We start from the raw sequence: 72089 nt of genomic DNA, 5'->3' as shown, positions 1-72089 counted from the left end.
TGTCTCTCCCCCTCACACCAGAAAATGCAGGGACTAGGCTGGAGTATAAGGGGTCAGCCTGGGAATGTCCCTGCATGATCCTGAGACCATATTCCCAGGTAAATTCCTGCATTTTCTGGTGTGAAAGGGGTATTATTTCAAATAGCCGGGACCTGCAGTGCTCTAAATACAGCCGGGCAGCCCCCTGCTCTCTGCCAGGCTGTCAATGGCTGTCATTTCTGCTCGGCGGTGGCTGTCCCCCAGTTACATGAGCATGTGTCCCCCTTGGCAATGAGCATGTAATCCCACATGGCAACGAGCATTGAACCCCTGGCAATGAGCATGTAGGTAAGTAGCACTTGTGTAGCATAATTTTAATAGGCATTATGTTGTTTGGCATAAAATGTAATAGACATTATGGTGTGTGGCTTAACATGTAATGGGCATTATGGTGTAAATTTTTTATGCCCACAATGCTCCTGTTTATGAAGCATATTGTGCATTATTGCTCAATCTGTTTGGTATAGTGTGTATTTTGGCTCAATCCATGTGGCATAATGTGAATATTGCCTTAATCTGTGTGGCATAACGTGAATTTTGTAGAGAAATGGAGAAGAAAGACTCTCTTTTTTTGGGGCACTCTTTATCTCAGATTACGCAAGGTAATCTGTGTGTTCAATAAGTAATATTAGGATTATAATTACATAGAGGTATCAGTTGAAGTGACCACACATTTCACTTGTTTCTGTGATGCCAGGTTGGCTGATTGGTACTCCTCGTGGATGAGAAGGACACTAAGATTGAGCTACTGGTTGATTGCTAGTATACAATGCAAGGGGAAAAGGGGAACCCAAGGCCGAGTTTCCACAATCCCCAGTTGAGGTATTATTATAATAGTAAAATATAACTTTTAATCAATACATGTTTAAAAAATTGACTAGACAGACATTTTAACAAAACATATACACACATACATATAGACAAATGTATATACACGGTAATATAAACGTTGTAAGGCAGATTATCAACAATCCTCTATTGATTCCGAGGAAATTGTCTATATGGGCCTGTGTTGATCTCTACCGGTTATAGGTCCCAATAAGCTCAGGCAATCTGTCTGGTGCTTATACTCCTTCTGATTTAACAGAAAGGAGAGAGGGGGAGATGCCCACATAAAAGGTGCTGACATATTGTCTACCAAGTTTCGGCTTTCAGTATTTTTTTTATGACTGGAATGCTGCCTCGCCCTGCAAGTATCTTAGAACATCGGTATCCTGCGGGTGCACCTTTGGAGTGCACCCGCCAATATATCTCCCTGCATTTTTCTTATGCCAGCCCCCTGCCTTTTCCAGGCATATATAATTAGTTGAAAGTATTTACACAAATACAGACACACCCATGAGCAGACCACCCAACCAGAACACTGGTCACACCCCACATTATTAGGTGCTGGCCACAACCCCTGTTATTGTGCATAATAGGCCATTGATAATTTTCAGCTCCAGGCCCATTTAGACCTTAATCTGGCTCTGGCCACGTGGACTTGTGGCCTATTATGAGAAGCGGAGAACGTAACGTATGACCAGTGCTGTATGGGTGTGGCTATTGCCATGTGGGCGTGTTCACTCCCTACGGTATTAGCTCCGATGTAAAAGAATAGCTGACGGTGAAGATCAATGGTGAAGCATTACTGAAGCTTTACGTCTATGAAACCCTCTGCTAAACTCTGCTAGTGCCACACGTGTATTTGTATCCAAATATATTAGGATTGTTTTATATGTAACAATTTTTAAGATTGAAATCTCCTATATATTTGGCTACATCTGTCACTCAAAGTGGGTGTCTGTGTCTATAACGCTCTGTTCCTGGACTTTCCTCTTAATGTGTGATTGCCTTCATCTGTGCTGAACACCTTTCTGAGAAATTAACCTGTTTAAAACAGGTGATGGCAATCATACATTAAGGGGAAGTCTAGAAACAGAGCATTGTGTCCCTCCTAGAGAGGGTCATGTTGGGAGGTATGTGACAGAGAACCAGCCCAGTGAGCCCACAGACAGTGCCAGACACCCACTGCCTTCCCATGTTGCCCAGCACTGATACTCCACAGCCACCAGGTGAGCGCCCCCCTCCCGCGATTTGCGGCAAAACCTCCCCCCCCCCGCGCCCCCCCCCCCCTCCCGCGATTCGCGGCAAAAACACCGGCTCCCCCGCGACCCCCCCTACCACGATTCGCAGCAAAAACACCCCCGCGACCCCCCCCTCCCGCGATTCGCTGCAAAAAGAACCCCCCACGACCCCTCCTGCAATTCGCGGCATAACCACCACCCCGCGACCCCCCCTCCCGCGAATCGCGGCAAACCCTCCCCCGTGACCCCCCCCCCCCCGATTCGCGGAAAAAACACCCCCCCGCGACCTCCCTCCTGCGATTCGCGGCAAAAAGAACCCCCCCGCGACCCCCCCTTGCACGATTGGCGGCACCCCCCCTGCGACCCCCCTCCCGCGATTCACGGCACCCCCCCCCCCGCAATTCGCAGCAGCCCCAGGATTAAATGGCACATGCAAAACACTGACATGGCTATGGTCGACAATGAAAAAGGTTGACATGAGTTTTTGAAGATTTATTTTTAATTTTTTCATATTCATTGTCATGTGTCGACATGGACACCAATGAAGTGGCACACTTATGTCAACATTTACATGTGTTGACCTTTCTGTGTTGATTTTTTCTTGTGGCGATTCGCGTCACACCCCCGCAACCCCCCCTCCCGCGATTCGCGGCACCCCCCGTGACCCCCCACCTCCCGCAATTCGCGGCAACCCCCCACCGGAACCCCTGTGAACCCCGCCCTCCCGCGATTCGCGGCACCCACCCCCGCGACCCCCCCTCCCGCAATTCGCGGCACCCCCCCCCGTGATTCGCGGCAGCTCCAGAATTAAATTGCACATGGAAAACACTGACATGGCTATGGTCGACAATGAAAAAGGTTGACATGAGTTTTTGAAGATTTATTTAATTTTTTGAATGTTTTCATATTCATTGTCATGTGTCAACATGGACACCAATGAAGTGGCACACTTATGTCAACATTTACATGTGTTGACCTTTCTGTGTTGATTTTTTCTTGTGGCGATTCGCGTCACACCCCCCCGCAACCCCCCCTTCCGCGATTCGCGGCACCCCCCGTGACCCCCCACCTCCCGCAATTCACGGCAACCCCCCACCGGAACCCCTGTGAACCCCGCCTTCCCGCGATTCGCGGCACCCAACCCCGCGACCCCCCCCCTCCCGCAATTCGCGGCACCCCCCGTGATTCGCGGCAGCTCCAGAATTAAATTGCACATGGAAAACACTGACATGGCTATGGTCGACAATGAAAAAGGTTGACATGAGTTTTTGAAGTTTTTTTTTTCATTTTTTGAATGGTACTTGTTTCCTAGCACGGCCACAACGATTTAGATCGTTGTGGTCGGAAGATAAAAAATCGGATCGGTCGCATCGCATGCGATTTGGTCGCATGCGATGCGACCGATCCGATCGGCCGATTTTTCACCCGATTTTTTTATTTTTTCACCAGATTTTTTTTAATTGCCCCCCCAAATGTTACTAAGTGTGCTAGACCCCACGATAGACGTGAACCCGAAGCGTGGCGAGCGCAGCGAGCCCGCGAGGGGCGGCGGTACGCGTCCTCCGACCTTTTCATTCCCCTACTATCCACTAGGGCGTGGAGTGAGAATATAATAGTGTGGCGAGCGCAGCGAGCCACCGAGCCCGAAGCGTGGCGAGCGCAGCGAGCCCCGCGAGGGGACGCGTATAACTTCACAGGTATACGCGTCCCCTCGCGGGGCTCGCTGCGCTCGCCACGCTTCGGGCTCGGTGGCTCGCTGCGCTCGCCACACTATTATATTCTCACTCCACGCCCTAGTGGATAGTAGGGGAATGAAAAGGTCGGAGGACGCGTACCGCCGCCCCTCGCGGGCTCGCTGCGCTCGCCACGCTTCGGGTTCACGTCTATCGTGGGGTCATGGCGGGCACATAAAAAATGTGAAATGGGTCATATTGACCCATTTCACCTTTTTTATCAATTTTCCCTATGTGAGATGGACTTAATCAAGTCCATCTCATCTTGTGCCATTATAATGGCACAAGACCGACACGATCCTCCCGATTTCAATGTTAAAAGATTTTTTAACATTGAAGTCTATGGAAAAATCGGGTCAATCGGTCGGTCGCATCGCGGCCGATTTTAATTGGTCGCGACCGACCGATTGACCCGATTTCTGTCAATCAAAGGCAAAAAAATGTAAAAAATCGGCCACATCGTGAGGATCGTGTCCCTTAATTAAGAGCCACGATCACTCACGATTGTGGCCGTTCTAGGAAACAAGTACCTTTTGAATATTTTCATATTCATTCTCATGTGTCGACATGGACACCAATGAAGTGCCACACTTATGTCAACATTTACATGTGTTGACCTTTCTGTGTTGATTTTTTCTTGTGGCGATTTGCGTCACACCCCCCCCACCCCCCCCCCCCACAACCCCCACTCCCGCGATTCAAGGCACACACACACACACCTCCCCCGCGATTCTCGGCACCCCAACCCGTGACCCCCCCTCCCGTGATTCACGGCACACCCCCGCGACCCCCCCTCCCATGATTCGCCGCAACCCCCGCCCCGTAACCCCCCCTCCCGCGATTCGCGGCACCCACCCCCACGACCCCCCCTCCCGCAATTCGCGGCACCCCCCCCCCGCGATTCGCGGCAGCTCCAGAATTAAATTGCACATGGAAAACACTGACATGGCTATGGTCGACAATGAAAAAGGTTGACATGAGTTTTTGAAGTTTTTTTTTTCATTTTTTGAATGTTTTCATATTCATTCTCATGTGTCGACATGGACACCAATGAAGTGCCACACTTATGTCAACATTTACATGTGTTGACCTTTCTGTGTTGATTTTTTCTTGTGGCGATTCGCGTCACACCCCCCCCCACCCCCCCCGCAACCCCCACTCCCGCGATTCACGGCACACACACAACCCCCCGCGATTCTCGGCACCCCACCCCGTGACCCCCCCTCCCGTGATTCACGGCACACCCCCCGCGACCCCCCCTACCATGATTCGCTGCAACCCCCGCCCCCTTAACCCCCCTCCCGCGATTTGCGCCAACAAACCCCGCGACCCCCCTCCCGCGATTCTCTGCAATCTCTCCCCTCCCGCGATTCGCAGCATCCACCCCCCCACAACCCCCCCCTCCTGCAATTCGCGGCACCCCCCGCGACCCCCCCTCCTGCAATTCGCGGCACCCTCCGCGACCCCCCCTCCCGCGATTCGCGGACACCTAAGTTGCAATACAGGGCATCTTTCATACAATTCTAACCATATTTCTCATATACAAACGTTCACAAATTAAGGGGGCGCAGCCCCTTACGACGGTGTGAAGAGCGCCCGTAGGGCGCGATGAATCACCTAGTCTCCTATATATTTGGCTACATCTGTCACTCAAAGTGGGTGTCTGTGTCTATAACGCTCTGTTCCTGGACTTTCCTCTTAATGTGTGATTGCCTTCATCTGTGCTGAACACCTTTCTGAGAAATTAACCTGTTTTAAACAGGTGATGTCAATCATACATTAAGGGGAAGTCTAGAAACAGAGCATTGGGTCATGTTGGGAGGTATGTGACAGAGAACCAGCCCAGTGAGCCCACAGACAGTGCCAGACACCCACTGCCTTTCCATGTTGCCCAGCACTGCTACTCCACAGCCACCAGGTGAGCGCCCCCCTCCCGCGATTTGCGGCAAAACCTCCCCCCCGCGCGCCCCCCCCCTCCCGGGATTCGCGGCAAAAACACCCGCTCCCCCGCGACCCCCCCTCCCGCGATTCGCTGCAAAAAGAACCCCCCCATGACCCCTCCCGCAATTCGCGGCATAACCACCACCCCGCGACCCCCCCTCCCGCGAATCGCGGCAAACCCTCCCCCGTGACCCCCCCCCGATTCGCGGAAAAAACACCCCCCGCGACCTCACTCCCGCGATTCGCGGCAAAAAGAACCCCCCCGCGACCCCCCCTTGCACGATTGGCGGCACCCCCCCTGCGACCCCCCTCCCGCGATTCGCGGCACCCCCCCCGCAATTCGCAGCAGCCCCAGGATTAAATGGCACATGCAAAACACTGACATGGCTATGGTCGACAATGAAAAAGGTTGACATGAGTTTTTGAAGATTTATTTTTAATTTTTTAAATTTTTTCATATTCATTGTCATGTGTCGACATGGACAACAAATGAAGTGGCACACTTATGTCAACATTTACATGTGTTGACCTTTCTGTGTTGATTTTTTCTTGTGGCGATTCGCGTCACACCGCCCCCCCACAACCCCCACTCCCGCGATTCACGGCACACACACACACCTCCCCCGCGATTCTCGGCACCCCACCCCGTGACCCCCCCTCCCGTGATTCACGGCACCCCCCGTGACCCCCCACCTCCCGCAATTCGAGGCAACCCCCCACCGGAACCCCTGTGAACCCCGCCCTCCCGCGATTCGCGGCACCCACCCCCGCGACCCCCCCTCCCGCAATTCGCGGCACCCCCCCCGTGATTCGCGGCAGCTCCAGAATTAAATTGCACATGGAAAACACTGACATGGCTATGGTCGACAATGAAAAAGGTTGACATGAGTTTTTGAAGTTTTTTTGTCATTTTTTGAATATTTTCATATTCATTCTCATGTGTCGACATGGACACCAATGAAGTGCCACACTTATGTCAACATTTACATGTGTTGACCTTTCTGTGTTGATTTTTTTCTTGTGGCGATTTGCGTCACACCCCCCCCACTCCCACGATTCACGGCAAACACACACACACCTCCCCCGCGATTCTCGGCACCCCACCCCGTGACCCCCCCTCCCGTGATTCGCCGCAACCCCCGCCCCGTAACCCCCCCTCCCGCGATTTGCGGCACCCACCCCCGCGACCCCCCCTCCCGCAATTCGCGGCACCCCCCCGCGATTCGCGGAAGCTCCAGAATTAAATTGCACATGGAAAACACTGACATGGCTATGGTCGACAATGAAAAAGGTTGACATGAGTTTTTGAAGTTTTTTTTTCATTTTTTAAATGTTTTCATATTCATTCTCATGTGTCGACATGGACACCAATGAAGTGCCCCACTTATGTCAACATTTACATGTGTTGACCTTTCTGTGTTGATTTTTTCTTGTGGCGATTCGCGTCACACCCCCCCACCCCCCCGCAACCCCCACTCCCGCGATTCACGGCACACACACACCCCCCCGCGATTCTCGGCACCCCACCCTGTGACCCCCCCTCCCGTGATTCACGGCACACCCCCCGCGACCCCCCCTACCATGATTCGCCGCAACCCCCGCCCCCGTAACCCCCCTCCCGCGATTTGCGGCAACCCACCCCGGGACCCCCCTCCCACGATTCTCTGCAATCCCTCCCCTCCCGCGATTCGCAGCATCCACCCCCCCACAACCCCCCCTCCTGCAATTCGCGGCACCCCCCGCGACCCCCCCTCCTGCAATTCGCGGCACCCTCCGCGACCCCCCCTCCCGCGATTCGCGGACACCTAAGTTGCAATACAGGGCATCTTTCATACAATTCTAACCATATTTCTCATATACAAACGTTCACAAATTAAGGGGGCGCAGCCCCTTACGACGGTGTGAAGAGCGCCCGTAGGGCGCGATGAATCACCTAGTGCTGTAATAAGCAGCTAACTGACCGCATTCTAGGACCCCATTATCCTTTAATCCACTTGAAACTGGAGGGTTTACAACATCTCGAAGGTCCAAGCGGAGAGCTGTAATTGTGGGGAAGGTGTGGTGAAAGTGGCAGATTAAGGAAATTAGCACTACTGAGAGACGGAGACAAAAAGCATCTAAGATGCGAGGACACCAACGTACTCCATGGACGTTCCTTGCATATCCAGAAACAAATGATATGTCTTCAAAAAGGTTCCATTGAAACTGATGAGAACCTCATACACTAGCCGATTTTGGTCAGATTTCTGCCAGATCAGTCGGATCTGGCAGAAATCGGACCAAAATCGGCTAGTTTGGATGTCCCCTCAGATCCGATGCGCGGTCCCGTGCGCATCGGATCTGCGTCGGGTGGTCGGACCTGCTGCACGTCCGACCACCCGACTTGGGACCTAGTGCGGCGGTAGAGGGAGCAGGGGGGGCTGGGGACGCTGCGGGGGACACAGGCGGCATAGAGCCGCGCAGGGGGAGACGGCGGGAGCTGTCAGTATTGAATAAAAAAAAAAAAGCCCATACAATGCATGGGCGGCCTGTGATTGGCTGAGCGCTCTCTCAGCCAGTCAGCAATTGGCTGAGAGAGCGCTCAGCCAATCACAGGCAGCCCATTCATTGTATAGGCTTTTTTTTCTACCATTGACAGCTCCCGCCGGCTCCCCCTGCCCGGCTCTATGCCGCCTGTGTCCCCCGCAGCGTCCCCAGCCACCCCCGCTCCCTCTACCGCCTCGCCGCACAGACGCTGGGGGGACACAGACGTGTCACCCGCAGCGTCCCCAGCCCCCCCTGCTCCCTCTACCGCCTCGCTGCACAGACGCTGGGGGGACACAGACGTGTCACCCGCAGCGTCCCCAGCCCCCCTGCTCCCTCTACCGCCTCGCCGCACAGACGCTGGGGGACACAGACGCTGTCCCCCGCAGCGTCCCCAGCAGCGGGGGACACAGAGTCCCCAGCCCCCCCCCCCCCCCCCCTGCTCCCCGGGTTTTTTTACATGTGATAAATCGAGACGATTTATCACATGTAAAAAATGGCACATCAAGTGCCAGTCTAATCAAGCTCCCCCGGGGAGCAGCCGGGGAAGCTCAGGGGGAAGTCGGGGGCGACTTGTCCTAAGGACAAGTCGCCCTAGTGTATGGGGGCCTTAAGATCATCCTGTTATCAGCCACACAAGATAAACGTGGTGAGAATAATGCGGTACACAAACACAGTAATTAGCGGTGCCTGAGAATCAGCAGCGGCTGCCTACCCTGGGCTACAGCACCTTTCAAAGGGGGCGATTCAGGTCCGAATTTGCTCCCTCGGCCGATGGTGTGGGTTTATGCATGCGCAAATATGTGCAACAGGAATCTTGGGGCCCCAGTAAACTGACATCTATGGGGCCCCCCTTGCGCAGCGCATTTTTATTACATTGCATATCGAATGTCTGTTTTTATTATTACAAAAAAACCACGGATGATTAATATTCACTATGCAATGTAATAAAAATATGCTGAGCACGGTGGGACACAATATAATGTGCGCTTGGTTTATACCTTTACTTTATATAGTGAAGGATTATTTTTATGATTAATAACTGCCTGTTCATAAATAAGACAGAGCGAGTGACAGCGCCTCCACACTTTCACTTTTACATTAGCGTCAGGCTGCAGTGGGGGAGGGATAGGCTGCTGCAAGGGAGGATTAGGGCAAGGGGGGTAGGGGGAGAAGGTTAGCACACTTACAGAGACCCTGTTGGGATTCTCCGTATCGAGGTGCTGGGGTTCAGTGCCTCAGCACAGTCCAAAATTCAAATAGGGTAGCCACACCAACTGCCAGTAAGTCAGTTTGGAATGGCAGTTAGTGGCAGTTGCTGTGCCTCCCCTACTTGAATTTTGAACTGCGCTGCAGCTCCACCTCTGGAGCCTTCCCTGCTGGGGTCACTTTTTTGAACGCTTCCATCATCACCACTGGGATATTACATATATCCCTTATTTACAATAGCTTCTTAAATTAAAAAGTAGTGGTGTTGTCTATAGCAACCTGATTCTAGATATTTTTTTTCTATTGCATCCATCAGTAAATATGACAAAACAAGCTACTGTACCTGTAGTACATTTTTATTTATTGATTTGTTTAGAAGCGATGATGTATGTCTACAAGACACATGGTGGGAAATTTACTAAGAATACGAATGCAAAAAGTTGCATTCGTATTTTTAATACGAATTAATACGACTGCATACCTCGTATGCTTTGTTGTGTTCCGGAGGGGGATTTACAAAGCAGTCAAATACGACTGCTTTGTAACCCTCTGATGTTGTATTAATTCATATTAGCGGCCGTATATACGGCCACTAATACGAATTAGTGTAGGCATTCTGCATGGATCAGTCAGATCTGTGCAGGCTGCAAGGTGTAATAAAAAAAAAGAAAAATAAATAAATAAAACGGAGTGGGGTCCCCCCCACAGCCGTAACCAGCACCAGGCTGACAGAGCTGGGGCCGGTAATTAAAAATCAGGGAACCCGACAAATAGGGGTTCCCTGATTTTTAACAACCAGCCCCAGGCTCCAGGTCCAGGGCTGGTTCCCAAAATATGGGGGACAAAATGACTAGGGGTCCCCTGTATTTTAAGAACCAGCCCCAGGCTCAACCAGCCAGCAGGGTAATGCCACAGCCGGGGGGAGACTTTTTATACAAGTCCCCCCAGCCAAAGCATTACACTCTGACCAGTCAGCCTGGCCAGGGGCCCTGGGGGAGTGGGGACCCCCCTAATAAAGGGGTCCCCCCCCTCCAGGACTTACCTGACCAGGCTGAAGCCTGGTGCTGTCCTCGATGCCCCTGGGCGGTGGGCATCGAGCTCTGCCTCTCCCGGGTTCCAGGAGAGATGAGAAAAAAATAGAATAAACTATTGTTTTTAACTGTGGAACTATGAGTCCCAGCAAGCCTTCCCTGCAAGCGGGGACTTGGAGAACCACAAGTCCCAGCCTGCAGGGCATTAAAGGGCCCGCTGGGTCTTGTAGTTCCACAGTTAAAAAAATAGTTAAATATACACACACTGACCACACCAGAAAAATAAAACTTTAATACATACATAAAACACATACTGATACTTATCTATCTTGATCCCGTAGGTAGGTCCCTGGGTCCCGGGTCCCTGGCTCTTGTGTCCGGTGTCCGGGGTCGGTGTCCGGTCCGAAGAAATCCATGGTGGACCTGTGGAAGGAAAGCCTACTCACCCAGGTCCTCCATGGAAGTTCTTCAGTGTTGATCCGCCGTAGTCCAGGACTTCTTCCAGGTTCTTCCCGCAGCGGACTGAGAGGTGCAGAGATGTTTCATCTTCCGCGCCTCTCATCAGAATGATTCTATTGGCTGCTCAGCGGCGCTTCTGATTGGCTGCTGAGCAGCCAATAGAATCATTCTGATGAGAGGCGCGGAAGATGAAACATCTCTGCGCCTCTCAGTCCGCTGCGGGGAGCTGCCGGAGTCGCCGGCAGCTTGAAGAACCTGGAAGAAGTCCTGGATTACGGCGGATCAACACTGAAGAACTTCCATGTAGGACCTGGGTGAGTAGGATTTCCTTCCACAGGTCCACCATGGATTTCTTCAGACCGGACACCGACCCCCGGACCCGGACACCGGAGCCAGGGACCCGGGACCCAGGGACCTACCGACGGGATCAAGATAGGTAAGTATCAGTATGTGTGTTATGTATGTATTAACGTTTTGTTTTTCTGGTGTGGTCAGTGTGTGTTTATTTAACTATTTTTTTAACTGTGGAACTACAAGACCCAGCGGGCCCTTTAATGCCCAGCAGGCTGGGACTTGTGGTTCTCCAAGTCCCAGCTTGCAGGGTAGGCTTGCTGGGACTCATAGTTCCACAGTTAAAAACAATAGTTTATTCTATTTTTTTACACACAATCAGCTCGATACCCACCACCCAGGGGCATAGACGACAGCACCAGGCTTCAGCCTGGTCAGGTAAGTCCTGGAGGGGGGGACCCCTTTATTGGGGGGTCCCCACTCCCACAGGGCCCCTGGCCAGGCTGACTGGTCAAAGGGTTAATGCTTTGGCCAGGGGGACTTGTATAAAAAGTCTCCCCCCGGCTGTGGCATTACCCTGCTGGCTGGTTGAGCCTGGGGCTGGTTTTTAAAATACGGGGGACGGCTAGTCATTTTGTCCCCCCTATTTTGGGAACCAGCCCTGGACCTGGAGCCTGGGGCTGGTTGTTAAAAATCAGGGAACCCCTATTTGCTTGGTTCCCTGATTTTTAATTACCGGCCCGGCTCTGTCGGCCTGGTGCTGGTTACGGCTGTGGGGGGGGGACCCCACGCCGTTTTTTTTATTTATTCGATTTTATTTTTTTACACTGAAGCCAAATACGACAGGAAAATAAGGTGTATTTTTCTGCCATATTTTCGTGGCCATTAGCGGCCGTATTTTCTATACGGCCGCTTAGTAAATCGATGGTGTAGACATTCGTATTTGTAAATACAAATACGAATGTCCCATCCATAGGAGTATGAATTGACATATTTTCGGGATAGTAAATCCCGAAAATACGAATGTTTAAAAAAAGGTGTATTTATGCCTACGAATACACCTTTTTTTTTTACGAATTTAGCTTAGTAAATTTCCCCCATGGTGTAAAACTCGGGGTATACAGTATACGCCGGTATTTATCTTATTTAAAACAGTGATACAGCACTAATTCTAACAAGTTACATCTGGTCTTTGCAAAGATCTCTCCTTGGAATTTACCTGGAGCATCTATCTTGATGAAGGTATCCTGCGTCCTACTGCATATCATTCCTAAACTTAATGGGACAAGTCCCGCCCCTAACTGAGAAGTTTGTAAAATCTGCGAACACTGAGTCTCCTGTACTGCTCGGTGGACAGCTCTGTACATTAATGTAAGGGGGTAATTGGAGATCAGCATTTGTACAGTATATGAATTAATCCATGAACAAAACATGCAGTAAAATACTGTAGGAATTCACAAGCATTCTGTCCCTGTGATATCACTCTGCAGCCTTAACGGCGCATATGCACCACCACCGCCAATTGGCTCATAACTGTCATTTCTCAAACACAGCCTGTAACTTGGCAGTTAGGGGCTGATTTGTTCCTTATTTATTTTTTTATACTCTTTCCCAAACATTTTTTCTTTATTTATGTCCAAGGATTTATTTCTTATTCCTATTGGCAGCAGATATTGTTTCTCACTTGTGCTGGTATATTATCAGGGGTAGAAGTGCATTAAGCACATTCTGGTTACCACCATAATCCAAGGTGATAATAATCTGACCTTGGCTTTCACCTGGGACCCTCCAAGGAAGTGAGCATGCAGGTCACGGCCCCAGGACTAGTCTTATGCTGCTTTCAGACCGCAAAACTGGCTTTGACCAGGTATTTTCAAAAGTTTCTAATAACGGGTCTGCCAGCTAAAACCCCTTTCACATCGCATGTCTTTAAACAGTATTTCAATGCAGTTTTTGTTCCTTATTTATTTATTTATTAACAGTTTCTTATATAGCGCAGCATATTCCGTTGCGCTTTACAATGGCAGACAGTGATACAACAAAACAGGGTATTTACAGACAGTCAAAATGTAGGAGGGCCCTGCTCGCAAGCTTACAATCTATAGGGAAATAGGCATTGATACATAAAGATAGATACTGTATTCTTTATTGCATCGATTCCACCAGAACGCAAGGTTCTATGACTGGTTCTGGAATTTGATAAGCTTGCCTGAAGAGATGAGTCTTCAGGGAACGCTTCTAGGTTTGGAGACTGGAGGAGAGTCTTATTGTGCTTGGGAGGGCATTCCACAGAGTGGGTGGCAGCCCGAAGAAAGTCCTGCAGTCGGGAATGGGAGCGAGTAATGAGTGTGGATGAGAGACGCAGATCTTGGGAGGAGCGTAGAGGTCGTGTTGGATGATATTTTGAGATAAGAGAAGATATGTATGTTGGTGTAGTTTGGTTTATGGCTTTGTGTGTAAGTAAAAGAATTTTGTATTGAATACGGTAGAATACAGGTAACCAGTGAAGTGACTGACAGAGTAGCTTTGCAGACGATGAACGTCTGGCTAGGAAGATTAGCCTTGCAGCTGCATTCATAATGGACTGTAGTGGTGAGAGTCTGTATTGGGGAAGGCCAATAAGGAGACTATTGCAATAATCAATGCGTGAGATGATGAGAGCATGGATTAGAGTTTTTGCAGTGTCTTGTGTAAGGTAAGGGCGAATTTTAAAATATGTTTTTTAGGTGCATGTGGCATGATTTTGAGACAGATTGAATGTGGGGTACAAAGGAAAGTTCTGAGTCAAGGATAACACCTAGGCAGCGAGCTTGAGAGGTGGGAGTGATTGTCATCTTCTCAACAGCGATAGAGATATCAGGTTGGTAACTACTATTTATTGGGGGAAATATAATTAATTCTGTTTTTGAGATATTAAGTTTGAGGTGGCGAGAGGACATCCAGGATGAAACAGCAGAAAGGCATTCAGAGACACGGCTCAATACAGATGGGGACAGGTCCGGGGAGGATAGGTAGAGCTGAGTATCATCCGCATACAGATGATACTGAAATCCAAAGGTGCTGATTAGTTTGCCAAGAGATGAGGTATAGATTGAGAAAACATCTGACGGTCACATCACTTGCTCTTGGCTGGCTTGTGGCTCTCGGTCTTCTTGGGCAGCAACACGGCCTGGATATTGGGCAGTACGCCTCCCTGGGCGATGGTCACTCCACCCAGCAACTTATTGAGCTCTTCATCGTTGCGCACAGCCAGCTGCAGGTGGCGGGGGATGATGCGGGTCTTCTTGTTGTCGCGGGCAGCGTTACCGGCGAGCTCCAGAATCTCAGCCGTCAGATATTCCACCGCGGCCAGATAGACGGGAGCACCGGCTCCCACACGCTCCGCATAATTTTCCTTTCTCAGCAGACGGTGAACGCGACCAACCGGGAACTGTAGACCGGCACGAGATGAGCGAGTCTTGGCCTTTGCCCGGGTCTTGCCGCCTTGTTTGCCTCTTCCTGACATGCTAAAATGTTCAATGGGCGCGTTCACAATGGATAAAAAAAAACAGGTCTGAAACGGGTAGGACCCTGCTTTATTACCGTTTAGAAATACCAGTTCAATAGAACCGGTAAATTCACTCTGCACCTTTCATACTGCACAAATTACCGTTTTAAAACAGTAAAAAAACTGAAAAATAACAGGTAAAAAGTGCAGTTTAAAGGGGGTAACATTACAGCAGCTGTCTATGGAAGAACAGGACGTAACTCAAAGCCAGTATGTAGGACAAGGTTGGGGCAGGGTGACTGCCAAGTAAGCAGGGCCATTGGATGACACACACCCAAATGTGCACATCTTCTACATACAGGCGGCTTTCTATTGAGTATCTTCTGTATTTAGGCTAAAAGTGGTGCTGTCAGGAGTTGGGAGGAACACAGACAGGTTTGTCTCACTTCTTATATCATTTTTATCATATACTATTTAGTTACCAGCCCGTCAAAATCATTTGCACACAAAATATTTCCAAAACACCTTCCACCCTACGCAATGTAGAGGCAGCATAGGGGCTGACAACACTGACAGCCAAGAAGTCGACGTGAGTCTTTTCACGTTTTTTTTTTTTTGAGCCAACATGTGCCGACAGGCGGTATTTCATACCCTACCATCCACTACGGTGTGGAGGGAGAATATAATAGTGTGCCAGGCTCAGCGAGGCGCCGTGCTCAAAGCATGGCGAGCGCAGCGGTACACTTAGTCGGTGTCCATGGTGACTATGTCAACATATGGGATAAAAAAAAACGGAAAAGGTCATGTCGACCTTTTGACTATCGACCTTCCCTATGTCGGCCTAATGCTTACGTCAACCTAATGCTTTGACCTAATGTGTGTTGACCTAGTGGTGTCAACCTAAATGCTTGTCAACCTAGTTACTGTCTATCCAATGATCCCTTTCCTGTGAAAACACCTGCATTTAATGCATACTTGCCTACTTTTGAAAACTAGTTTCAGGGAGATTATAGTTGGCAGTAGAATTTTGCACAGAATTTTGAGCGGTGTGTCATGCTCCACCCAAAGGGCGTGTCTAGTTCCATATACAGTATGGAGACATTGTGAAAAGAGATTGTGAACGTGGCACCTAGAAGCGTGGGTGTGTACTGATACATCTGAGAGGAATCTTTTATAATGGCTTATATCCAAATGTAGATGAGCCCCAAAGCAGTAAGTAAGAGCTACTATACTTGGTAAAGTGCTGGGAAATGGCGCTGATGATTCAATGTGAATATATCTGTCTCTCATTCCTTTTTCCCAAAATATAACAGTGTAATGTGGGCTAGGTGAAATGAGGGAGATTGCTAGACTAATGAGGGAGAGAGGGAGATTGCTGCTATGTCAGGGAGTCTCTTGCAGAATGCAGGAAGGTAGGTAACTATGATGTAACAGTGTAATGTGGGCTAGGTGAAATGAGGGAGATTGCTAGACTAATGAGGGAGAGAGGGAGATTGCTGCTATTTCAAGGAGTCTCCTGCAGAATGCAGGATGGTAGGCAACTATGATTTAGCGATTACCCTGACTCCAGCCAGTAAAAGACAACTTCTGTACCTAACAGACTGTATCTGTAACCGCACCTCATTATTTGCATGAGCGACACAGCCTCAAAGCTGTTTATCGTGAAAGTTCCCCATTCATTCACTTGACCACGGTTGCACATTTGCATACCGTTTAAATCTGATATCTCTGCCTCACAAGGCAAAAAGCACTTACTGAGACCTGCTCTAGTTTGTAATGACAATTGCTGGCCCTTGCTATAAATTGCACTATACTAGAATTCCGCCTTTTGTCCTCAAACCTCCTAATCTCCTCTCTTAAAGATAAGAATAGCTTGTGTCAGTCACTGGCATTCCGACACCCAGGAAGCCTTCTCCCGCTGCAGTTCCGCATTGAAAAGCAGAATAAAGAGATTACTTCCCTTATAGGAGACTGGGGAGACAGGAATTTATGGGGATGTTCGGAGATGTGTACGTGTGAACTAGAGATATACTGTACATTGCCATAGACCTATAGAATGGGAGCTCTTGGGAGCGAGGCCCTTTCTCCTCTTGTTGACTCCAAAAATTTCTGTAATCTGCAGTTTGCAATTATTCACATACTGTGTGCGATCCATACCGTACCTACCCTCCTGGGACGGCTGGGGGCTCCTGAAAATCCAGTAGCCCTTCTGGCCCCTGGGAAAATTAACCTGGCTCCCACTGCACACAGCCTTATCCCCCCCCCCCCCCCTTCCATACCGCCTACAACCAACAATAAAAGTGGGCGGCCCGGGAGCCCTAATGCGTTTCGTGGTGAAATGCGTCATCGTAGCCCCGCCCCCACACTGCTGGTACTCTAGACATTGTAGAGTAGGGCGTGGCTGCCATGATGCCACGGAGAATAGCGCTCTCTCCTCCTTCGCCGACTTCAGGCAGTTCTCTCCCGGAGGGGGCAGCTGGAATTTTGGTAAATATGATGTATATTTGTAAATATATATATGTAAAGCTGAGTCTATAAAAGTGTCTTGCTTGATCATCCATGTTCCATCCAGTGTGTACAGATGGGTCCACCTTTGTTGATCCCATGTCTTTCCGTCTCACCGCACCATTCACCAAGAATGTCCCAAGAGTGTGTGTGTGAGACACTTGCGCGTCCCATTTGCGGCAATGGGACGTGCGTGTGTGTGAGACGCTCGAGTATCCCTGTCTCGGCAAAAGGTGCGCCGAGACAAAAAGACATAACATGCCCAAAGGATGAACAAAGGGTGATCCCTCTGTACAGTGCTATAAATCCATTTGGTAAAGTTATATAATAAAGTTAATAATAATATAAAAATACTAGCAGTTGACTCCCTGTCATTGCCAAGAGATTATTTTTTTTGGTACTTAGTTTCACGATGGGCGATATATCGGATGCGATATCGGCCTATATATTGGCCGATCCGATGCGATCCGTTTTTTACCTGTTCATAACCCCACTATCCCCTATGCATGGAGTTGATTTTATATAGTGTGGAGAGCGCAGCGAGCCACCGAGCCCGAAGCGTGGCGAGCGGACGCGGATTACTGCACTCGCCACACTATATAAAGTCAACTCCATGCGTAGTGGATAGTGGGGTTATGAACAGGTCAAAAATTGCATCAGATCCGCCGATATCGCATCCAATAGAAACTAAACAAGTACCATTTTATTCATTGAAACATTTTTTTTCTTTCCCATTTTTATAGCTGAACTGTCTGTCTTAATAACTTCTGTTGCAAAAATTCCATGGACTTACCTATAGTGGATGCAAGGGTTACCATTTCTATAGGGAACAGAGGCTTAGGGGTCCTGGACCCGGGTTATAACATTGCATACCAATTTTATAGATTTGCCTGCTAAGCAATCTTATCCATGGCCCAGCCTGAATTGTGTGACATTATATTTTCACTGAGAACATTAGTGTAGTAGATGGTATAATGGTGACGGGCACCTGTAATGTGGTATAATTTGAATGGGGAAGCAATGTAATGTGGCACAATGTGAACGAGTGGGGACTGTAAAGTATCATAATCTGATCTGCACATTGTAATGTGGATTTCACTGTAATGTTACTTAAGATCTTTAATGTGGCTCATTATGACATGGTGGCACTACAGTGGGAATAATATGAATTGGGGCACTGTAACATGGCATAATTTGAACGAGAGGGCATTTTAATGTGGCACAGTATGAACAAGGGGCACTGTGATCTGGCATAGTGCAGAATGCACTTAACACTGACGGTACATCCCGCCACACATCACCGTTATTCGCATTGTTAATAATCACATTTGCGATTATTAAGAGCATGGATTAGAGATTTTTCACTGTCTTGTGTAATGTATGGGTGTAGTTTGAATATGTTTTTGAGATGCATGGAACAAGATTTTGAGACAGATTGAGGGCCAGATGTATCAAGCTTCAAAAATTGAGAAAATGAAGAGTGATAAACCGCCAGCCAATGAGCTCCTACCTGCCATGTCACAGGCTGGGTTTAAAAAATTACAGCTAGGAGCTGATTGGCTGGTTGTGATCACTCTTCACTTTATCACTTTTTGTAGGTTGATACATCTGGCCCTTTGTGTGGGAAACAAAGAATAGTTCAGAGTCAAAGAGGAGACCTAGGCAGCGAGCTTCTAGGCTAGGATTGATTGTTGAACAATTATAGAAATATGAGGTTATAAACTACTATCAGTGGAAATAGAATAATTCTGTAAATATTAGGTTTGGGGCGGTGAGATGATACCCAAGTTGAAACCTCAGAAAGGCATCCAGTAACATGGAGAGTCACAGACATGGTGGTGCAGTTGCTAAACCCTTTGACTACAAACTGAATTTGTCAACATTGGTGTGAAAATTGAAAAGCAAACATTTTTTTCATCATAATGACCTTTAATATTTACCTTATATAGGAAATATAATTTTTTTTTGTAAATTTTTTTATTTGAATTTGTATAACAAATGTGAGCGATGCTGGCATTTTTAGCCGATATTTTGCATATCTCTCAAAGGGATGTTGTCATTTTTAGTGGATAGTTTGTTCATCTCTCACAGATGTTGGCACTCCTAAGGGTTAAACAAAGGCCCCAAAGATGGGTTTGGTGAAATTGTACAGTGAAGGTTGCCACCATAATTCAATGACTCTATCATCAATCACCTAGACCCCCCACTTCCTGACTGAGCTGGGCCCACTATCCCAGGAGTCTCTAAGAAACTCCCAGAAAGTTGGTAACTATAGTTAGTTACCAAGCGTAGAGGAGCGTAGGTACATAATGGAGGATAATGGGATATATTATTACAATCATCACCACCTATATGCCTGAAGATAGCTGTGGTATATAAAGTAACTTAATATTACATATTGTGTGACTTTGCTCCAAGAATGGAGCTCTGTACATCTTGGTAAATAAGCATTCTGAGTCCAGGCACCAATCACACCTGAATTTGTTACATCATGGGCTGCGTGCACCATAGAATGTACTGTGTGCTTGTGCCATGAAAGGGTTAATAATTGCAGCGTTGGTCACATTTTCTGGGTAATCCTGAACCAACGACAAGTCAGGCAAAGCTATGCAAATTATGCAAATGAGAAGGACCTGGTATATTTGCATTAAAAAAATCTCTCCTTCAAATAGATTTTAAACTGCCAGTCTGCAACCTGATCTCCTCCAACCAGCAGCAGACGCTAGTCTGTGACTGACTGCACTCTGTAAGCATACAGCTACCTGTACCATAGACAGATTAAGGTAGGGGGAGGGAGGCACAGAGCATAATGTAACCTGGGCTCCCCCTGGAGTGCACAGACTACTAGCTGTCCCTCTTAAGCAGCAGCAGAACCAGGTTGTCAGAATCTAAGCAGAAGTGTAGGTTTCATGAGCTGGAATGCGTCATGTTGGGAGAAATGCATAATCGAATATAACCCACCCCACCACCACAGCCTTCCTCTTGGGCCCTCCTGTCATAAGTTTCCTGGGCACCCCCAAGGCAGTGAGGTAGGTAGGCAAATATTCCTCTTTTCCTCTTCTAACTGTAGGCATGAACTAGGGCTAGTGTTTATATAGAGGGAGACCTGCAATGTTGTGGTCCCTCTGAAATTGTTCAACTAGCCACAGGTCAGCCCGGCATCAGTTCTGTTCTCCACCGAGGACATAAAACCATGATCCACTGAGTACAAACAGCCCTGGTGCCAGTGGAGGCTCCTACGTGAGTGTAGAAAGGTGGCTGCCGCTGGCCACACTGCCATATAGCTGCTGCCACCCAGAGTCCCGGCACTGCACAATGCGTTGACAGGCATTGGTCCTGGAGCATGCACAAAAGCCTGGCTTCTATGGTCTGCATCGACTGCAGCCCATAGAAGCTGGCTAGGGCTGCACGGTAAGGTAGGGAGTGGCTTCTGACATGAAACCAACTATCTGTCTATTGCAGCCTGGCCTGGCAGTCCTTGTGGGAGAGAACACATCCCAATGGAACTGCCTTTACTGCAGGTGACTGGCAGGTAGGATGTCCAATAAGAAGTCATTGCCAGTCACAGTGAGCCAGTGCAGACTTAGACGTCATCTGGCTCACTGATGCTGAGCATGGTGGCAGATTTTTCTATGGGGGCTGCCGTCCTGCAGCCCATAGGCAAAATCCACCACTACCACTAGGGCACAGAGATAATGGGTAGTAGTATAAATCATATTGTTTTTGACAGGTCCAGTACTGGCCCCAGCAAGGGTGCTATGAGGTTTTCTTAATTTGCCCAGTGCCCGGGATGCCAATATGGAATGAAGAGGACATTTCCCAATGGACTAAATGAGTAATGTATGTCTAAACGAGGGACGTGTTTTTTATTTATTTTTATAAATGACTTTTTTCTTTGGTGTTAAGTCCTGTCATCATTTTAAAATAATTTTATAGGTGCTGCAACGTGCCACTAGGTCTTTGATTCCTGGGTATGATGACACTCTTGGCTTTCAAAGTGCTATTATGCCCTGGCAACCTTGCTGGGGCCAGTAGGCCACCTGTATTATTTAGAATATTCTCTATTACCTTTGTACCCAAGTCCACTTCCCTTGTGCAAACAGCCCTGATGCCAGCTGTCCTCGGGTTGGAGGAATCATGGATAGGAGACTCCACACTGGGGTCACATTTGAGTTCTTTCACCAAGCAAAAATGTTGGGACCTCCTAGTTTCCATTTGCTCAATGGAACTTTACCTTTATCTACACATTTTATAACAAAAAGTTTACTTTGGTTTTTCGAGCTTATTATACCCAAATCTCAAATGCCCTGAATATATACTAGATAGATACGTGTTGCTGGCTGTTAAATAACAAGACCGATGCAAAAATATTATGTTTAATTATATTAAGTACATTTTAACTCCGTTTCCCTTCTATGTATTCCTCCTACGCAGCCACACACCACTGCATTCTTGATTTCCATTGGTCAAAGCCATGTAGCTCATTATCTGTCAGCTGTCTCAACAGCTCTGTCATTTTCTTCTACACGTCAGTAACTGATGCAAAACAATTTTCTTGAGTACAGATTTGACTTTAGGGAAAAGAAAGGCGTTTCTAGGACTGGTGAGGATGGAGGGTATTCTAGCGCTGCAATCTGTTTGTTGGCCAAAAACAGCTTCACAGAGAGAGCTGTGTGGTCTAGTGCATTGTCCTGATGGCGGATTAAACCATTTTTCTCAAAATTCTGCCTCATTTTTTGAGATTTATTTTTTTCCGGAAAGTTTCTAGAACAATTGTCTTGTATTCTATTGTATAGTAATGATGATTCACTGTTTTTCCCAGTCTGCTAAAATGACACTCGATATAAAAACCCAATTAGCATGGCTTTGAATTTGGATTTGCTTTGACGTGCTTCCCTCATTCTTGGTGATGATAGTCTTTTCCCATGCATGGACTAGTGTTTTGTCTCAGCAATGACCGTCACTAAATCTTTTGTGCCACTCAAACTCACGTGCATGTGACATATAATCTTCCCCATAATCCTCGGTTATCGTTCGGAAAGATTTTGTGGACATTTTTTACAATTTAACTAAACTAAATAGACATTTTCATTTAATTAAAGTTAACCCGTTGCTCTATTTTGACCAATGTAAAAATGCCCAAATCTGACTCTCTGCACATGTTACATCTGCCCCACCTGCAGCGCACATGGTTTTGTCCATTTGCAAAAAAAATGTGCCCTGCGATAAGATCTGAATTAGGCCCAATGTAACTCACGCAATTTCATGTACAGGCTCTTATTTAATAGCAACACCTCATAGATAAGACAGACAAACGACTACTTAGAAAGTTCATATCTTTATTTGCATTTTACACAGGAATATAAAGCTTTTGTTTTGTTACTAGGATATTTGCATACGCACAGACATGAGGCTGCTGGAAAGGATACGTATAGTCATTTATTTGTAAAACGTAACCTCTTTGAGGAGGATGACAGGGTCTGACAGTATATTATATAATATCGTTGGTTGCTGCCATAACAGTAGTAGTAGTAGTATGTTTATTTATAAGGCGCCACAAAGTGTCAGCAGCGCCGTACATAGCAAAAAAAAAAAATGACAAGGTAACGTACAGGGTGTGTTGAAAAATACAGTATAAATAGGGGTATAGCTGGTAGAACTAAAATCAGCATCAGTTCAGAGGTAGGTGTCAAGATTGTCGAGGAGACTGAGGATGAAGTAGAGGAAGGGAAGAACAGGACAGGAGGACAGGTGAGGTAAAGAGGTAGGGTGAGTATGTGAGGCAGGAGGACCCTACTCATAAGAGTTAACATACTAAAAGGAGGTGGGAAAAACAATAGGTAAGTAGGAACGGATGGGAACGGAGGCAGGATAGGAGGATCAAAAGAGGTTAGGAGGAGGGACAGTATGCACCTTATACAAGGGGATTAGACTATACAGGGAGTAGGTAGGACATGGCAAGCATGTGCCAAAGCAGGAAGACTGCCAATGTCTGGCTACATGCAGCCCAGTCCATACTTGCCTACTTTTGAAAACTAGTTTTATGGAGATTATAGTTGGTAGTAGAATTCTGCACAGTGCCTCATTGAGGGGGGGTGTCTAGTTCTATATATGGAGAGATTGTGAAAAGAGATTGTGAATGTGGCACCTAGAAGCGCGGCTGTGTACTGCTACATCTGAGAGGAATCTTTTTAAATGACCAAATGTAGATGAGCCCTAAAGCAGTTAGTAAGAGCTACTATACTTGGTAAAGTGCTGGGAAATGGTACTGATGAATCAATGTAAATGTATCTATCTCTCATTCCGGTACTTGTGGAGTATCACGGCTCCCACGACCTGCATCGTATGCAGATCGTATGCTAAAAGTCGCATCGCATCGCATGTGGCATACGATGGCATACGATGCGATGCGATGTTTTACCGATTTTTGACTATTTTAGCTCAAAAATCGTATGCCATCGCATAACATCGTATGCCATATGTAGTGGCATACGATGTCATACGATGCGATACGATGTTTTACCGTTTTTTGAGCAAAAATGGTCAAAAATCGGTAAAACATCGGATAACATCGTATGCCATATGTAGTGGCATACGATGTCATACGATGCGATACGATGTTTTACCGATTTTTGAGCAAAAATGGTGAAAAATCGGTAAAACATCGGATAACATCGTATGCCATATGTAGTGGCATAGGATGTCATATGATGCGATACGATGTTTTACCGATTTATGAGCAAAAATGGTGAAAAATCGGTAAAACATCGCATGGCATCGTATGCCATCGATGCGATACGATGTTTTACCGATTTTTGAGCCATTTTAGCTCAAAAATCGTATGCGATCGCATCGGATGCCATACGATGGCATCCGATGCGATGCGATGGCACCCGATTTTGCACTGAAATGTGTATTAAAGTAGTGAAATGCCCCCAAATGCCATTTTTCATAGTGCACCACCCCCACTATCAACGTCAACCCGAAGCGTGGCGAGCGCAGCGAGCCCGCGAGGGGCGGCGGTACGCGTCCTACGACCTTTTCATACCCCCACTATCCACGTCGGCGTGGAGTTGAGAATAGAATAGTGTGGCGAGCGCAGCGAGCCACTGAGCCCGAAGCGTGGCGAGCGCAGCGAGCCACCGAGCCCGAAGCGTGGCGAGCGCAGCGAGCCCCGCGAGGGGACGCGGATACCTTCACAGCTATACGCGTCTCCTCGCGGGCTTTACAGGTATCCGCGTCCCCTCGCCACGCTTCGGGCTCGGTGGCTCGCTGCGCTCGCCACACTATTCTATTCTCAACTCCACGCCGACGTGGATAGTGGGGGTATGAAAAGGTCGTAGGACGCGTACCGCCGCCCCTCGCGGGCTCGCTGCGCTCGCCACGCTTCGGGTTGACGTTGATAGTGGGGGTGGTGCACTATGAAAAATGGCATTTGGGGGCATTTCACTACTTTAATACACATTTCAATGCATTCTGATGCATTTCAGTGCAAAATCGGGTGCCATCGCATCGCATCGGATGCCATCGTATGGCATCCGATGCGATCGCATACGATTTTTGAGCTAAAATGGCTCAAAAATCGGTAAAACATCGTATCGCATCGATGGCATACAATGCCATGCGATGTTTTACCGATTTTTCACCATTTTTGCTCATAAATCGGTAAAACATCGTATCGCATCGTATGACATCGTATGCCACTACATATGGCATACGATGCCATGCGATGGCATACGATTTTTGAGCAAAAATGCTCAAAAATCGGTAAAACATCGCATCGCATCGTATGCCATCGTATGCCACTACATATGGCATACGATGCCATACGATGGGAGCCGTGATACTCCACAAGTACCCTCATTCCTTTTTCCCCAAAAAATGTAACAGTGTAATGTGGGCTAGGTGACATGAGGGAGATTGGTAGACTAATGAGGGAGAGAGGGAGATTGCTGCTATGTCAGGGAGTCTCCTGCAGAATGCAGGAGGTGAGGTAACTATGGCCCAGTCTGCCACACAAAAGTCACTCAAATCATGTCTGGCCATTGTCACAATGGGCAGATTGGGAAATAAAGGTGACCCTGGAAATATTTCCAGAAGCGGCCTCAAATGGGTGGCACAGAATTAAATGTAGGTGGGAGCAGCACAAAGTTACTGTAGGTAGGATTAATACATCACTACACCTGTGTGGAAGCCTTTAGCTTCAATATGCTTGGCTGTCTAGTGCCCCCCCCCCCCCCCCCAGACTTTTAAGCTGCTATTCTCCCCCAAAATGGTATTTTACTCCATCTTTCAGCCTTTTCAGGTCTCTGAAGATTTCTCACTCAGTATTGGGTCTCATACTGAGCCAGGTGTCACACTTGGGAGCCTCTGTTCTAACTGGATGTAGTCGGCCTGCCGGCGGTCACAATCCTGACTGTCAAAATAGAGGCGGTAAAATCCCAATGGGTTAAAATGCCTACAGCTTGAAAAGGTAAGTATAGAGGTAAGGTTAGGCTGTGGGGTGTGAGTTAGGATGCGGGAGGTGAGGGTTAAGCTGTGGAAGGGAAAGTTTAGGTTGTGGGAGCAGGGAAAGGTTCGGATTAGGCTGCAGAGGGGGAAGATTAGGGTTGCGCTGCGGGTTAGGGTTAGGTTGTGGGAAGTGAGGGTTAGGCTGTGGAAGGTGAGGTTTAGGCTGTAGGAGCAGGGGAAGGTTAGGGTTAAAGAGCATGTTTATTAATATATTTCTTACTAAAATATTATTTTGCTATGACTTAAATGCATGAAAGAGCTTTTGAAGAAGATGTTTTCATTACAAAAAGCTCCCCCAAGCCATTCTTTTAGTATGCACATAATGGAAAATGGGATATGGTTTCAGATTTCCCAAAAGTAAATTCTACAAAAATTCCAGCGGGAGCCTTGCGATAGCAATGCCATCTTCAAAAGTAAAAATAAAATTCAGATAGTTTGTAAAAAAAAAGTTAAAAAAACCATAGCTTTGTATCCATAATGTAAAAGTACTGTGACAACACAAGTACTTGTACACGTTCAATGATACAGTTTTATAAGATCTTCAGGTTAATCCTTTAGTGACAAGAAAACAATGAAAAAAGACTCTCTCTTTTTTTGGGGCACTCTTTTACTCAGATTACGCGTGGTAATCTATGCGTTCGATAAATTGTATTTAGATATCGTATTGGTGTTAAATGAGGTATCGACAATCACACTTGTCACTCTGATGGCGGGATTGCAAGTCGAGACCTCTCATGTGAGAGTAGGCGTCTGCATTGGATAATGGCGGTAGCCTTAATTAAACAAGGACTACTGGTGGTTTACTAGTACACAATGTAGTGGTGAAAAAGGGGAACCCTCAACAATGTTCCCAGATTTCCCTGGAACATTGTTGAGGGTTCCCCTTTAATCCGAAACACATATTAATTACACAGATTCTGTGGATGGCTTTCACCTGGTTTTAAACTGCCACACCTCAAGACTCCATTTCACCTGGCTTTAAAGCCACAGAACCTGTGTAATTAATGTGTCCCAGATTAAAGGGATGAGTTGGTCACCCTAGTGCACCTCCACTTCCGAAATAGGGATGCAGTGTAAATCCCGGCGTTCAGAATCCCGACCGCCGAAATCCCGACACTTTCTCCCTCCGGGGGTGTCCACGACACCCCCGGAGGGAGAATAAATTAGTGTGCCGAACGTAAGGAGGCACCGGGCCCGCTGCGTGGCGAGCGCAGCGAGGTGGGGGCGATCCACGTCCCCCCCTTGTCGGGATTTCGGCGGTAGGGATTCCAGCGTCGGGATTCTGAACGCCGGGATTTAATACTGAATCCCCGAAATATACAGAGGGAGCATGTCTTCTCCCTAAAAACAAACTGTGGAATCTAACATTTCTGTATCTAATTCTTTTTCTGTGATACTTACCTGTGCACCGGTCGCTACCCCCCTCCCCCTTTCCCTTTAAGAGTGAACTAATCCTTTAGTGAGTCTACTTTCCATAGGAAAATCCATTATCATCACAGAATGAACAATCTTTTTCATCTTAGTTTGGAAAAAATACAAAGCCAGAAAACAAAATCTCGGTTAAAACCCAAAATGAAATCCAAAACCAAAATCAGATGAAGATTTAGAAACAAAAGCAGCACAAACAGTCGGGCACACATCTCTGCATTCATTAAATACAGATGGAGCGTCTCTCATCCTATCTACCTTTGGCGATTGTACCGCCAGCCGGCCATTGCGGGCCACGGCGCGGCATCGCAATACATTTTAAAAGCTTGGCGATTCGCATTGGCGTCTCCGGATGAGTGCAATACCAGTGATCATCCACCAGATGTCACTTTTTGAAAACCTTATTGCGCATGCGTGAAATTTGTGCTGCAGCGCATGCATGAAGCGCAGGAACTACAGTGAAGTACTTTATTGTCCCTGGCAAGCCTAGTCAGCGCCTCTCTCACACCGCCGGCAAGAGCATGATCCCATCCCTTTGGCGGAGAGGGGATCCATTTGTTTGACACGCAGGAGCGTCTCTGCCCCTCCAAGAATGAGACGCTCCTGTGTCTGAGTTGCTATTACGGCAGGGTACTACAGTAAAGTACTTTGCTACTATTGTACTGTCCAGCAAGCTGTACTGTACTGTTCTGTAGATAGTATACACACTAATAAATAAAATTACATTGAATTACGTACAGAATTGTTACACTACTTTATACTGTACTGTACGTCTCACTAAACTGGAGCGGCACGGACGCTAATGCATCTCAGTATATTGTTCTAAAGGTGGCTACATTTTGGGGTCATGACATTCACAGTAAGTTACGGATTCATAAAGGGATCATTTTACTTTTACACACAGTACTGTTACAGTCATGTACTGTATACAGTGGTACTGTAGATTTAGTAAGCTCGTTGAAGTGATAAAATGTCTGGTTTTTATCAGTGGTCAATCAGCTGCTACTGTATAGTACAGTACATTACAGTACAGTACCTGTCATTTTTTTAAGCCAAGCATGTACAGTACAGTAACTTCACAGTTACTGTAGGAGCTGATTGGCCGGTGATAAACTACTCACTACTCAGTGGCGGGCTCGCAGAATGCGACGCTTGTTCCGCACAGGACACACGTGCGCCATTTTTATTGTCTTCTGAGATAGCAGAGATGGCTGCATGCACATCCAGAAGAGCAAGGCCCTTTGGAAGAGGAGAGCTCCTGATTCTGGTGGCGTGGCGGGACAGGCCCCTGGTCTCCAACCGAGAAGTTGTTGAGGCCTACCAGGAGGCAAGCCACGCCATCAGGGAGCGTTTCCAGAGGGACAGGACGGTGAGGGCCCTGCAGCGCCATTGGAGTGACTCCCTAAGGGGAAGTAAGTACTGTACAGTATTGGGTGCTGTATTTTCTGCTTGTTGCCATGGGGGATTTCCTATTTGTTTTTAATTTGGTGATTACTGTACAGTACATGCTTGTTGCCATGGGTGATTTCCTACAGCATTTGTTTTCAATGTGGTCCAGAGCCGGCCCTAGCCTAAATGACGCCCTACTGTAGGCAAGATTTTGGCTGGTGCCCCCTAGCACCGCCACTAGTTCTACCTCTGACCCTACTCCCCTTTCCCAGCACCCCTCTTCATAGCAGTCATCATTTTGGTGCTCCTACCCGCAATATTTTAAGTAGAAACAGTGCACACATTCGGTGCGCAGCCCAAACTGGGGTGTGTTCTTGCTGGGAAGGGGCATGGCCACACAATAGTACCCCCAATTCAAATTATGCCACACAGTAGTGCAACTTTATTCACATTACAGTACATCATGCGATGGTGTCCCTTATTTACGTTACATCACACAGTAGTACCACTTTACCTTATAATGTATACATTACTCCTCACATTATTCCCTTAGAAAAAAATCCTGAGAAAATATTGTATAGTATTTTAAGCACCTCCATGGCCACACTGCAACCCAGCACAAAGCAGTGTAAGCAGTGTGTGCTGGGCAGAGGAGAAGAGCTGCAGCTGCTGCAGTCACTTAAGGGGAAGGGGCCTGGGGCCCCCACTGGGCCCTTCCATCAGACTTTGGCCTGGGTAATTTGTACCCCTACCCCTTTCTCTCGGCACCCCTGATAATACCACACAGTAATGCCCCTTACACATGGCACACATTATTAATGTCCTTATAAACATAATGCACCTTACACATTATGCTAACCTTTATTAATGCCCTTCATACACACAATGACACACATAATGCCCCTCACACGTGTTGCACATTATTAATGCCCTTATGCACATGACACACATAATGCTTGTTACACATTATTAATGCATTTATCCATGACACACATAATGCCCCTTACACATACTGTATGCTGAACACTAATGTACCTAATACAATTAAAAAAAATATATATACATATTTTTTTAATATCGATATGCGCTATCACCAACGAAAACTCCTGAACAGATATGATAGTCCTATCATTACATGATAATAGGACCCACTTTGGATTATACAAGCATTTGGGTACTACTAAATGATAATAGCAAATTAATTTATATATACGAGGGTAGATCAGTAAGTACCTGTGTTTGAAGACAGGTGGCGTTGCTGAGGACAGTTGGTATTACTATCATGTACTACCATCTTTCAAACAACGCCATACCAAATTTCAGAATGATTTATAGGTTAGTTTATTTTTTTCACCACGACAAAGTACCAGCTCCCTCATCCGGAATTGTTGCGGCCAAATTGCATGAATTGAGCTATGAATTGTTGCCGCATCCACCATACTCGTCTGACTTTGCTCCCTGCAGCTTCTTTCTGTTCACTAACCTGAAAACGTGGCTCGCGCGGAATTTTTTTTAGCTCAAACGAGGAGGTCATCGTGGAGACAGAAGCCTACGTGAGTTTGACAAATCATATTTTTTAGAGGGTTTAAAGAAATGGCACGGACATTGGGAAAAGTGTATTACCGTGAAAGGAGATTATGTTGAAAAATAAATAAAAATGTTTGTGAAAAAAATGTTGTCTTCATTCTTAACACAGGTACTTATTGATCCACCCGCATATATAAATCAGGGTTGCCAACCCTCCCGGAATGGCCGGGAGGATCCCGAAAAATGGTTCCCCCTCCCGGCCCCCCGGAAAGGTGGGCAACCCTTCCGGATTCCGGCGGTCCCCTTCCCCCCCTCGTGTACCTCGGGGCAGAAGCGTTGAAATTGTTGCGATTCGCGCCTTTTCTGTGGAAGGGGTGGGGCTAAATATGCAAATTGGGCATGTTTAGCTCCGCCCCCTCATCGGAGACCCACATTCACTGGAGGCAGGGACTGATGATGTCTCCATCAGGCCCCGCCCCCAGAAGTGGTGCTGACAGTCTCCTCTCCAAGTTTCTCCCGGAGAGGAGACTGTAAAAGTCGGCAACCCTGATATAAATTGAGAGCTAACTCATCCGGAGGCACCCCAAGTGACTCCAAATGTCTCTAAAAGGATCAGCATGCCCCCAACTACTGATCCCATGCCAGGGCCCCAGAGCTGAAACTAAAGGCCCCCATACACTAGGGCGACTTGTCCTTAGGACAAGTCGCCCCCGACTTCCCCCTGAGCTTCCCCGGCTGCTCCCCGGGGAGCTTGATTAGATTGGCACTTGATGTGCCATTTTTTTTATATGTGATAAATCGTCTCGATTTATCACATGTAAAAAACCCAGGGAGCAGGGGGGCTGGGGACGCTGCGGGGGACACGTCTGTGTCCTCCGCTGCTGGGGACGCTGCGGGGGACAGCGTCTGTGCGGCGAGGCGGTAGAGGGAGCAGGGGGGCTGGGGACGCTGCGGGGGACACAGGCGGCATAGAGCCGGGCAGGGGGAGCCGGCGGGAGCTGTCAGTGCTAGAAAAAAAAAGCCTATACAATGAATGGGCAGCCTGTGATTGGCTGAGCGCTCTCTCAGCCAATTGCTGACTGGCTGAGAGAGCGCTCAGCCAATCACAGGCCGCCCATGCATTGTATGGGCTTTTTTTTTTTTATTTATTCAATACTGACAGCTCCCGCCGGCTCCCCCTGCCCGGCTCTATGCCGCCTGTGTCCCCCGCAGCGTCCCCAGCCCCCCCTGCTCCCTCTACCGCCTCGCCGCCCCACTAGGTCCCAAGTCGGGTGGTCGGACATGCAGCAGGTCCGACCACCCGACGCAGATCCGATGCGCACGGGACCGCGCATCGGATCTGAGGGGACATCAAAACTAGCCGATTTTGGTCCGATTTCGGCCAGATCCGACTGATCTGGCTGAAATCTGACCAAAATCGGCTAGTGTATGGGGGCCTTAAGATTTTCATCACCCGGGGCAAGGCACTAATTTAAATCTGCTCTGTCTCCCCCTCTTTGCATGCACATGTGGGTAGTACATCCAGCCCCAAGGGCATGCGCCACTGGAGGGCCACCCCCTTGTTGCAGCCCTGCTATACCTGCCTATCTGCACAGTAATACATAAAAATGGCAAGTTGTTCAAATAAATATAATAGTCCATTACAGGTGCTTCCAAGGGAATGGGATAATCTAGTCCTGAACACAAATACCTCCCAACTGTCCCTACATTCAAAGAGAAAGAGGGGCTGGGTACATGGGGCGGGATGTACTAACGCTTACCGCAGCGCTGACATCCCCTTTACGCATCCGCAGTGTCTTCTCATGATGTATCAATAAAGTTTCGCATTGCTGTTAGTAAAAAAACTCCGCCGGCTTGTACTATCGCAGCGTTTCCGGCGCGGTAGTAACTGTCATTCATTTGTATGTAAGCTGACGCGCTGTGTAATGTATTAACATTCGCAGCGCTCAGCTATGCCTTGGAAATATTCGCCTAGTTTTGCAGGCGATAAACATATAAAAAACGCATCAGCGGCAGGGACTTTTGGCCAGCGGGCATTAGAGGAACTTCACAAACACATCACCCATATACACAGCCAGCTATATATCGCTATGTATAGCATTCAGGTAATCATGTTATCATCATGCTAAATAGTGCTATGCTGGCTGTGTGTTTGGAAAGTTCCTATAATGTCTTCTGCCCCTAGTCCAGTGCATAGAAAAAAAAAATTCAACAGATCTGCGCATGAGAGGAAAAATACACTTCATTGCGCATGCGCAAAAAAAAAAAAACAACGAAAAGATTCCGACGGAGGTCTGCATTACCGCAGACCTAGGAACAGAGGGAAAAAATCATACATAACGCGGAAAACTCCGCAAAAAGCCTGCGAAAAGACCACGAAAAAAAGGACTCCACTTCACTGCAGAAATGCGAGTATTGATACATCCCGCCCATGGTCAGTAGATCACAGAGCACTGGGCATACCCCCACAGTGACGAAAATGAGAGGTGTGGTTCGTCATTGCGGCATTCCTGCAAAGACACGTCACCTCCCATGATTCCACCCACGTCTCTGGCATGGATAGGAGCCTGGACTGCACCCCTTCAAATGTTGGGAGGTTAGGAAATTCCAGCCAAGTTCAGTGTGACTGTGAAATGCACATGCACAGGCTGCGGGAAAAACATTTTTCCTATTCCCTACATTAGTGACACCAGAGAGCAACACCTTGTTTTGAAAGCCATGCTCGTTTAGTGGTTTGCATTTCCAGGTACACAGCACCACCTACAGGAAATGAGCAGAAACTGTTACAGTTAAATATCCCAAGAAAACGGAATAATAAAGTACTTTGGTATAAGTCAAAGGCCTGAAGGTTTACATTAGTGTAATCTTTGCTACCCATCTCACTGAGGGTGGTGAGATGTACGAAACATCGCAACCGCAATGCAGTACATCTGACCTCTAATTGGGTACATACGCCATACCAGTGGCGCCGCAGATGGCTGCCTAGGCGCTGTGCTGCTCGGCGGTATGTGTTCCCTACATGTAACGTCTCAATGTAATGTATGTAATTCCCCCCCCCCCCTTCATCCCTGCTGATGCTGTACTGTATATCCACAAAAAATTCCTAGTGTGCGCAAGCACACATGGCCAATAAAGTTGATTCTATTCTATTCTATTCTATTCTATAACGCCGCTTTGTACCTAGATATGTTATTAAACTCACAAAGGACAGCTTATTCAATATGAGTGTCCTTTGCTATAGATCAACTTCCTGGGTTTAGGTTTGTGCACTGTGACGCAGACCCCCACAGTGGCCACTGGGAGGGATCCAATTGGATCCCTCTCAGGGGAAAATGTGAAAAGAAGCCCACATAAAGATGGTGTTACCCACTGGGTGCAAGATCCAGAATCTATCACATTCTGGAGCTTAGTATATGGAAAAGAGTCGCCCCATAAAATTTATCCCCCCCCCCCCCATTAATTTTACCATGTGTTTGTTAGTAAAAGTCTATTGGTGAATAGGTAAAATCTGCCACTGTGCCCTGAATAAATGAAGCCAGATACAATCTGTGAGACAGCACTGGCTTCACTGTGACTGGCAGTAACTTCCTATTGGAAGTCCGACCTGCCAGTCAACCAAGGCACGCCCATTGGGAGGTGTTCCCTCCCTCCTGGATGCCTCCTTGGGCTGCTTTGGCTGCAGCCCATAGAATCCTTGGTATGCGCATGCATCTGTCCCGGTCATAGGCGAATCTAGGGGGTGGTCCGGGGGTGCACAGGACCACCCATTAGCCCATTTTGTAGCTGAGGGATGGGGCTTTCCAACGAGCCCAGCCCCTTGTCTCTAGCCCTCTGGGAACCGGAGATACGGCCAGGCAAAGCTGGAACGTTTTCCCTAAAGTATAACATGGGACCCGCACCCAGTTCAACGGCTGCCAGTTCCCCCTTCGGCATCACTGAAGCTCAAGGTTGATCTCAGTCGAACCCAAATCGCTGGGCCTTCAATCTGATACCAGGCTGGATCTATATGGGTTAATTGGTTCCAGGGATATTGAGGTTAAACCGTTTTTTTTTTCATTTCTTAAATGTCATTTCATGACTGTTTATGTTCTTTAAGGGCAGATTTCTCTGGAACCAAACAGCCCAGTTTCACGGGACCAAAATCATTTGAAGCCAACTCAAAAGTCCTTCAATATGATACTGGTCTCATGTAAATGGGTCAGCTGGTTCCAAAGATTTAGCTGGTTTGTTAAAGGGGGGTAGGGAGAGGAGAGTGGTTGTCTCTCCCCCTCACACCAGAAAATGCAGGGACTAGGCTGGTGTATAAAGGGTCAACCTGGGAATGTCCCTGCATGATCCTGGGACCATATTCCTGGGTAAATCCCTGCATTTTCTGTTGTGAAAGGGGTATTATTTCAAAGGGGCATTACGGTGTGCAGCATCATGTGTAAGCGGCATTATGTGTGCAGCATGATGTGTAAGGGGCATTATGTGTGCAGCATCATGTGTAAGGGACATTATGTGTGCAGCATCATGTGTAATGGGTACTATGGTGCACGGCATAATGTGTAATGGGTACTATGGTGTGCGGCATCATGTGTAATGGGTACTATGGTGTGCGGCATCATGTGTAATGGGTACTATGGTGTGCGGCATCATGTGTAATGGGTACTATGGTGCCATCAAGCAAGAACCCCCTAGCAATGAGCACGTAGGTAAGCAGCACTTATGTGGCAAATATGTAATGGGCATTACAGTATAGTATGTAATGGGCATCATGATATGTGGCACAATGTGTAATGGGCATTATGGTGTGTGGCCTTATGTGTAATTGGCATTACGGCGTGTGGCTTTATGTGTAATGGGTATTACGGAGTTTGCTAAAATGTGTAATGGGCATTACTGTGTATGGTCTAAAGTGTAATACCACACCCCTTTTTGTGATGCCACGCCTCCTTCTCATGAGGCCACGCCCCCTTTTTGCCGCGCGGCTACGCCGCGCAAAGGTCCCCCTGCTATTATGTCTAGTTCTGGGACCACCCATTACCATAATTCTAGATTCGCCTATGGTCCCGGTACCTTTCATCTGCAGTGTTCAGGACCATGATTTAGCTTCTATTAGCTGCTGCCAAAGCAGCCCATAGAATCTGAGGGCCAGTGCATGCGGTGCCCCGAGGACGCTACTGCGCATGTGTTGGTCCTGCAATCATAGCAGGGTCAGCAACGGGGACCGGTGGTGGCGAGGACCAGTGGCGGCAGCAACTGTGATTTATATCTCTCTTTCACGGGTGCTGTTCCTAGGAAATGCTTCATATACAGTTATTACTGGTTGTCCTTAGTGCTGTTACACAGCCAATGTCATCAGCTGCTGGAAACCTTCCAGAGAAGCCAAGGCCTGGCCACAGAGAGTGTGAGCGAGGGGAGAGTGCCGATCTGGGGCAGAGTGAGTGCATGCTCCGGCCTCTGACTTCCCATTAGTGAAACGTGCTTAAAAAAACAGTTCTCTGTCAACGAAACCCTCAACTAAGCCAGGTAATAAAACTCATTGGCTCTTTGGACCTAATTCAGTTTGATTTGCAAAAGCAAACTCCTTCTTTCATGGACAAAACTATGTGCACTGCAGGTGGGGCAGATGTAACATGTGCAGAGAGAGTTACATTTTGGGTGATCTATGTTCAAACCGATATCTAATTTGCAGTGTAAAAAAAGCAGCCAGTATTTACCCTGCACAGAAACAAAATAACTCACCCAAATCGAATTATCTCTGCACATGTTACATCTGCCCCACCTGCAGTGCAGCATGGTTTTGTCCATTAAAAAAGAAGTTTGCATTAGGTTGAGCCTTTTAAGGTCAATCATACATTACCAGGGAAGTCCAGGAACAGAGTATTTTCTCCCTGAAGGAGAGGGTCAGGTAGGCAAGTATGAGGGTGAGTTTAGATAAATTAGCCAGCATGGGTGAGCAGCATGTTTTAATAATTAAGGGGGATGTCCTAAAGTAGAAGAAGGTGGGACTGCTATGTAATGATTGTAGTATTTCCACCATGTGCTTTTTCCCCGAGTGCCTGCAAATCTGAAAGTGTTGGCACATCTTAGAACCAGGAAGTGGGCGTGTCCTGTGTAATGTGGCTGGTGGACAATTAGCTGCACTTGTGCAAATAAGCCAGCACAGGTGCATAATGAATGAACCTTTACAGTCCATAAATTAACCTTTCTGTGTCCCCAAAGTGGGTGTACGTGGTCACTATGCCTGAAAGAGCAAGTGGTAGACTGAAGTGTTAATGATGGATGTAATATTTTAGTTTATGCTGGCCAAATCGTTGCCCTGGGGACAATGACAGTCCAACGAACAATATTTGCATTTGCTATTTTTATCTAAAACAAAATGTGCTGCGTGTTGGAATTTTGTCCTGGTTCACTCTCCTGGCACCGGGATCCTTGTACTGTGCTGTCTGAGCAAACATCAACCTGATGTGTGCGGATTGCGCTCAGCACTGAAAGTATAGAGTGACCTGATAGATCTTGTACTCGATGGCGGTGTTACTTATACCCCAATTCACACCACCCGCAAATTACCAGGTTAAAGCTTTTTAACCCGGAATTTTGCTGAAAATCACAGGTTTTTCTTTGGTGTAAAAGGGTCAATATGGGTCTTAAATCCCGGCACTCCGATCCTGCTCTTTACCAGGGTCGGAGTTCCGGGATTTAAGACGCGTGTTGACCCTTTCAAACAACAGAAAAACCTGGGTTTTGCAAATGTAAATCCAGAGAAAAAGCAGTAATCTCAAGGAATATGTGTCTGGCATACCCCTTCAGGGCCGGTGTAAGGCTTTACAGCACCCTAGGCAATTACTGCACCCTCGGGAGGAAGTGGGCAGGCAGCTTACAACCAGTGATGTCTGCTGCCCGCCCCCGGCACGGACGTCACCAGGCAATTTCCATGGGAATGCCCAGCGTTTTCCTGGGAAATCCCATGAAACGCTGGGAGCCTTGGTGAACAGTCTGTGAAGAGTCTGTTCGCCGTGTCCACACGCACCAGGCGTATGCACATGCCATATCTGCAGACTTTTGCAACCTCCTCTCCGGGAGAAGCCCGGAGAAGAGTGAAAGGGGGACGGAAAGAGGCTTTGTTTTGGGGGCGAGGCAAGGCTGATGTCACAAGCCCTGCCCCCATGACAGTCGCATTGATTTTTGGGTCCTTGGATGGGGGGAGGGGCTAAAATGACGCGAATCGCGTCATTTTAGCCCCTCCCCCGGACCCGCAAAATTCATAGTTTTATACCACAGGGAAGGGGGGGAACAGGGACTGTGGGGAAAATGCTGGAGACTTGCCCCCTCTTCCCAGGGAAGCGGGAGGGTGACCCGAATTGCGAGACTCTCCCGGCCATGCCGGGAGGGTAGGCAAGTATGGCACATGCACAGAAATGACCCTGCGCATGTGCATACACCCACCATCGGTCCCCGTGCCAATGTTCTGGTCCGTGTGAACGTGTGTATAGGAATGGAGATAGGTTTTACATTGGACTCAAGAGAATGTGGTCATTTATTACAGCAGACATCTCATTTAAAAGAAAAAAAACAAAAAAAAGTAAAAAACAAAACAAAGAAGTTTGATTTAAGTATAATTGAGTCCATTAAAATGTCTCCTACTCATTGGAAATTTGCTATTCTTGGTACAAAACAGTGGACATTGCAGAACCCTATCCTTGTTAGTGTACCCCAGTGGGCACGGGTACATATCAAAATTGTAGATATAAGAGCAAGTCTGAGTTTTTCATCCCTGAGGGACATAACATAAGCTGGTGTGTGCTGTGACAGTGAATGCAGTTGTAGGTTCTTGTCCTTTCTAGATTTAGCAGAAACTTTTTCCCTTGGAGCATTGGGCAAGGAAGCAGATGTATGGTCTCATTCACTGTTCACTGCAGGATTGTCTTCACCTGGATATAAAACAGGACTCAAGTAGATACAAATTTCTGTTACATTTCAGTCAGCTGGATTCTGCACAGGCTGGAGCGGTTGTTTGTGAGCAGCAGTTGTGATAACCACAGGTAAATGTATTGGTAGTGATCTCTTACCGGTGTTGCCGCTTGGACTGTGCTTCTTCCATGTCGTAGAGAATTGGAGGCAGGAAACTCAGTGTGGTTAAAGAAGGGTTAACACTTTATTTGCACCGTATTGAACAACCTGTACCCTCAATAACAATAAATACAGCACAATGACAGTTAAGTAATTTTACTACATAACCAGCTTACTATGACTGCAGAGTCGCTATTCTCCAATGTTCTGTCAACTTCGAACAACTGATCAGTATACTGCGCTTCTTATCACTTACACTACCAATCTGAAACCTTCACAGTCAATGGAACATAACCTGAGTACCACATTTGCATGAATCAAAACAACACATATAATGGTTATTGCATAGATAACAAACAACAAGTAATTACTTCTTCCGCCTAGACCACAGTAAACAGACAAATATATACATTGCATCGGCCACAGTGAACATATAATTATTATTGCATCGGCCACAGTGAACAGATAATTATTATTGCATCGGCCACAGTGAACAGATAATTATTATTGCATCGGCCACTGTGAACAGATAATTATTATTGCCTAAATAACCCACTAATTATTATTGCTCAATAATGAATGTTTTTATAGTGCACTTTTAGTACCTGACTGACCCTGGAATGAGCAATATAGCTCATTCCATACCGTGGTTTTTGTCCTTATAGAATCCTTGGAGAGGAAAGTTCAATCACCCCTAAAAAGTCTAGACCAGGCATTCCCAACCACGGTCCTCAAGGCACACCAACAGTACAGGTTTTAGTGATATACAGGCTTGAGCACAGGTGACTTAATTAGTACCTATGTGATTCTGATTAAACCATCTGTGCTGAAGCCTGGATATCACTAAAACGTGCACTGTTGGTGTGCCTTGAGGACCGTGGTTGGGAAAGCCTGGTCTAGAGTCTATCACAGACATCCCAAAGGGTCAGTTCCTGGTTTGGACTATAAACTTGTACTGAATATTTGTATTCCACAGGGTTTTGACCATAATTAGTGAGATATTAAATATCTTTCCTGCAGCAGTCTTTTGTTCAAGAGGATCCAACCTTAAGAGGTTAAACACAAACCAATGCAGTAGGACAGTGGTAGCCAACCCTAGCCCTCGAGAGCTACCAACAGTTCACATTTTCCAGACAACCTAGCTGCTGCACAGCTGCACTCATTAATCACTGACACATTTTAAAAGATCCACAGATGGAGCTAATTAGCTCACTTGTGATTCTGTGAGGAGACCTGCAAAACATGCACTGTTGGTAGCTCTCAAGGACTAGGGTTGGCTACCCCAGGTCTATAGTAGAGGCTGTTTCAAACATTTAAATAAGATAAATGATCAGGAAAAGGTTAAAACATATAATAAAGAAATACACAAACATAATAGAACCAGTACTGCACTTTCTAAGCTCAAAATCTCACACTTCATAGTAAGGCTCCTGTCTCTTCCTCCTGGCAGCTGCTCTCTGATCCATTGCGATGTTTGAGGGCTCAGATCCACACATACAGTAAATGTGGTAGAAGAAGCTGATACACTGGGCATGTGCAGCAGCTCCGCTCTGTCCCTTATGCTGGCCACACATCAGAAAGATATCGTTCCAACCAGCCAACTTTTGGCTGGTTGGAATGATAATCTTTCTAGTGTGTGGGAGCAAACGATTATCAGCCGTTTGCTCCCATACGGCCAAAAACGCTGATAAACGGCCCTAAACGGTCGTTCCAACTTGCTGGGAAAATTCAACCCTGTTTGATTTTTCCCAGCTGATCGTGTTGATGTGTGGGGAAAGTTCCCCCAACTGCCCGATAAGTAGGCGGACACTGAACAGCAGTGTCCGCCTACTACATGTTCTTCCCTGCCAGCGGCTCGGGTGAGCGGGGGAGTTGATGACAGCAGCACGTCCCCTGCACCTTCCTAACCACTAAAAGCAGCACAAAGCCACATTCCCCTGGCAATCACAGATATCCCCTCCCCATTACCGGCAAAACCGCAGTCTCCGGCACCCATCCACATAGACCAGCACCCCTGCAATTGCCGGCAGCAAGGTCCAGGCGCCGCCGCTGTGCTGTAGCTGCCAGCTGAGTCCTGGAGAGCCTGCACAGTCTCTGCTCCTGCCAGGTACTGAGGGGTAGATTTATCAATTGTTCCCTAACGTTCCTTATGGGCGCAGGTTCGCTTCACCACTTTATCGTGGTGAAGCTCCCCTGCAATTCGCCCAAATTTATCATTAGAGTGTGCTTCGTTATGGGAGTGCGTTATCCCCTGCTGCCGGGGATACGCTGCCTCCCATAACGTTTCCTGCGCTGCCGTCCGCCTGTTATCTGCGCATGCGCAGGATACTTTTTTCTTGCAATACGTACCCTGCGCATGCGTAGTTTTTCATGTTAGGTGCCGCTTGTTGGTCTCCGGCGTCTTCAGTTTAATACTGCGCATGCGCCAGGTAATGTTCGCCGGGGATGTTGTGTACCCGGCGCATGCGCAGTTTGAATTTGCAAACGCCGAACACCAGCAAGCGGCAGGAGAGACCTGCAGCGCCAGATATTTCTGGCGATAAGGACAGCGCCTCAGAGGCGCATAAAGAACTTTGATAAATCAGGTATGCAATAAGCGCCCTGTACTGAAAAAAGTACATGCGCTATCTCTCCGCCCCCGCACCGCCGCCGATATTTTACCTGTCAAGCAGGTTTGATAAATGAGGGGAAGCGCTATCCCCTGCTTTAGCGCAGGGGGATAGCGCAAAAACCCCTCTGCGCACAATCGTAAATCTACCCCTGAGTCAGCTCACTGCTGCAGACCCCCCTAACCCCCACGATCAGTACACTCACCCCCCAACTATGCTCCCTGTCAGCACACCTGCCTATGCACTTCTCTGCTATCTCTATCCTGTCCGAGACTATAGAGAGATAAGCCGGCGTGTGTGGGAGAACAAAAGACGCCAACGTTAAAATAGATAAGAAATATCATCCCATATGAATTGTGACGTGAACCCCAATGATTAAAACATAAGGGATGCATAAATAAAAATATAGCACCACTTATCTGTAATTAAAAAAAACAGCTGTAATTTTCTATGCTGAAATAAAGGAGAGACAAGCGGGGGTCTCTGAGCTACATGCGGTGACAGGTAGCTACTGGAGTCTAAATAAACAGAGATATTATTCCTGTAGAAACTGTGATAAAACCACTATAGCCCAAGAAATAAAACATAAGGAATACAAAAAATATAAGATCATATCTTTGATAATAGACTGTTTGTTAAACACATGAGCGGCACACAGGAGCAGACATTAACATACTAGCAAGGACAAGTGGTCAGCTAAACATATAAATACTAATGCAGCATTGGAACGTATAGGCTAGAACGCGGACATAATAGATGCATGTGTTGAATTTTTAATAAATTATTTAAAAAGGATAAAAACAAAAAGGTAAATAAGGCATACTTAACTAAAGCCGATCAGAAGAGAACTATCAAACTGAATATAACAACTGGCACACAGCCCAGACTGAACTGACACAGTATCGAAGTAACCCTGCCCGTATAACAGAAGTGACTGTAACAGCAACATAGTAACACTTTTTCATTATCAAAGAATTGAAAGGAAACATTACAGAAATGACAAACGCAGCAACGTCTATTACCAGCCTACTCTGGAGAAACATCTTTTGGAATAAGGGGTACAAAATAAGCATAATAAATAATAAAAATATAACAAATTAATAACAGAAGTAGTAAGTTAAAGTGATATCTAGCAAATAAGTGTCAGAGCATCCTATACCTCTTACATTTTTAAAAAAAAAATTCTACTTTTTATCACACTATATAAAACTCTACTATTATTAAAGTAGTGTATTGTTACATTCAATGCCCGCCCACTTCCGTGACATCAGAAGTTGGACAGAAGTTGGCTGGACTAAAAAAAAAAAAAAAAAAAGGTTTCTGGTTGGAAGAAAAGTTGGTTAGATGTGTGGGGAACTGTTTTAGTTGGACTGTCAAGTTGGATGGTTGGAGGTTTGAAGGGTTTTAAAAAAGTTGGTCAGAAGTTGGTCTGATGTGTGGCCAGCATTACACTGCGTGATGTGGCGGCATATCTACTGATCATATTATATAACCAGTACTATTGTTTTCATAATCTAAGGCACTTGCCAAGAGGAGGGGGGTTTCCGGGCAACCAGACCCCCCCCCCCCCCTTGCGTTTTGCATATGAGTGGAATTACATTTGCAGAAATACTCCCTGATTGCCACATCTTTGCATTTGCACTGAAATTTACTACATAAAATAATCCAAGTGAATAGATTTCTGCTGAGCGGCTAATGATAATGATAACATCAGGAAGATCCCCGTGTGGGTGTCTCAGTCACTGCAGCAGTGAATATATTCTCTGTGTCTCACAAGTCCTTAGCACACATGCTGGAAAGCTGCCAGGAAGCAGTCACTGAGCTCATTATGTAATTGTCATTCTCGCTTGTTTAAGCTCTCTCCAAAGCCTGTATCGCTTAAGCAACTTATGACATACCAAGGCCTAGAAAAAAGCTGACAGTGTATGTTGGGACTTGTAGTTCCTTAACAGCTGGACAGTCAAAGGTTTTCTAAGACCGTATTACAGACATAGTTGCCTACTTCTTTCTCCCAGAGAGGGCAGCCAGTTCAGTGGGGCAGAGCTGCTGCCGGTACCAGAAAAGTGTATTAGGTGTGGAGCCACAAGTGGGGTGACTTACTTGGGGGCATGGCCAGAGCGATAGTATCATTTTAGCCACTCCCCCCACCATGCAATGGAATGGGATCATTCGTCAGACTGCATTTAGGTCTACACCATTAGGTCGACTTGCATTTAGGTCGACCTGACTGAAGGTCGACAGGTGTTAGGTCTACAAGGTCATTAGGTCGACAGGAACATTAGGTTGACAGTGAAAAAGTCGACTTTTTTTTATTTATTTATTTTTTTCAATTTTTTTTTCCTTCAGTTTTTCAAGCGTCGACACAGTCAACATAGCACCGCGTCCCCTCGCATGGCTCGCTGCGCTCGCCATGCTTCGGGCACACTATTTTATTCTCCCACCACGCCCTAGTGGATGGTAGGGCATGAAATACCGCCTGTTGGCACATGTCGACTCATAAAACAGTCAAATGACCCCATGTCGACCATTTGCCTGTCGAGCTTCCCCATGTAGACCTAATGACCCTGTCGACCTTATAAAAGTCGACCTAATGACCATGTCGACCTAAGTCATGTCGACCTAAATGCATGTCTACCTAAATGCAGATCGACCTTAATGCAGGTGGTGTAGACCTAAATGTAGACAATATGACCGTATCCCCATGCAATACCATTTCCTCAGGCATTGCAATGCTAACCATTGGTGCCCATAGCTGATCATGCAGAAACCAGAGCTTACATAAGGGGGCACTTTGCACATTATAATTTAGCTAATGGTCATAGAAAAATCCAGGGTACAGATCCGCGGAGACAGCGATCAGAGCTGTACTCATCGCTGTTTTTCATCTACCTGTATTTTCTGCTTTCACCAGCGGCCAGAATTCCTGGTTCCACAATCAGATCATACAATGCCCTTGGAATGTAGGTTAATGATCCCTGAATCCTCTGTGGTTGCATCAGTGCACCAGGTCCCAGTATGGGGAGAGCCTTCAGAAGACTCTCCAGCACTGCAGATGCTCTATTACAGGGATGGGGAACCTTTGCCCCCCCCCCCCCCCCCAGCTGTTGCTGAACTACATATACCGGAGCGCCCCAGGCGAGTCGGGGTGGGGGCACCCCGGTGCCGGGGGGGTGGGGGGGGGGTGGGGTGGTACCTGTGTAAAAAACTTGCGTCCCCAGCGTCCCTGCTGAGTGCTGGTGCGTGCAGGGGTGTCCGTGCCGCCGGGGGAACCTGCGGCGCTGTTATTGTGTACAAGCTGGCCGCGGCTGGTGGGGTCCCTACAGTGAATAGAAAATAACTAGCGCTTCCCACGCGCATAGCGCTAGTTATTTTCTATTCACTGTAGGGACCCCGCCGGCCGCGGCCAGCTTATACACAATAACAGCGCCGCAGGTTCCCCCGGCGGCACGGACACCCCTGCACGCACCAGCACTGCAGGGACGCCGGGGACGCAAGTTTTTCACACAGGTACCACAGTTCGCTAACCCTCCATGCTGGGGGTGAGGGGCGAACTGCCGCCCTCCAGGTGCCGGCGCCCTAGGCAAATGCCTAGAGCTGCCTAGTGGTGGCGCCGGCCCTGTCCCAGCATTCCTTGCAACAGTTTTAACAGAGACAAAACTGTAAATTCCTAGAGGGAGTTTGCGAGAGTACAGCTAAAGAATAGAAAGGACCAGCAGAAATTAGCTTTATAGAGAGCACAGGGACTGTCACAACTGGTTATAGAACCAGAGCAAACGCTGTTTGATCTCAAGTGTTGGAAATGGGATACAGTCATGGAGGTCGACATACATTAGGTTGACCATTGAAGTCGACAGGGTTGACATCCGAACTAGGTCGATGTGGCTAAGGTTCGACAGGGTTGGAAGGTCAACATAAGCATTAGGTCAACAATAGGCAGATCGACATTCCAAAGGTTGACATGAGTTTTTCACGGTATTATTGAGCTGACAGGCGGTATGTCATACATACCATCCACCTTTTGACTGTCGACCTTCCATACCCGACATTATGCGTCTGCCCCAAGCAGGCATGGGTCTATTCGCTGGGGCCCACCCAGTGGTTTACATAGTTTACATAGTAGGTAAGGTTGAAAAAAAGACTTGCGTCCATCTAGTTCAGCCTAGGTTGTTGTTTTTACTGAAAACAGACTTTTAAAGACAGGTTATATTTCTTATTTGTAACCATGGATGTTATTAACCAATAAGTGCTTGTCCAACCTTATTTTGAACGTATTCAGTGTCTCTGTCGACATCACCTCTCCAGGAAGAGAGTTCCATAGTTTAACTGCTCTGACTGTAAATAAATTTTTTCTTCTAGAGATGAACAAAATCTTTTTTCTTCTAATCTATACTCATGCCCTCGCGTCCTAGATTCCTTTCTTGTTGAAAAAAGGATGTTTGCCAGTTCCTTATATTGGCCCCTGATATATTTATACATGTTGAGCATGTCCCCCCTTAAACGTCTCTTTTCTAATGTAAATAGTCCTAAATTGCTTAGTCTCTCCTAGTAGCTTAAATTCTCCATTCCCCTAATAAGCTTTGTTGCTCGTCTCTGGATTTTTTCCAATTCAATTATGTCCTTTTTATAATGCGGGGCCCAGAATTGTACACCGTATTTGAGGTGAGGTCTTACCAATGCTTTATACAGTGGCATAATTACCCTTGAGTCCCTAGAATCAATGCCTCTTTTAATACATGCTAAAATTTTGTTGGCCTTTTTTTTGTTGCTACATTACAATGGGCACTACATCCCAGTTTGCTGTCTATTTGGACTCCTAGATCCTTTTCGAGTCTTGAAATACCCAGTTCCTCTCCGCTAAGGTTATAACTAGCACACTGGTTGTGTCTCCCAAGGTGCATAACCTTACAGTTATCCACGTTGAACCTCATCTTCCACGTTTTAGCCCACTCCTCTAGATTTGCAAGATCTTTTTGGAGCGTGGTGACATCTTCTGATGATTTAATAACTTTGCTTAGTTTTGTACCTTCCGCAAAGATGGATACATTGCTGAATAACCCCATCCCAATATCGTTAATAAAAATGTTAAATAAAATGGGCCCCAAAACCGATCCCTGAGGCACTCCACTTAGTACTGGTATCGTATCTGATACGGCACCATTCACAACCACTCTTTGTTCTCTATTACACAGCCAATTCCCTACCCATCTGCAGATATTTTCACCCAGTCCTAGGTCCTAAATTTTATTTATCAATCTCTTGTGTGGGACAGTATCAAAAGTCTTAGCAAATCTAGGAAAATCACATCTACAGCGTTACCATTATCGAGGTTTTTGCTAACCTCCTCATAGAACCCTAGTAGATTAGTTTGGCATGAACGATTTTTCACGAACCCATGCTGGTTAGTACTGAGAAGACGGTGATGGTCTATGGGCGCGCCACTGTTATTGTGGGCACGCCCATGAAACGTTGGGGGTCCACCCAGGAATGCGCCTCTGCAGAAAATAAAATTAGCCAAAGGCGCACGCAGCGGGGGTGTGCCAATGCGCATGCGCAGACCTCAGCCATCACCGGAGGGTGCGAATTTGGCCCTGCTGCTAGTAGGTCTGAATCAGCCCCCCATCGACAGCAGTGTACGATTGCATTAGAGGAGACCAGTGATAGAGTTGACCTTGGAATCCACGGGTGCCGGACAGTTTCCCGACAGTCGCGATCCCGACAGTCATTACCCCAACGTCGGGATCCCGACAGTCAAAACCCGACACTCGGGGTCCCGACGGCCACCAGCTATTCTCCCTCGTGGGGGTCCATGACCCCATAGAGGGAGAATAGAATAGGTTGCAAGTGTAGCAAGCCACCCTGCCCGCAGTGTGGCGAGCCCAGCGAGACCACAAGGGTGCTTTGTTGCGCTCGCCATGCTGTCTGAGTCCGGCCAGTTGGGATCCCGACATCAGGACCATATACCACACCCGAATCCACAGGGATGCAGCTATCACTGCTGATCCGGCATTGCCTGGTAAATTGGGCTCAAGGATAGATTGCATCACTGTGTGATATATGTATGCATACATTAAATTGCTTATTTGAATGAGACTGGACTCTGTTAAAAGGTAACTACTCCTCCAGGATGGAGGGAATGGACTATCCCAGCCAAACTGTGCTTGGGACATTTTGTTAAACAGAGCAATGTGTCCCTCCTGGAGAGGGTCATGTTGGGAGGTATGGGTCATAGACTGAGCATGCAAAATTAACCCCTTCCCTACATTTGACGTATATATACGTCATGGCCGGGATGTACTTCCCAACACATGACGTATATATACGTCATGGCTTTAAACTGTCCCCGCGTCTATAGACGCGGGGACAGAGGGACGATGTCTGCTGTCCCTGACAGCAGACATGTCCCTGCATGCCCAGGGGGGGCTGCGATGCCGCCCCCCCGTCGGCGATCGCTGTGATTGGCTGTTCAGTGTGAACAGCCATTCACAGCGTTTTCCTGTGTTACCGGCGAATCAGACGCTCGGTAACACAGGTGTCAATCACCGCCGGGCGTCAGGGGGCATGAGGGGGTCATCGGTGACGACGACACCTCATCCCACCTGCCCCCAAGGCTGTGATTGGTCCGTGGGACCCACGGACCAATCACAGCCAAGGCGCGTGATTTAAACTAACGGTGACTGCGCTGCAGACGCCATTCCGGTCTGGAATTGCGTGCAGAGCGGTCACCGTGCCAATCTGTCGTGATACATACCTGATCCTTGCCTGAAACTTACCTGATCACCGCTGATCACCGCTGGTAGCGTGCTGCCAGCAGCTGGATACTTCCTGGATCTTGTGACTTCTGTGTGTGCTGCTGCAGCAGTGTCATAGAGTCACAGATCGTGAGAGATAGGGACAGATATTGACAGAGAGTGATAGAGAGTGCTATATTTTGTGTCTGCTGCACCCCCTTTTGTGCTGATCACTATATCTGAGGTGATCAGCAACTTTTTGGGGGTGCAGAGTTTTTTTTTTATATATATACCTGTCAGTTGCAGCAAAGGTTGTGCTGCCTGTGCAACTGACTGCTGCCCCCCCCCCCTGCTGCCCCCCCTTTTGTGCTGATTGTGCTGATTAATTAACTGATCAGCAACTTTTTAGGGGTCCAGGTTTTTTTTTTTTATATATATACCTGTCAGTTGCACCAAAGGTTGTGCTGCGTGTGCAACTGACTGCTGCCCCCCCTTTTGTGCTGGTCAGTTTTAATTAATTAATCAGCAACTTTTTGGGGGTCCAGGGTTTTTGTTTTATATATATACCCTGTCAGGTTGTGTGTCTGCTGCCCCTCACTGCTAATCAGTGGTGCATCACTGCATCACTGATCTGCAGTTTTTTTTTTTTGGAGAGTGCAGTGGGGTTTTGTTTTTACACCCACGTTGCTTGTGTGGGTGTCCTGTGGCCGCTGAGCGCTGATCAGTGACGTACAATCACTGAACAGCATTTTTGGCACAGGGTTGATATCATTTTTTTTTCTGCAGTTTTTTTAAATTTTTATTTTTTTTGGAGAGTGCTGTGGAAATTTTTTTTAAATTGTTTTTACACCCACGTTGCTTTTGTGGGTGTCCTGTGGCCGCTGATCAGTGACGTACAATCACTGAACAGCATTTTTGGCACAGGTTGATATCATTTTTTTTCTGCAGTTTTTTTTAAATTGTTTTTTTTTTTGTTTTTACACCCACGTTGTTTTTGTGGGTGTCCTGTTGCCTTTGAGCGCTGTTCAGTGACGGACGTTACTGACCAACATCTGTGCTCAATTTTTGGCGCAGGACCTTTTTTTTTTTTTTTTTTTTTAACCCCTTCAATTTTTTTTTTTTTTTATTGGGATCAAATTCCTGTATAAAGTATTTTTTTTTCTGCACTACATACACACTACACACTACACGCCCCCCGTGTTGAAATAAAGTTTGTACCCCCCCTACACTATACACATGTTGAAACATTACACTTACAGAAACACAAAAATAAAAATGGCATCCCAAATGGCATCCCAAATGTCATCCCAAATGTCATCCCAGTCATCCAGAAGAATGTATTCAGCGGAGGAGGCATATGCCATGCTTGCCTCTGACTCTGACTCTGACACAGCCAGTGATGCAAGCGGGGAATTTGAAGGATTCGCCTTAAGCTCCTCTTCCTCCTCTGCTGATGAGGGACCCCCTCAAAGACGCCCCCGTAGAGCAGCTGAGACCCCCCCCCAAATGATTGATCCCGTATGGACCCCACCACCAGACAATTTTGAGCCCCAGGTTCCTGAGTTTTTGGCCATCCCAGGAATCCAATTTGATTCAGCAGGTCTCAGAGAAATTGACTTTTTCAAATTATTTTTCTCTGATGATTTTATAAATTTAATGGTGGACCAAAGTAATTTATATGCCCAGCAGTTTATTGCTCAAAACCCCACGTCATCATTTGCTAGGTGGACCCCTGTAGATGCAGTAGAGATGATGACGTTTTGGGGTCTGGTGTTACATATGGGCATAGTAAAAAAGCCAGAAATTAGGCAATATTTGGAGTACAGATGTTCTGTACAGCACCCCATTTTACCGTATGGCCATGACTCGGACTCATTTTGAGATAATCCTTAAATTTTTACATTACACCGATAATACACTGTGCCCACCCAGAGATGATCCCACCTTTGACCGGCTATTCAAAGTCAGGCCGGTCATTGATCATTTCAGTGCCAAATTTGCAGAGATGTACATCCCTGAAAAATTTATTTGTATTGACGAGTCCCTTATACATTTTAAAGGAAGGGTTAAATTCCGCCAGTACCTTCCCAGTAAGAGGGCAAGGTATGGCATAAAAATGTATAAGCTGTGTGAAAGCACCTCAGGGTACACCCACAGGTTTAGGGTATATGAAGGGAAGGATTCAAGAATTTAACCGCCAGAATGCCCCCCCTCCCTCGTAGGTGTTAGTGGAAAAATTGTCTGGGATTTAGTGCACCCCTTCCTGGATAAAGGTTATCACCTCTATGTGGATAACTTTTACACTAGCATCCCCCTGTTTAAGGCCCTTGGTTCAAGAGGTACAGCAGCTTGCGGTACTGTGCGTAAGAACCAAAGAGGCCTCCCAAAAACGCACATTGCCCAAGTAATGAGAAGGGGTGAAAGCAGGGGAATATGCACCGAAAATATGTTGTTGGTCAAATATAAGGACAAGAGGGATGTCCTTATACTGACAACAATTCATGGAGACAGTACCACCTCCATCCCTGTACGAGGTACCAGTACCCACACCTCAAAACCTAATTGTATCCTAGATTACAATAGGTACATGGGCGGAGTGGATCTTTCAGATCAGGTACTGAAGCCGTACAGTGCCCTGCGGAAAACAAGAAGCTGGCCGTGTATATCATCCAGATGGCACTGTATAACGCTTACGTGCTATTCCGTTCTACCAGCCAGAGGGGGACATTTATGCACTTTCAAGAGGAAGTCATAAAGGGCCTAATATTTGGGAACCAGCAGGCAGAGGGCCCCAGTACTTCTAGTACTGGCCCCCGTATTGTACCAGGGCAGCATTTTCCTAACGAAATCCCCTCCACTGCAAGAAAGGGCAGGACACAAAAAAGGTGCAAAGTTTGCTATAAAAAGGGAATAAGAAAGGAAACTATTTTCCACTGTGAAACTTGCCCCGACAAACCCGGCCTATGTATAAAGGAGTGTTTTAAAATATACCACACATCTATGGATTATTAGGTTCATCATTTCACCGTGCTTCGGGGGTCTTGCTAATGCCACATAGCACCCACCATTCATTCCACCAGAATCTGAGCTGCAAAATCCAAAAATCACTCCTTCCCTTCTGAGTCCTGCCATGCACCCAAAGGGCTCTGTCAGGAAGGCAAAATCTGGCTGTGTCAGGAAGGGGTTAAGGACTGTGGTGAGTCAAACCCAGGGAGACCTCTTGCTTAATAGACAGAGTACTGTTCACTGCAGTTATACAGAAACAGCCTGAGCCACTCAGAGAGCAGTGGGGAGCTATTGGAACAGCAGGTTATACTGGGATCTCATGTGAGTTGTTTAAATGGACACTCTAAGAAGCTGGGCAAACAGAATTCATCTTTAAGTGACTCTCTCCCAAATCTAACCAGCCACACCAAGAAAGACTTGCATGTTAATAGACTGTATTGAATAACTCCAGAATTGCTCAGTGGCAGGGGATGGAAGTATCATTGGCCCATTTTGTTACAGCTTATAGAAGAGGAAGCTGAGTTAACCAATATCCTAGACCATCGGTACTGTTACATATTAATCACTGGCAAAGGGGCTAGGCGGAGGACCCCAGAATCTACTGCATGCATACACAGGGCCCGGGGAAAATAATGTTGCAGCCATTTTCACAGCAATTTTTCTACTACACGTGTACAAACGGGAAACGGTCATCTGTCAGACCAGACTTAGGTCGACAGTCATTAGGTCGACCCCGGAAGGTCGACTGTCCCCAAGGTCGACAGGGTTAAAGGTCGACATGGCTCAAGGTCGACATGATTTAAGGTCGATGTGGGCCAAGGTCGACATGGTTTTAGATCGACAGTCATTAGGTCAACATGAGTTTTTCACTGTTTTTTGAGCCGACAGGTGGTATTTCATGCCCTACCATCCACTAGGGCGTGGTGGGAGAATAAAATAGTGTGCCGAGCGCAGCGAGGCACCGTGCCCGAAGCATTGCGAGCGATGCGAGGGGCTGCGGTTCGACTCCAACTGTGTCCATGTCGACATTCGGGTCAAAAACAGTGAAAAACTCATGTCAACCTAATGACCGTCGACCTAAAACCATGTCGACCTTGGCCCATGTCGACCTTTAACCCTGTCGACCTTGGGGACAGTCGACCTTCCGGGGTCGACCTAATGATTGTAGACCTAAGTCTGTTCTGACAGATGTACCGCTTCCGTACAAACTCCCCTGGGTGGATGACCATCACCATTTTCCTGGTTATTTTTATACGGAGCATGGACAGATTGCTGGGAAAATAGTTACTGCGCCATTTTCCCGGTGATTTGTTCAGCAGTACCACCACAGTACAATGGAGAGGTAAGTATTGAAGACCATGGGTGCAGGGTTTACTGTGTGGGCCCTGAGGAATTCAAGTCCCCATGGCAATGAGCATGTACCCTCCCCCCTCGCAACAAGCATGCAACCCCAGTCCCCTGGCAAGGAGCATGTAACCCCCCCCCCCCCCGGCAACAAGCATGTAAGTTGCCCAGTGTATATGGGCCTTAACACCTCCACACCAATCTGTCACCCTCCATCCTTTCCAGCAACACCACTGGCAATCTTCCCTGTGGCTTCTATTGCCAACACCAATATTAGTTCAAGAACACAGGAAGCCCACGAGTATGTAAATAGCTGACATAGACCCTTTTTTAAGCTAATACACAAGAAGATGCACCAGGTCTGCAGATTCATTCAAATCGCTTTATTAACATTGCCAACCAGTTTTACAACATGTTTTCTGTATAAGCCTTTATTTTCTGTGTAACTTCCACTTTAAACTCAGTTGGAAAATTGTGTTCTAATGCTGTGGACGAGGCCTTCACAAAGGTTCTCTCCCTGTCAGCTATTCTAGACACACTAGGCAAATATCCTTATTTGGCAATGAAGAGAGAATGTATTCTGAAAGGTGAATGGAAGTAATTACACCAAATACATGAGTCAAGGTTGTATGCATGTATGTATGTATGTATGTATGTATGTATGTAAGTGCATTTTCAATTAGTGCAAAATGGTTGGCCAGTGCATGTGCACTTCTTGCATCCATATTTAGAGTTGCACATACTGGTCCTGATCCTGTATCACATATTCTAATGTTCGTGGGGGGAGATCGATATTTAGCTACCACACATCCATGAAAAATGTGCATGGCGCATGCTTTAAACTGCATGTCAGTGGCGCAGTTACGATTGCCATACTGTATAAGCAATGTATTGGAAACCTACTGTATTATGCAGTCTTGATCAGTGACTGGTAGGTGGTTATGACCGTGCACGGTGATGCCCCGGATGTGCGTGTTATGGGAATGACTTAACTGGTTGCAAACTCAGATACTCAATTGCTCACATTGAAAACCCTACACTGCAATTGTGGCACCTTGTGATTGGAGAGGTAGCATATACAGGAGGCGTGAGCAGAAGGAAGTTAAGCACGCCCAATTGATGTGCCTTATTTAGGTTGCTTGTATCCGTAACTAATGTATGTTCATTACAAAACATTGTTTTTTTTTTCTCTTGACCTGAAAATTAATTGCACTTTTAATTCTACTCTATGCCGTTCCAATGTATCATTTAGAAAAGCAACAAGTGAACATTCTTATATGTCAAAGGCTGTGTAAGCTAATAATATACAGAATATGTTATACGGGTTTCTTTAAAGTTTTAGTGCAAGCCAAAAATGCTACAAATAGTAAATTGCTGGATTTTAGATACGATATTACAAAAGCTCAAAACTAGTACAGGTTGAGTATCCCGTATCCGAGTATCCGTTATCCGAATTATTCCGAAAACCATACATTCCAGAGAGTGAATAAAAAATATTTTTTTTGCTAAAAACTCACTGGGGACATTTGTAACAGCACTACTGGTGACATGATATGTAACTGGCACTATATATGTGCTAGAAAATGATTGCTTGGCATTCAAATTCAATATCTAAGATAGTACACAAATTTTGTTTCATGTTTTGAAACCTTGTTTTTTGAACAAATAAAATATATTTGTGTGTATTTTATGTGGTAATAAAATATATTTGTGTGTATTTTATGTGTTTATACAGCATACATGCAAGATACTTCAAAATACATAATTGAAATATTAAAATATTCCGAAATACGGAATAATCCGTTATCCAAAATTCTCCTGGTCCCGAGCATTTTGGATACGGGATACTCAACCTGTACACACCTAACCTAATTTTCTAATTCACGAATAGTTGCCACTTTGAATCAATTAGTGCAATAAGCATATGCATGAAAAACGTCAATATGCGGATCACTTGCAATGTACAATTATTCTCCTTTAAGTAGTACGTAAGTGAAAAGAGAAGAACGTCAGGTTATTAAATGTTTTCCTAGAATTGTCTGAACAAATTTATATTTAAAATTAAAAAAAAAAAAAAAACACTACAAAACACAAAACAATGTACACATTTTTGACCAATTTTGCCATAGGGGGAAGTGAAACATTATTTGTGGATTAAAAACTCCAGCTATCTGTTCCAACCCTTAAAAAAAAAAAAAAAAAAAACCTACTTAACATGGCATTTTGACAGTGCGGATGTCATCAAGTGAACTTTTCTTGCAGTCTCATAAGTAACAAAAATGCTCTGCACAGTTTGGGGGCTCAATACATAGGCATAGTATGCCTGACATGCTATTCTGTGCTGCGTAGCCTATATGAGCAAGTTCTAAACCAGACATGTCCAACCTGCGGCCCTCCAGCTGTTGTTAAACTACACATCCCAGCATGCCTTGCCACAGTTTTGCTATTGGGAAATGATAAAACTATGGCAAGGCATGCTGGGGGGTGTAGTTTCACAACAGCTGGAGGGACGCAGTTTGGACATGCCTTTTCTAAAGCAATGGCCAACAGATATTGGACCTTTTTCTGGTCCACATGCAACGCTGTGAATTCCACAGTGTTGCGTGAAAACACTGCATGCAGGTCTGCCCATCCCTCCCTCCTGCACGCTGGGTTGCGAATGGATGTTTTGGCAAAACATCGATTCTCAGCCTATGGGGGGGGACAACCACATTATTCGATGGTCGCCGACCATCGAATAATGTGGTGCGCACACGCATATCTAAGGGACTCTCAGGTCTCTTAGATGTGCGTGCACCCTCGACAGGAACAGGGCAGGCAGCTGACATCCGGTGATGTCAGCTGCTCGCCCCCCGCACGCGTGTCACCGGGTGATTTGCATGGGAATGCCTTGTTCGCCGCAGCCACTCGCACCCTGCACATGCGCATTTAATAACCGCGCTCGCATGCGAGCGTGTAGACCAGAACAACCGGCTTTACGTGCATTTTCTTGCATGAGATAAAGAAAACATTACTCTAAATGATATAGGACTATAATAATGTTTGTATTTATGGACTGCACATATAATGTAAATAATTTGCATAAAAAAAAAGCTTTAACATTAAATTGCATTAATTAAAATTGACCTATCGCCTAGACATTGAGGAGACAACCATTCTGCATGCGTAACTATGATCATGGGCATGTGGACTATCCATTCACCTGGAACTAATGACATCGCTAATATTGGGCACACAGAATGGTTCCTCTTGACCAGTGGTTCTCAACCTTGGTCCTCAAGGACCCCCAACAGTGCACATTTTCCAGGTCACCCGGCAGGTGCACAGGTGCACTCATTATACACTGGCACATTTTAAAAGATCACAGGTGGAGCCAAATGATTTCACCTGTGATTCTGTGTGGAGACCTGGAAAATGTGCACTGTTGGGGGTCCTGAGAACCGAGGTTGAGAACCACTGCCATTAACCATTCACATTTTATTTTTACTATCAAGAAACAAAAATGTGTTATTAACAAGTTATACTGTTATGGAAAGTGGAATTTAATGACAGCGGTCATACGCAGGCATAGGAGAATAGGCAGGAACAATGGTAAAAGAATGGAAGTCTAAAAGTCCGGGTGTAGCATCTAACGTTTCAATGGGATGGAATGACAACATTCCATGTCTTGACCACATTTTAAACTAGGAACGGGACATTGCTGGTGTATAGGCTGCTTCATAACGGGTAATTGGTCATTCATATCACAAGTCCATACACGGGTAGAATATATTCACAGCTTGCTGTCGGCAGCATGGAATTATGGCCAAGGCAGAGTCATCATTCGGGAATTGTCTTTTTCCTTCATTTGATGAGAATTTTGTTCCCATTTATTGCACTTTTCCGTGATAGCAAATGTCTCTATAGCTGGATTTTGGTGATCATCCTGAAATCATCTTCGGACTCAAGAAGGACAAACTGGAATCTAAGTTTTTTGTTCTGCAAAGAAATAATCGGTTTGATGAAACTTCAATAACAAAATGATTAGAAAGAACACAGAGGGCATTTCTTCGTAGTAGTGTCATAAACCCTCAGGCTTGTGCACAAATGGGTTATGAATTCAGTAGGGATGTATTAGGTTTCTGTATAGGCCAATGGAGGTAGTGTGTTGGGTTCTGCAAGAGGGTTTATGTTACTTAGCTGTTTGTGAAAGTGAGGCCTTCACTTCATTGGAGTTGACCACCTCCCGCCCTTTGTGTTTTGGTCATTTGTTTGTGTATGGCTGGGTTCAGAACAGCCTTGTGATTTTAAGGGTCATTTTGTTGCTTCCTTGGGGTGTGGCCCATACAATTAAGAGGCTAGACAGATAAACATTTGGTTCAGGGGCACAACTGGACCAGGTGGATCTCTGCCGAACTGGGCATGGGTTAGCATCTCAAGTTGATAGTTATGGCAGCAGTGGGCCACAATTGTTTTTTACGCTGTCACCGTAAGGGATTGTCAAGATATTGTCCCTGTATGGGGTATGGCAGATTTCCATTCCCCTTGCAAGCCCTTTTCCCCGTAAGGAGCTGAGCAGATGGCCTTTCCCCGTGCGAGTTATTGTTTCCCCTCTGTGGGGGGGATTTCAGCTCAGCGCGAACTACGCGCGCTGCGGGGGACGATGACACACGATACTGTGGCACAGCGGGGGGGGATGTCGGGTGCCCGATTCCCGCTGACCCAGCCTCCACGCCCCGCCAACCGCCATACACCTCACCGCTACTCGGACATCCTCCTCTCCCGCCGGGTACCCCTGCTGCATTTCCCAGACGTGACTTCCTGCCTCAGCCTGCACAGCACCTGGCTCCCACGTCATCCCTACACACGCTCTGGGGGGGGGGGGGATGGGGTGCGGGCGATACTGCGGCGGGCGCCCGCACCCCCCGTGTCCAGGGGTGTGTTTTCTATGGTACCTCTGCAGTACTGAGGCGCCGAGGAGAGGTACCATACTCTCCTCTGCGGCTCAGTACCGCCCTCCAGTGGCCGGCGCCCTAGGCAAATGCCTAGAGTTGCCTAGTGGTGGCGCCGGCCCTGCCTGTAAGGCAGAGGCAGCCAACTCCAGTCCCGAGAGCTACCAGAAGTTCACATTTTCCAGACCACCTAGCTGATGTAAAGATGTATTCATTATTCAGCATTTGAAACGACCCACAAGGTGAAGTAAAAAAAAATTATTTTGTGAGGAGACTTGGAAAACATTAACTGTTGGTAGCTCTTGAGGACTGGAGTTGGCTACCTCTGCCATAAGGGGTTGGGCAGATTGTTTTTCCATTTGGGAGTTGTGGTCTCCGTAAGGCCGGCCTTCTCAACCTTGGTCCTCAACGCACACTAACAGTGCAGGTTTCAGTGATATCCAACTTAAACACGGGTGTTTAAATCAAATTAGCCGAAGTAAGATTAATTAAGTCATCTGTACGGACGCCTTACTTAATATGGGCATCATGGATGGTGTAATGGTTAGCATTACTGCCTCACAGCGCTGAGGTGGGTGGGTATCGAACCCAGTAAAAGGGTTCGATACCCACCAAGGCCCTAACTGAAGAGTTTGTATAGTCTCCCTGTGTTTGCGTGGGTTTACCCCGTGTACTCCAGTTTCCTCCCACAATCCAAAAATATACTGGTAAACTAATTGGCTCCCAACAAATTAACCCTAGAATGTCTGTGCGTGCGTGTACTTGTGGTAGGGAATATAGATTGTAAGCTCCAGGGACTGATGTGAGCGAGGGGTCTATACTCTGTAAACCGCTGCAGAATTTGTATGCGCTATATAAGAAACTGTAAATAAATAAGCCTGGATATCACTAAAACCTTGAACATTACTGTACCTTGAGGACCGTGGTTGGGAATGCTTTCCATAAGGGGTTGGGCAGATGTTTTTTCACCTTGCGAGTTGTTTGGCAAGGATAAGGGCAGGTGATCTCATCCTTGCAAATTTTAGGCAGTTGGCCCATTTGGTTTGTAATGTTAAGAAGGTATTGCTTTAGCGAGGCCATTCTTCCCCCCACCACCATACCCAATTTTAAAAATAAAAATTTAAAATTCCTTCAAATAAAAAAAAATAAAAAAATGACCCATTTCACGTCAAGTCAGTTGTCCGGGTCTTTATTTCTTATATATAGATTGCGTATGCATGAATTAAGTGTGGAGTGCATCAGCCGAGAGCTAAGGAGAAGGTCCTGGAGGGTCCAGGTTGGGGCGCCCCCTGTCTTTTTATTTTATTGCTGTGGTAAGTGGCAATAGAAATGTAGTGGTCGCAATGGGACTCTGTGGTGGCCTTATTACACTGCCGAGCACTGACCTTCTCTGCCAGTGGTGTTAGTAATTGGAGCAGCACAGTACGATTCCAATATAGAAACACTGCATCCACAGAAGCAGCATTCGTCCACTATACCGGGTCCTGTCCGGCTGCGAATGGCGCCACGTTTACCTGAAACAGAAAGGAAAAAAAAAAAAAAAATAATCTCATAATCGTGTACAACAGACACATTATCCAACAAGCTCGCAACTTACTAAAAAGTTTCATGGTACTTAAGTCAATACACTATGGCCCTTATTCTAGTTCATTCTTTCTGACAAATTCCTTCTTAGATGAACAAAACCATGTGCACTGCAGGGGGGGCAGATGTAACGTGCAGAGAGAATTAGATTTGGGTGAGTTATTTTGTTTCTGTGCAGGGTAAATACTGACTGCTTTATTTTTACACTGCAATATAGATCTTACTTTGAAGTAAAACCCCACCCAAATCTAATTCTCTCTGCACAAGTTACATCTGCCCCACCCGCAGTGCACATGGTTTTGCCAATCTAAGAAGGAATTTGTCAGAAAGAATAAACTAGAATAACCCCCTATGTTCTGGTTACATTCATGGCATATCCAATTTTGGCCGGTTAATTTTAGATCTACGACGTCTAGAACTTTCTAGAACTTTCTAGAAAATAATAGATAGAATCTGATTGGTTTCTGGGCAACATTCCATTTTTGAAAAACTTAGTAAATTTGCCCCCATTGTCTCTAAGAATGCCTAGCATCTCTGAAAGCTACAGGTAGGCTGTCCTGCTCTGCTCCCTTACTTTGCCATGTTGAGCACTTTGAGGTGGACGTATGAAGCAGTGATAGGGGAGGAGAAGTGAGCCAGAGGAGAAGTGGCCCATGGCAACCTATCAGCACTGAATTAACATCTACAATTTGCATAATATAAAATTATACAGAGCAGCTGATTTGTTGCCATCAGTGCTGTCTTTTCCATTGAGCTTAATGGGCAGTTTCCCAGGGGCCCAATGATTCTTCCCAATGGGGAAGACGGCACTGCCCCAGGAGCTGCTGCGGTGGCGGGCAGCGGCAGCTGGAAGCTTGTATCGCTATTTGCCGGGCAGTGGGGCTGGAAGCGCTGCTGATTTTGAAAAGACCAGATGCTCCGCCAATCAGCATCTGGCCAGACTTTCCAAAATCAGCAGAACTTCCCACCCCACCATTCGGAAAATAGCACTACAAGCTCCCAGCTGCCACTGCCCAGATCCCGCTGTTGGGTCCGGGCAGCGGCATCCAGGCAGCGGGGATCCAGGAATCTGTGACTGGGAGCACAAAATGTTGTAGCGCTATTTGCCGGGTGGGAAGTGCGGCTGATTTCGGAAAGACTGTCCGGACTCTAATTAACTGAGCGTCCGGCCAGTCTTTTCAAAATCAGCAGCGCTTCTAGCCCCGTCGCCTGCCAAATAGTGCTACAAGCTTCCAACCGCCGCTGCTGCACAAAGGTGTGTGTGTGTGTGGGGGGGGGGGGGGGGGAACGTGGTTGGGGGGCCCTCAAAATTATTTTGCCCAGGGGCCCGCTCTAATGTTAAGACAGCCCTGGTAGCTATGGGTCATTTATCCTTTTGTTCACTTCTCCCTTATCACGGATTCATACATCAACTCTGTATTGCCTAACACGCAATGCAGTTGGGAAATGGTCGACAGGGTTCTCTGACACCAGGCGGTAAATTAAATAGGGTGAAAAAGCCAGAAGTACAGGGCTTTGTCCAAGAATTGCCGTATTCTTAAACCGGCAACCATTTACATGGCAATACCAGGTTTTTACAAGTAAATTATCTCCAGCACCTCTGGCTTCTCACACCCCATTACATTTACCCCAGGTCTGTACAGACTAAATCGAACAGAAGGGAGGCATTTGCTAGAAAGGCCGAAAAAAGACGTATGACCTTCACCTCTCAAAAAAACACAAAATTTCTTTGATCCAAACGACCCAGACACCAAAATGGCATTCAGATAAACTCCTTAGAGTAATAACCCTCAAAGTCCTTTACTAATTGTAGCTAAATATATCATTTTGTAAATAAAAGGCAAGTCCTTACATGGTGGCACCAGTATCCAAAATGGACCCCTTTTTTATATGTCCCATGATTTGTATAAGAACCAACGTTTGGAGGTACTGTATGTGGTCACTATTTACCTGTGCAAATAAACATATCACCCTCATGGTCACCCGATCATGTATACCAAGAATATAGGAGTCTCACAGAATTGAGGTCTCCATTGTGGGTGGGTGACCTGCAACGCCACAAAAACCACCAGGCCCAGATAACAGGGACAATGGTCAAGTGAGGTAACACCTGGTTCAGTAACCAACAAATATTAACCCCCGATGCTGAGGGATGGTTCTCTGTAAATTAACCTTTGGTCTGATCTGCTGGCCAGGGCCTCCATGATGTTGTGGCCAGAAGTAAGGCCCTTACTTTGCCAGGAGTGCCAAGGCCCTAGCGACACTACTGGTTACAGGTGCATATGGCAAATTTACTTTTTTTTTTTTTTTTTACACGGTTTCCATCCTTTTGGGTTGAGTAAATCCTACCATATTTGGCAAAATGACATTTCCTACCATTTGATCCGTTACCGAGAGGCACAAAAGAGACCAGAGTAAAAGCAGTGTAGCCTTGTGCACGAGATACGTACTACTAGTATAGAAGCCTCTAGTTCCGCAGATGAATTGTAGCATGTCCACCAGTTCCGATCCGCACAGCATCTCCTTTGAGCGAAGCCTGGAACACCGGCCACTGGCAACGCCCACATACAGGGTAAACAACAGAGACAGACAGAGCAACATCTGACTGACCGTGAGCTGCGCCGCTTTCTAGGGAAGGTGAGAAAAATCAATGATACAGGTAAACATGGCGAGCAAAGGTTATGCAATACCTCACGTGTCAGGCTTCCTTCATTGTTCTGCTGACATGTGCGGATAACTTTGAAATGGTAGTAAAGGAAGAACGTGTTACTGATATGTTTTATATAAGCAAAGACAGAATCCTATCTGACAGGATTGGATGTCAAGCTATTTTTGGGTAATAAAGCCAAACTACTGTAACTGTACCATCTGTCATTGTAGGATTATTGTCCTGTCACGGTATAGAAAACCATCAAAGCTTCTTCCAATCAAAATGAATACAAAAAGGTGTGTTTCTATGCTAAAGAATTAATGCACACTTTCCAAAATGTCCAATAGACCACGTTAGGACAAGCATCAAATTTGGCCACATTCTGGCCATGGAGAGTATAACGGTGCCCCCACATGGTGAGATGTGTGCTGGGTGTGTCACATTGATGCTAAGCTGCACCCATGTGTAAAAGTGCATTTATGTTGTATAAACACACCAAACATATGAAATACACACAAATGTATGTTATCTGTGCATGAAACAAGGTTTGTGTACTATGGTATCTCATATTTGCCTACTTTTAAACTCTCCTCTCCGGGAGAAGCCCGGAGAGGAGACTGACAGCATCACTTCTGGGGACGGGGGTCTGATGTAGACGTCATCAAGCCCCGCCCCCCAGCACTGAAAATCCCCCAGATTTGCAGGACCTCGAGGAGGGGGCAGGGCGTGATTTGCATATTTAGCCCCTCCTCCACGAAAAGCAGCGAATTACGGTAATTCAAGGAGGCGGCCGGGCAGATGCGGTGGGTGAGGGAAAACATAATATAAAACTAGCATAGATAAGCAACAGTAATGCCCTGTAGACACGGGGCGATGGGAGCAGTGTGCTGAGCGATCAAGTTAAGATCCCTCAGCACACAGCAAACAGCGATGTGTGCTGAGCGATTGGTCACGGCTAGTGTTCTCAAATGAGAGAATACGGTTGAGGACTAGATTTATATTGCATACAGTATAAATCTGGCCGGGTGATAGTAAAGCAGGGGGGGGGGGGGTCATACACAGGGAGTGATCCATTCTTCATTTCTAAGCGATCTAGATATGTATATGGTCCATAACTATATAAGCATATAAAAAACCACATAGAAACAATTAATGTGATCAGACCGTAAACTACAAAAATACGGAATAGTAAGATACTGTGATAATATAGTATCTTACTGCCAATAATACATGCTCAAAAATACCTTACTTCCCCATAAGCTAGACAAAGTCTGTTCTACATCCCTTGGCTTGTATTGATTGCAGATCATGGTGAGACTGTACCACAAAATCTCTGACCTCATATGGCAGGCTATCAATATAGAAATAAAGGGGGGTATTTAATCCGGTATTCCAAATGTCGGAATGTTCCTGGCTGTTATTACCAGATTCCTACACTAAATTGGACAGTTGGAATTCAATGTTCCAACTGTCGAGTGTCGGAAAGCCTGTGGATCGGCAAAACGGCCGTGGATTGTCATAAAACTGCCACTGATTCAACAATTCACAGCTGTTTCCAACAAAAGAGTTTTTTTTTTCTTGTTTTAAAGCTGAAAGAGTAAATTGACAGCCTTCAATTCTGTCAGAAATGGCATAATTGAATAGGCGAGTGATGATATTTCCCGTGGGAAGGAAATATCGGCAAAGATTGAATACCACCCAATCTTTTCATTACATTACTCCACTACCACTTAAAGCATACAACAACCCAATGACAAGCTGGTAAGACATCTGAATTGCTACAAGATCTCACATTTCTAGAGGGAGCAGGGCTGCCAAGAGAAATCCTGGGCCCCGGTACAACAGTGTCACGGGGCCCCCCTGGAGTGGCGAGCTACAGAAAAGAGGTGTGGCCGTAAAAAGGATATAGGGGTGTGTACCACACCATATCCCCTTTATGCAACACAATAGTAGACGCCTTATACTTGCCCCTTACACATTATGCTACACAGAATGAGACAAAATTCACATGGAATGTCGTAAAATTCACATTATGCCACATGGAATGACACAAAATTCAAATGATTCTACATGGATTGTGCCAAAATTCACATTATGCCACACAGATTGAGGCAAAATTCAGGGACAGTGAGAGGAATGGTGGGGATGCAGTGAGAGAGATGGCGGGGACAAAGGTGCATAGAGCGGGATGGCGGGATGCAGGGACAGAGACATTGGTGACGAAGGGCCAGAGGGTGGGGACAGAGATGGTGGGGACGCAGGGACAGAGACAAATTAGGTCTAGAAGGTCATTTCTATGCAAGGGATGGCAACATAAATCTTGGGGCTGGTACACCAATATCACTGGGATTGAAAAATGCTCAATCCCGGCATCCCGGGATTGGCATCCCTAAAAGAAAACTGCCCCCTGTGCCCCCACACTGACTTACTTTTTCTGAGCTGCGGAGGGGGGCAGGCGGCCGCAGTGCAGAGGCAGGCGTCGGGTAGACATGTGCGACGTGGAAGGGCCGCGGCGAGCAGGTTCCGGCGTAGGGTATGATGTGGGAGGCCGGCGGCGGGCAGGTTCCGGCATCGTGTATGATGTGGGACGATGTGGGAGGCCAGGCAGCAAGCAGGTTCCGGCGCTGGTGGTCAGCGCTGCGGCCTGCGCAGCGTGACCTATGATCGAGACACGCAGCGCAGGCCGCACGCCGGGTCGGAAACAGCCGGGCAGTGTCTGAGCGAGCGATACATTATGCCACACACCGCCATTTCTCTGAAACATGATGCAGCTCACCACAATGCCTATGATACTATGCTGCACATTGTAATGCCCCTGACACATTATGCCACACATTGCAATGCCCCTCACACCTAATGCATACCTCCCAACTTTGGCAGCGGAGAAAGGAATATATTTGCGTGCCCGAGGCATGCACCAAAATTTTTTGGGCGCAGTTTTGTCGCTGTGAGGCCATGCCCTCAGCCTCCCTGCCTAATTAGACGCATGCAGTGTCTAATTCCCGCAGGACCGAACCCAAAAAAATGTGTTGTCACACAAAAGTCGATACACACTGACTATGCCACATCACATTGCCCCCCACAGTAAGGCTTCTAATAAATTATAAATGACCTGCTTGTTGCCAAGGGGGTTAATGTCCGTTGCCAAGGTGGTTAATGTCCGTTGCCAAGGGGGGTTAATGTTTGTTGCAAAGGGGGGTTCTTGCTCGTTGCCAAGGGTACTTGCTCGTTGCCAAGGGGGGGGGGGGTTAATGTATGTTTCCAGGGGTTCTTGCTCGTTGCCAAGGGGGGGTTAATGTGCGTTGCCAGGGGTTCTTGCTCGTTGCCAAGGGGGGGGGGGTTTAATGTGCATTGCCAGGGGTTATTGCTTGTTGCCAATATGTGCCCGTGTTTCCTGCCACCCGCCCATCAGCTGCACATGCCTTACCCTGCCTTCCCCTGCGCACAGAGAGACAGACGCTAGAAGTCATTTTTCACTTCCAGCGTCTCTTGACAGGGAGCACAGCTCTGCAGCGTTACCAGGAAGTGCAGAGCTGTGCTTCCTGTCAGACGCTAGAGGTGAACTATGACTTCTAGCGTCTGTCTCTCTGTGTGCAGGGGAAGAACAGACAGGGGAAGGCTGGGGCAGCTGCAGACGACGGGCGGGTGGCCGGTCACATGGGCGGGCAGGTCCTTGTGGTCCCGACGCACCCGCAGCCCAATAAATATTTTTTTTAAAGTGTGTGTCCGGACCCGGGCCCCCCTGCCAGGCCCGGGCCCAGGTAAAATGTACCCGCCCCCCCTGCCTCTCAGCGGCCCTGAGAGGGAGCACCAAACTTGCCATGTTACAATGAAGTGTGGTATAATAGATCTACAGGTTTTAGACAGACAGTCGATAGGTCAATCCCATATTGTCAGCATGCAATTGATCGAGAGGGTCAAAAAGGTCAACATGGAGATGATAAACCGTACAAAAAGCGAACAGGTGCAAAGGTCAACAGGGTCAAAAATGTTGACATGGAAATGGGCAACACAAAAGTTTGACACCCTTTTTAAAAACTTTTTAGAGACTCATTTTGTAGATTTCATCACCTTGTGAACATGATTCGCTAGCCATGTTTTGAGAAAAGTGGTTCGCTACTCTTGGAACTCTCAATCAAGCAAAAGTTTAAAAAAAAAAAAAAAACCTTGCTTTGACCATTGTGCGTCCACCATAGACACCGTTGAACTTTTACCTGCTGACCTTTTGACCATGTTGCACTCCCCTGCTGCCGGGATCCCGACTGTCGGGAAATCGTAACAAACTCTTTGGGTCAATCAGAACCAGTCTAAATAGGTCTATGTTCGTCAAAATCTTAAAGTACCTACCTCCCATTTAATAGCTTTACCGAACACAAAATAAACAAACATTCATATTAAAGAACAACAATATCATCCATACACATTACATTCAAACCATCGCCAAATGCATCATACAGATGGAGCCGGGCTCCCTCTGTCTCCGCTGGCGATCCGCCAGCAGCGAGGCGCTCCATCTGACTGAGACGCGCATGCGCACACCTCAGTTTCCGGGCGACGGGAACCCTGTCCGTCTCCGCTTCAGGGAGACGGACAGGGTTGGGGGGGGGGATGCGGGGAGGCGGAGGGGACCGCAGGTGACCGCCGACAAGCCGGCGGGGACCCGGGGGAAGCAGCGGGGTCCCGGGGGAAGCACCGTCGGAAGGGGACGCGCGCACGCACGAGTTGCATATCAGATGGCGGCTACCTACACACCATAATGCCCTAATCCCCCCTTTTGGACCAGAATAACTCTGTATTGATAGCCAACTCCAACCACCTGCACGTCCCAGCTCTGCAGAGCTACATGCAGTTGGAGGTAGACGTCTCTCCTCTATCTCTGCATGGCTAGAAGTTCTGCGGAATGGAAGGCAGACTGGACCACATAGAACAGTGGTTCCCAACCCTGGTCCTCGAGTACCCCCAACAGTGCACATTTTCCAGGTCACCCAACAGGTGCACTCATTATTCAGAAACATTTTAAAAGATCCACAGGTGGAGCTAATTAGGTCACTTGTGATTCTGTGTGGAGACCTGGAAAACATGAACTGTTGGGGGTACTTGTGGACCAGGGTTGGGAACCACTGACATAGAAGATAAGTTTTTCCAGCACTAACTAATATCAACTATTCTGGATTGTCCGGAGACCCTTGAATTTCAGTATTAGTTGGCCACCCTCCTGCATCCTGTTCCTTTTGACTTGCAAAGTGGGTGGGGCTATGATGATGCAACTTTGCATAACCAGGCCCTGCCTCTCCTCTGTAAGAGAGGGGGGTTTACATTATTGCACAATGATGGCTTGATTGCTATTTGCTGAACCAATCAGATCTGATAAGATTTAAATCAGGCATGTCCAACGTTGGCCCTCCAGATGTTTTGAAACTACACATCCCAGCATGCTTTGCAATAGCTTTAGCATTCTCTAATAGCAAAACTGTGGCAAAGCATGCTGGGATGTGTAGTTTCACAACATCTGGAGGGCCAACGTTGGACATGCCTAAATGAATTCCTATACTGTGCATGAAAGTCAAAAGTGACAAGGAACTATAGGAATGCTGCATAGCGTGTAGCATAGGGATGGCCATCGGTGTGGTTGACATCCATGTCATAGCTAACTACCATTGATGGCCCCTTGCAATATTGCCACTAATGGTAACCATGGATCATACTTGCCTACCTGACCCTCTCCATGAGGGAGAAAATGCTCGGTTCCTGGACTTGCGGTGAACTAGGTAATTGATAAGAAAGGTGATTCACTACAGGTGATGGCAATCCTACATTACCAGGGAAGTCCAGGGACAGAGCATTTTCTCCCGCATGGAGAGGGTCAGGTAGGCAAGTATGATCCATGGTTACCATCAGTGGCAATATTGCAAGGGGCCATCAATGGTAGTTAGCTATGCAATGGATGGCCTGCGATTGTTTCACCAACCGATGGTCATCTTTTTCTTGAATAACTGGCCCCGGATCAAGCTGAACCTGGGGGTGGTCTTTTCTGGGTTTGGAGGCGGGGTTATGCTCAGTGTCCTGGCTCCACCCAATGACAAAAGTGTTCTACATCGACCATAAACATTTGATAATTAAGCACACCTCCCAACTGTCCAAATTTTTGTGTGACCGCTCATTTTTTGTTGGACGGTCCTGCCCGACACTGCTGCAGAGTGGCGGTAAATTGATGCGTCTATTCCCGGAGACAGAGGGTGGCCTCACGGGAGCATCACGAGCATATGCAATGCCAACTTACCGCTAAACACCAAATCTCAGGAATGCGCAGGGTCCCTATTTACATGGTTACATATTTGGGAGGTATGGATTAGGAATCACCGATAGTAATGGCCATTCTTAGTGTAGGGACATATGCATAATGCCATCCTCACTCACTATGCAGTGTATGAATGCAAAGAAACACTACCATATAGATAGCATTTGCACAATGGACTCCATAATGGCAGCCTAAAACATGATCTCTTCCATTACAAAAGAAAGTCATATATTTCTAGTATTCAGCTATTGTCATTTTAAACTTTCAAACAGTCAACATATCACTTCCATCTGCGGCAGTTACAGTTGGTTAATGCCTCACTAGCATAGCAATGAAAGATACACCATTGTTGCCAATACACATGTCATATCCGCGGCGAATCAGCAATCTGCATTTCTCAGTCACTAGACAAATATTGAAATGTTTGTTGTGTAAGGAGTAGGGGGGGCGGGAGGGGGGTTAGACCAGAGCACAGCTGTTCATAGGTAGAATAGACAAGATAATAGGATCCTTAAGAGGAACAAAAACACAAACATTGGCACAGCCACTGGTTTCCTGACACAAAACAATGTATATGTAAGGGGTCTGTACTCTGTACACACAGGTGTTGGAAAACAATGCCAGCTACAGCATGGACAAGCTGTCGTACAGAGTGGGCACTCCATTGAAGCAGCTCCTGTGTCCCTGTTGCATAGTGTAGTATGGGTACTATCTATCAAGCAGTGATAACTCTTTTCCAAAGGTTTCCACCCGAGAAGTGTTTTTGTCACTATTTCTCCCTATATAGCAAGATGGTGGATGGAGTCCTCTCCTGATTTAACAACAAGATTTTTTAATACGGCAAGATTTTGATAAATGATGTGCGAGCCAATCAGCTCCTAACTGACATGGGTTAAAAATGACAGTTGGGGAGCCTACCCCCCAGAAGGGTAGGCAGATCTCCTGGAGCTGACCCCACCCAACCCATCCATGAAAATGGGCAGTCTGGAGAGGACAATGACGCAATGCAATGCCAGTAACCTGGCACTGAAAAGCTGGGGCAGGACCATGATTATGCAAACATGCATCCATGCACCCCTCCCCCCCCCCCCTCCCCCTCGCACACAAAATTCACCCTAGAATGTCTGTGTGTGTGCAGCTATTTGATATTAAATGAATGAATTTAGGGGTAGATGTAGGAAGCAGTGATAAGGGAGAAGTGTGCCAGAGGAGAAGTAGCCCGTGGCAACCAATCAGCTGCTCTGTATAATTTAATATTATGCAAATTCTAGATGTTACTTCAGTGATGATTGGTTGCCATGGGCCACTTCACCTCCCTTATGACTGCTTCATACATCTGCCCCTTAGTTTCAAAACTATTGGGGTTCTTCAGTAAAGATCTCAAAAGCAACATATTTCTCTAATGGACAAAACCATGCTGCACTGCAGGTGGGGCAGATGTAACCTGTGCAGAGAGAGTTCGATTTGGGCGAGTTATTTTGTTTCTGTGCAATGTAAATACTGGCTGCTTTATTTTTACACTGCAATTTAGATTTAATTTCGAACACACCCCACCCAAAATCTAAGGGGCAATTTACTAAAGCTTCTAAAAATTTAAAGAGTTGTTGTTCCCCATAGCAACCAATTAAATTCTGTCAAAAATCAGACTGGTTGCTATGGGCGGGATGCAGTGTAAATCCCGGCCGTCAGGATCCCGGCATTCAAAATCCCGACGCCGCAATTTAAATTTTTTTTTTTGCACCGGTGACCACTAGATCCGACCATTAGATTCGACTGTCAGTATACGACATCGAAATCCCGACTGCCGGTACACCGACGGTGGCGAGCGCTACGAAGCCTCTTGCGGGCTCCCTCTACGGGGGTCGTGGATCACGACTTTCGGGTATTTAACAGTCGGGATTCTGATGTTGGTATACTGACCATCAGGATCCCGGCTGTCGGAGCGTCATCCGGCACCCACACAGCTGAAGGCACTAACATTACAGTTATGCTGTCCTGTTATTTTGGGAACTGGTTCTGTAAATACTTCCGGTATAGAATGCTTACTTTATATAGCTCTGCAGGAGGATATGGTCAGTACTAGGGTGGCCAATCCTGGGATCGGGGGGACCCCGGGATTTGACCCTGAAATCACTCGGATATCAATCCCAGGACTGGAGCTTCCAGTATTGACCTGCGCATGTGCAAATCTAATGCCGAGCAGCGCTGAGAGACCACCGCAGATGCTGGCCGGTTGCTCCTGACCTGATGTCAGAGGTCACACTGCGCAGCCCGTCTACCGGTCCGCACCCGCTGCCACATCACCTCCTGGCACCCGACCTCCTCAGTGACACTGGATTGAGAGAGTGGGATTAAAGTTCATCATTATATTGATGAGCTTAATCACAGGTATCCCAGTATTCTGCTTTTATCAATCTCGAAACCTGGGATTTAAAAAATGCCCCGGAATTGGGATCCCTTGTCAGTACTGCAGCTTATTCACGCCGTGTATACATATTCATCACTATACTCAGAGCTCTGCACATTGCACTGTTTGCACACTCATAGAAGACGCATGGTAAATATTAACCTCCCGTTATAGATGAATGTTGGATTTCCATGCTATTTATATATGCAGGCAAATGAGGCAATGTTCTGCTTTGGTGTAAATTAAATGTAACCTTTGAAAAGCTGCTCAGCATGATTACTCAATGAAGCAATATATGAAGTCACACAGGTGGGCCATACACATGTAGCGATGTGAGCAGAGGAGCGTTCTAAACGATGTTGAGCGATCTGTCAGGGCTGGTGTTCTCTGGTGAGAACACTGGCCCGACCGATTAATAACCAGAGCACTGGTTCTTAATCACCAGGAGAAAGCTCCGCGTATCGCTATCGGTACGGACCACACACACAGCAATATCGGGGCATTTTCTGAGCGATGTAGTTAAATTAAGTAACATCGCTACATGTGTGGGGCCCATAAGTATCTCTAAAGCATATTGCCTAAATAACTTGAGAACTTGGAGGCTGTGGGTCTACAAAAACCAGCAATCCCTGCTTCGAACAAATAAACCTATATAAAATAGGTGCATAATAAAATTGGTCTAGAAGTCACAAATACATAAAGTAGTGTAAAAAACAGAATTCTGCCCAATGGGTCATAGGCAAATGGGTATTTTACCTGCACACCTGGGCAAAAACAATATAAAAATTTACATTTATGAGAACGGGAGATGGTTGCGTAGTATTTTTTTATATTTCATTGGAAAGTAATTTGTAAATGGAATTTAAAATACTGTATTTTTTCTTTGAGCAGAAGACAAAAAAAATAAACTTCGGATGATTTTTATAAATAAAATCTGTGGGGTATTTGTGGTGCAGAACATCTTACGGACACTTTTGCAAATTAACTTTTTTAGTCCGGATGGAACAATCTTTTGAAGCAACTAAAAAATAAAATTAAGCATTTGTGCAGACTCAGCGCATTGGAACTTTGCACCATTGGAACATTGCAGCAAAGGCACTTGTTAGTTTATCACTATTTGTTAGAGATAATGACCCAGAATTAACCCCGTCAGCACCAGAGCAGACTATGCCATAGGTGACACGCTTACAGCTGCATCGCTGCAGAATGGGTTAACCCTGAGCAGATGGGACACCTCCATTACATTTTCCCCCTGTCACAATAGGAATCAGCAGACTTGCCTACAAGCAAGCAGGGTTTGAGGTCAATGTCCAAAGGGAGGAAGACATGGGAGGCAAAATGAAGACGTTACCTTTCTTGTCAGCTTTGGCCTTTTTGGTTTTCTCCAGTCTTGGAGGCACATGACTGCCAGTGGCCTGTATTAGAGACTGTATGATGGCATCCAAAAATGTTTTACCAGCTCAGAGTGCTGCTGAGCTGACAGGACTTTGCACTGTGGGATCTCTCAGGCCATGTAGCAAGCCAGTTCTCCCTAGTGACCAGGAGCTTGTCTGACTGAGAGAAGCCCATAGGAAGAAGAGGGGAACTCAGCACACAGTATAAGGATTTGAAAGGTGGAGGAGGATCCTCAGTTGTTGTCCAGCTGTGAGAGAGGGGGGAGGGTAATCCACCTAAAATTCAGTGTATAATTCAATTATTGCCCTTCTTGTCCCCCACTCATGGGTTTGAATGGAGTTGTTTTGCGGAGGTATCCTGCGCTATTTATCTCCGCGTGTGCTCTGCAGACAAGGGTGCGCCTCTATGGGAAGGGCCACCCATAGGCTTATTAAAGTGGGGTGTATGTTTATTTGGTCGTGGGCTATGTGGAGCTGTTTGTACGCAGAGATCCATCTGTGTATGTACACCATACGGATGGACATCCTCAGCACCACAGAATTAATTTTTTGGTGGGTGCTGCTACCCACACTGGGTAAATTAGCTATGTACATGTTGCATCTCAGAAGCTAATAAAGCTAAGCCCCAGGTTCTCAAACTCGGTCCCCAGGACCCCACACAGTGCATGTTTTGCAGGTCTCCTCCCAGAATCACAAGTGAAATAATTAGCTCCACCTGTGCATCTTTTAAAATGTGTCAATGAGTAATGAATGCGCCTGTGCACCTGCCGGGTGACCTGGGGAATGTTTGGGGTCCTGAGGACTGAGTTTGCATGAGGACATCACTATCTCAGAATGTTACCATAGAAATACAATGGCTGGTGCATGCCCTCCAACATGACCCATTCCATTAGGTACAAAATGCTCTGTTCCAGGTCTTCCCTCTTACTTATATATATGACAAT

General features: G+C 46.7%; 2 protein-coding genes across 2 annotated transcripts; both read right to left on the bottom strand.

Annotated features, from left to right (window-relative positions):
- Nucleotides 1-14407: 14407 nt before the first annotated feature.
- Nucleotides 14408-14797, bottom strand: LOC146041525 (histone H2A type 2-B-like). The gene has a single exon (XM_083161487.1). The coding sequence runs from the start codon at nucleotides 14795-14797 to the stop codon at nucleotides 14408-14410; it is 390 nt and encodes a 129-aa protein (XP_083017613.1).
- A 37452-nt stretch (nucleotides 14798-52249) lies between these two features.
- Nucleotides 52250-71340, bottom strand: LOC146042417 (insulin-like growth factor 3.L). Its single transcript, XM_083162404.1, has 4 exons — nucleotides 71103-71340; nucleotides 60847-61024; nucleotides 58198-58326; nucleotides 52250-55859 (listed from the first exon to the last, which is right to left on the bottom strand). The coding sequence occupies exons 1-4, from the start codon at nucleotides 71151-71153 to the stop codon at nucleotides 55846-55848; spliced, it is 372 nt and encodes a 123-aa protein (XP_083018530.1). The 5' UTR covers nucleotides 71154-71340; the 3' UTR covers nucleotides 52250-55845.
- Nucleotides 71341-72089: the final 749 nt, after the last annotated feature.

The sequence above is a fragment of the Crinia signifera genome, chromosome 19, assembly GCF_055691185.1.
Source record: "Crinia signifera chromosome 19, ASM5569118v1, whole genome shotgun sequence".
Classification (NCBI taxonomy): domain Eukaryota; kingdom Metazoa; phylum Chordata; class Amphibia; order Anura; family Myobatrachidae; genus Crinia; species Crinia signifera.
The sequence above is the reverse complement of the archived record's forward strand: the minus strand, read 5'-3'. Positions and strand labels throughout refer to the sequence as shown.

Bases quoted from the DNA above. Each gene is read 5' to 3' on its own strand.
- LOC146041525 (XM_083161487.1), bottom strand. From the start codon at position 14,797: ATGTCAGGAAGAGGCAAACAAGGCGGCAAGACCCGGGCAAAGGCCAAG.
- LOC146042417 (XM_083162404.1), bottom strand. From the start codon at position 71,153: ATGTGCCTCCAAGACTGGAGAAAACCAAAAAGGCCAAAGCTGACAAGA. The intron at 61,025-71,102 runs GTAACGTCTTCA...CACCTTCCCTAG, and splicing joins GGCCAAAGCTGACAAGAAAG to AAAGCGGCGCAGCTCACGGT. The intron at 58,327-60,846 runs GTACGTATCTCG...TTTCTGTTTCAG, and splicing joins TAGAGGCTTCTATACTAGTA to GTAAACGTGGCGCCATTCGC.